At 38.5% G+C, this 72089-nt stretch overlaps 1 protein-coding gene, 1 non-coding gene and 1 pseudogene across 2 annotated transcripts; all 3 read right to left on the reverse strand.

Annotated features, from left to right (window-relative positions):
• Positions 1-8213: 8213 nt before the first annotated feature.
• Positions 8214-11297, reverse strand: LOC127138681 (protein OXIDATIVE STRESS 3 LIKE 1). Its single transcript, XM_051065180.1, has 2 exons — positions 10759-11297; positions 8214-8893 (listed from the first exon to the last, which is right to left on the reverse strand). Exons 1-2 carry the CDS (start codon positions 10998-11000, stop codon positions 8395-8397), a joined length of 741 nt encoding a protein of 246 aa, XP_050921137.1. The 5' UTR covers positions 11001-11297; the 3' UTR covers positions 8214-8394.
• A 17545-nt stretch (positions 11298-28842) lies between these two features.
• Positions 28843-29450, reverse strand: LOC127135875 (tubulin beta-3 chain-like; annotated as a pseudogene).
• A 4204-nt stretch (positions 29451-33654) lies between these two features.
• On the reverse strand, positions 33655-33761 carry LOC127077035 (small nucleolar RNA R71). Its single transcript, XR_007787023.1, has one exon. It is a non-coding gene; the product is annotated as a small nucleolar RNA R71 (small nucleolar RNA).
• Positions 33762-72089: the final 38328 nt, after the last annotated feature.

Here is a 72089-nt window from a genome sequence, read left to right on the forward strand (position 1 = left end):
TTTTTCCGCAAATCGTCAGGGTTACTCCTGATTTTGAGCAGCTATTGTGTTTGTCCCCTGCAGGATTATCTCCCATTTGATATGGTGTTGACCTGAAATTCCCCGCAAGGTTTGTAGCAGTTTCCTCAGCAGATCCTCTCCTTGTGTTTTACCTAGCTAGGATTGAGCCTCAGAGATGTTTGTTTCTCTCCAGCAGTTGTTTCCCTCCCATGAGGATTGGCTAGGGGTTGTATCGATGATTCAAATCAGTGACATTTGTATCATTTGTGATCGTTTTGTCAGCATAATCATCATATATGCATATACATATACATATACACTCATATAATTTCATTATTTCATTGTTGCACTTTGTGATCCATCGTTCACTTTGATCCTCTGCTATGGCGGTTTACTTTTTCCCCATGCAGATTTGGTTTGTCTGTCCTCCTTCAATTGTAGAGTGTCATCCAGTTAAGCATAAAAACTTTAACCTTTCTCCTTTCCCCACTAAGTTGTTTCCTCGTGGATGATCATTATTTCAGCTTCCTCCTTAGTTGATTATCTGGATGGAACCACTCCCCTTGAGTTATATCCTCATTGGGTTGAGTCCTTTGATTGACCTTTTCTTTCTAGATCTTACCTAGATAAATGCTTTTGGTCCTCTGAGAGCCTATAACCCAGTAACTGGTAATATTCTTCTCATGTTTGTCACTTTTGCCGAATACCCGACAAAGGTAACCTTGTTTCCCCAGCAGATTCGTTTCTACGTCTCCCAGGAAGTATATCCTTGATATGTTCATCCTAACCAATGACGGATATTTTCTTCCCTTGTTTGAGTTTATCCTTGATATGTTCATCCTAACCGGTGACAGATATTCTCTCCTTTTGGTATTCTACCCAGTAACCGGTAGTTGAATCCCTATTTTGTTCCCCATAGAGTTAATCCTTGATATGTTCATCCTAACCGGTGATAGATTTCCTTCTCTTTGCGGTGTTCTGCCTAGTAACTGGTAGTTGTAAACCCTGCTTTTCTTCCCTTCGCAGAGTCTATCCTTGATATATTCACTTTAACTAGTGATAGATATTCTTTTTGGTATTTTATCCAGTAAATGATAGATGTAATTCCTATTTCTCCCCTCTGAGTCTATCCTCGATATGTTCATCCTAGCCGATGACAGATATTCTTTTTTCGGTATTCTATCCAGCATTCGATAGATGTAATTCCCACTTTTTCAGGCAGTTTATCCTTGATATGTTCATCTTAATCGATGACGGATATTCTCCCTATAATTCCCCAGGCAAGTTTATCCTTGATATGTTCATCCTAACCGATGATGGAATTTCTTTCCTTTGAGTCTATCCTTGATATGTTCACTTTAACCAGTGACGGTTATTCTCTCTCTTTGGTGTTTGATTAAGAAAAATATTTACATCGCCTCAAGTAAGCAAAAAAGAAAACTCGACGTTGATAGAGTGTTTTATCGCATTAGTGAAAATGGTTTGTGAAATGGTATGAGGTGCTTATTAAAGAAAAAAGTTTAGTGTGATTTTGAAAAATGAACTTGATGTGATCAAACACCTTTTATCTTATTATTTTTGAAAGGTTAATTTTAATGGTCATTTTGTCTTTTTGGATTAACAATTATGCATCAACAAAAAATACAATAAAATAAACTAAAAAAATAAAGCAATAAAAAGGTAAAATAAATAATCAAAGAGAGGGGGGCAAAACTATCAATACAAGAGGTAAAAGAATTTTAAAAAAACTAAAGGAAATAAAAGAAAGAAAAAAAATAAAAAAATAAAGCAATAATAAATAAATAAATAATATACAAAAGACAAAAAAATAAGCTGAAAGTTGGGGGTGTAGCTAGAAAAATGCTATAGGCCCAAAGGAGGGGGCCCATAGGGGTGTACTGAGCAATCAAGGGGTGTGGGGAGACTTCATCTTCCCTAATCCTACGTTTGATTACTATTTCCGTAGCAACAAAAATGGAAGAAAAATGTTACAATGAAAACATAAAAACACCATAATTTTCTCAATTTTTTATGGAATTAAGTAAATAAATAATGAAAATTTATCTACTTGATCTCACAAACACAATGGTATATTCAAAATCAGAAAATATACAACAAAAAATTTTGAAAATCAACAAAAATGCAGCAACATATGTTTGCTTGTTTTGACCATTTTATCCACCTTCATGACAAACAAACTATGGATTCATGCTTGGGGTGATGTTGGGAAGTTATTGGATAAATTATTTATGTAAAAAAACTATCAATTTACATTTAACCCTTTTTGTTCATGGAGGTTCAACACTTTTAACTCTTGATTTTGAAATCAATTGAGTTTCCATACAAAATGGTGATTATTAAGGTACTAAATAAATAAAGTAAAAGTAAAAATACAATAGAATTAAATAAAGAACAATCATAAGAGTAATTTAAACAACAACAAATCATGTTTGCTTATGAAGGTTCAAGAACACTTTTCAACTCTTGATTTAAAATCAATTGAGTTTCCATGCAAAATGGTGATGATTATGATACTAAATAAATAAAGCAAAAGTAAAAATATAATAGAATTAAATAAAGAACAAGCATAAGAGTCATTTAAACATTAACAAAATACTTTTGCTTATGATGTTCAGGAACACTTTTTAACTCTTGATTTAAAATCAATTGAGTTTTCATGCAAAATAGTGATGATTAAGGTACTAAATAAATAAAGTAAGAGTAAAAATGCAATAGAATTAAATAAAGAACAAGCATAAGAGTCTACCTATTCAATAAAAAGAAATAAATGACTTGAAACAAAATGGAGTTTTTACTTAGTTTTTGTGAATGATTGGTGGTGTCATTTGTGAATGAGAATGGTTTTATTTATAGACTCTAAAAAGGGTAGTTTATGAATTATGCAAAGAGTGTGAGTGTCTTCTAAATACTTATTTAATTAAATAGTGAATAATTATGCATGAAATAATGATGTAATAAATGAGAGATATTTTGGGATTTCTAGAAATATTGATTTTTTTTATGATACATGAAAATGATTAATAAAATTCAAATAAATATTTTGATTATAAATCAAATGATCATGAATTTATTTTTTAAAATGCATAATAAAAAAAATGCAATTTTTAGTCAATTTCTTCAACAGGTAAAATATTTACTTTATGTTGACTTTTTTACTATATATACATAAATGCATAATTATGGTGACTTTATTTGATGATAAAAATGCATATGGATAAAAATGAGAATCTGGACAAATAAACATGTATCAGATGAATTTAAAATATCCTGGGGTATGACAGCAAACATTAGTAGTATAGCCTTTTTCTTTACAATAGAAACAAGTAGGTCTAAAAACATGGTTCATTTTATAAGGCATTTTATGATCATTTACAACATGTTCTATCTTTGATTCTTCATTGTTGAATTTGTTAGTAGCCTTTACAAATATATTTGACTTGTAATAGGTTTATCAAAATTAGTAAAGTCAAGACCATATTTATCATTTGAAATTTTTTTGACTACTTAACACATTTTCCAAATCAATTTGACCTTTTACAAAATTCATAATTACTTGGTTTTATTCAACAATTTTATACTCAAGAGATGAACAATTATTGCGTGTTGGATTTTTTATTAAGTCTAACTCCACTTGAGTGTTATTAACCTTTTTTCTAAATTTAAAATAGTTTTCTTTTGACTCGAACATTTTCTAGAAAGTTTCAAAAGTTCATCATGTAATTCATGAAAAGCACTTTGTAATGCATCATAAGATGGAATATCATCACTTTCATAACCACTAACCTCGAGTTCTTCATCACTTGAATGATGTGATGCCATTAATGCTTTGCTTGGATGATCTTCATCCTAAGATAAACTTATTTCATTGTCATCCCATGCTACATATGTTTTCTTTGGCATTTTGTTCTTCTTGCTCTTGAATTTATTCTTCTTTTAAAATATAGGGCATTCACTTTTAACATGTCCTCTTTCTTCGTGCTTCTTTTTTACTCGTTTCTTTTGTCCATTCCTTTCTCAAGAATTTTTCAAATTTTTTAACTAGAGCATCATCTCTAAAAACACAGTTTACGGAAACCATCTTTTGGATATAAGGAGAAAGTTACTAATAATCTACTCTAATACTAATTGTTAGTTTATATCGCGGTCTCTAAGAAGGGGGTGAATTAGATTTATTGGATTTTTCTCGATTTGAAGCGTTAGCATTGGTTTTGTTATTTTTCAAATTTGATATGAAAGTAAATATGCTGAAAAATAAATTCAGAAAATAAAGAACAGAATGATATATCCTGGTTCTCCTCACAATTTGATAGTACTTCAGTCCCCTCACTCCCCGTGAGAGATTTTCCACTATATCAGATCTTTGTACAAGTCTTCCACCAATATCAACCCTACAATCTTCTAACATAAGTAACACAAATGAAAAAAGAAAATAGTCCTTTCTTTTTCACTCTCTTGTTTCCAACAATCCTGGACAACAAGATATACACAAATCTGAGTTTGTAACAGAAGTTATATCTCTTGAATCAATTATGGATTAGTTTATCTCCTCTTTGTAATGATCATAATCCAAACATATACACCTAAACGCTTAAAATAATATGAATTAAACTTTAATGAATATGTATGAAAGTTCATGCAAAAAGTTTCATATTTGAAAGTTTAGAAACTTGTTTGGATTATGAGATGTGAAAGTTGTATATCAAAGACTTTCTTTTGAAATATAAAATTTTGTGTCTAAGAGTCTCTATTTTGAAAACTGAAACCATAGGTGTATATATACATGCAATATACCCTTTTGAAAGAATGTATATTTATGAAACATTGTCATGTTTGATGTATGAAAGTTGCAAAACATTGGAATCAGATTTTTCATGAAAATTTGAAATTTTAAGCGTGTAATCGGTTACCATGAAAGGTGTAACCGGTTACACTTGATACCTTTTCAAAAGCTAAGGCATTTTTAACCGGTGAGAATTGTGGCGGTTTTAAAGAGCTGTTACGGCGGCTTCAAATGCCACAATTTACCAAAAACAATATTTGAAACAATCTTCTGACAAACCATTTTTTCGTTATGTAACCAGTTAACCAATTGTGTAACCGATTACACCTTCTATGAAAGTGAACAATTCTTAAAAATTAATTTTCAAACAAGTTCCACATGATGTTAAAATAAATGCATGCACAAGATGAAATGATTATTATAATTCTGAGCAATTAAGATATATATACTTGAATTGTAAAGAATGCTCAATCATCTTGATTCTTCCATTGACTTTTCAAGGCTTATCATCATTTGAACTTGATTGCTTGAGTATTCAAGCTTTGATTATTTTTTGTTGATGTGTTTGTCTTCTTCAAAACTATAACCAAAGAGAGTGAAATCAAAGAGAGAGTGTGAGTTCTGAGAGCATAGATTTTCATAGAATGAATGGTTGTTGATGAGTGGAGGAGAATGTGAAATATATAGATGAATTTTCCAACTGTTTCGGGCACTTTTTCGGGCAGTGGATGTTAGAGTTATGGCATTGTTATGGTTAAGTTGAATCCAAGAGTGAGTTAGTTGCAACGTTAACATTGTTAAGAACTCTGTTAAAGTTAATTACTAGGATTGGAGTGTTAGTTAGTTAATTTGTTTTGACAGTCATATTTCTGAATTGGTTTTATGTGTTAGTTTATTGGTTAAAGTGTTAATCAATATGGAGAGTTATTGGTTTTGGACTTCAATGAATTTTGATTTTTGTGTGTGTAATTGCAGCTGTTGGTGATTGTTACAGTTTGTGTGTTTCATGCCATCCGAGGGATGCTGTGCAGAAATTTCCGGCTGCATCAGAGTAGCAGCTACCATGGTCTGGTACTGTGAAGGCATTGTGGGCGCCATAGGCTGAAGGTAGTATATTTGAGCATGTGCAGGATCAGCAAACTCATAAGCATAATTGGCAGGGGCAGTAGAATTAGGGGCCATGGATTGGGAAGGATATACAGGATAGTACAGGAATTGCAGGGTTATGATGAATGTAGTGTCCCCATGTATAAATTGCTGCTGCTCTCCTCCTTGATAGGTGTCAGAGGTAGATCGGATGTCGCACAAACAACGAGTTTAACATATTGATCTTCTGAGTTGCCGCATATTGAGGTAGTCGCCGATTTAGTTGAGCCACTAAGTTAGCATTTGCAGGTTAGTTCCAGAGCATTTGAATTGTTGACGAGTATGTTTACTACTTGTCACAGCATTCTCCAATGAACAAATGGAAGCTCTGTTCGATCACGGGTCTGCACACGTGATTCAACCAGAGAACCCTTGCAGCTCACTAAATCACTAGATGAAAGCCGGTTTCTTTCAGAAGTATTTTCAACTTGTTTTGATGATAATTTTTGTTGTTTCACAACTGTAGAGAATTCATGCAAACCAATTGATCAGAAGCAGATGGAGGCACATATTTTCTCCTTTTCTATAAATATGTATTTGGCTTCACAGTTTTAGCATTTGTTATGCCTCTCCTTGGAAAACTGTCTAGTTTGCTAGAAGCCAAGTCCAGCCTACTGCAACGAATTTTTGGAGCTTGGGACATCCTGTTGACCCCTGCGAGCAAGTTTAGGAAGTGTTTTTGCAGGCTTTTGAGCATATGTCTGACATGCACCAGAGTTTTTTAAGCATGTCAAAGACTCTACCAGTTAAAATGTGCTGACAGTTCTGAATCCCGCATTTCCTTCGGACAAAAACTCATCTGAATTAGCCTTGCAGTATGATATGATAAAACCTTGGTCACTGGTTATATACATATTGTTCGTATTGCAGTCAGGATGTCACAGAAGGTGATCCTGAAAAGAAGTTACAAGTTCTCCACGGAAGTTCCACACAGCCACAATTCTATTTCGAAACGCAGATGGCGTCATAATTTCCGTTTTGCTGTCTAAATTTCAAACCTTCAGAATGAAGGAACAAACAAAGTTGCATCAAATTTTCAATCCATTGGCTTGATGGAGGAAATATCAGTTTTATAAGCTCTTCATAGGTGTGCCCCTTCAGCTACATTGCTATTACCGAAAATAATCAGAACATCGTGAAGAAACTCTTCTGTAATCATTAAAACAATGCTCTCTAAACCTCCCTCAATAGTAGCATAGGTATTCACAAACTCGAGTTTAATTCTAAACAAATTGGACAAAGTATCGGTAAATGAGGCGACTGCACTCATCAACATTCTCAAAATGGAACATCTGTCATGAGACTTTCAAGTATCTTCAACATTCTCAAAATGAATTATAGCCTCCTTCGAAAATTCTAGCCCAGTGCCCGCTCATCAAATGCATCTTGTACTTTAGCTAGTTTATTGCACAGCAAGATCATGCGGGGAGTGCACTTTCCATGGACAACTGCCGGGATAGAAAGACAAAAGTGTTGAGATATTGATAATAAGTCTGCTCACTGAATCCAGATTCTTGCCTATCATATGGCATGTGTTTAAAAGCTGATGTCTTTCAGAAGCCAATCCATTGATTTTTCTTCCATTGAGCAACAATCATCAACCATTGGCAGCAAATCTACTAAGGAACTTGCAGTTGTAGGTTGTAATATGTCCACTACCATATTTATTCCATCAACCAAAGCTATCTCTAAAAGATGTATCATGTTGGCCTGAATTCCTAGATCATCATCATCAAATCTAGATTTCTTCAAATAGCACAGAGCAAATTCTCTAGACTGCTGCACAATCGCAACAAGTACTCCTTCCGCTTGCTCAACTAGCAGCGTCATCGGAGCGGATCTTGTGAAAACATCCGTCTGTCTGACGGTTGAGAAAGAGCATCGCGAGAACCTTAGGTTTTCAACCATGGCGATGCAAATCGACTAAGAGTGTGATGGTGAGAGTAGCATCAAGGAAAAAAAAAAAAAAAATATATATATATATATATATATATATATATATATATATATATATATATATATATATATATGAAAGGGTTTTTCCAGCTCACTTTCTAATAGAATAACTGTCAATGACCAAGAAAAATCCGAAGGATCTAATAAAATTAAAACTTAAGAAAACTCATCTTTACAAATCATTTTGAAAGATTAATATTGTCGATATGGGATTCTTAACAAAATGCCTCTTTGCATTTTGCCAGCTTTTATCTTCAACTCAAGATCAAATTCAAAAGTTGTGATATTCTTTTAATAGCGACGAAACAAATTAAGAAAGTTGACATAAATTGTCTATGCTAATAAGTAGGCTTTTAAGATTCATAATATACAAACCCTACTCAGTAGTAATGTTTATGGCGAGTTGAGTTCATAGAGACAACACTCTCAAATACAAAACAAATTCAGAAACTCCATTGCTAGCAACTAAAAAGTGAAATTCCTAGCAAAATTCAGTGTACTTTATTGTCTTTGTTTCCACTACAAATAGCCAAACCAGCCAAATCATGACCCTCAGCAACAGAGTTCAGATCAGACCAAGAATACGAGCGCAAAGGGAGATCCCGTGTCGGAGGACTAGGACGAGTACGTGAAGCATTTGCAGAGGACATATTACCGGCTTGTGGATGACGAGGAGGAAGTGGACAAGGAGGAGATATTGATCTGGAAGTGGAACTCTTCCCTTCATCGCTACTGTCAGCATTGGCGCTCAGATTGAGACACGACGTTCGTCGGCCTAAGTTAGAAGTTCGCTTTGAGTTTGATATTCCACCAACATTCGCGTAACTGCGGCTCCTTCCGATTAACATGTTTCTCGCAAGTGAATCCTTTCGCTTTTTAGCATAAGGGTCTTCTGCTTTTACTATCTCTTGAACACATGTTGCACCTGCTGCATCTGCTAAGTTTGTGAATGATTTTGATTTGCCAATATAAAAGTTGGATATGCCTTTCCTGAATCACACAACAGAAAAATGTATAAGTCGAAACAAAAATGTTGACTAAAATTGTAACTTTTTCTCATGATTTTTAGCTTATCTTCTATTTATTGGTCAAATTACTAAATATATCTAAACATAAATTCTGATATTTCTTACAAAGGAGACATGCTGTAAGGAGAGTAAAGACCTATGCATGTGTCCTATAGATGATTAATTTGTGTCTGTCTGTCTGCATTTATTGAACCTAACACAAATGACAAATCTATGTGGCAGCTAACACCATATCAACGTGTGGACCTGTTCTATTAGTATCAAATTTCTCATATTTATTGGATATCCATATCCATAGGAATAAATAATATGTATTTGGACAGAGTCTAGATGCATTTGATCCAGAGAAATACATAAGGTGAAGAAGGAAATGTAGGAGTTTTTAATAGAGTCCATTTGCATCTGTTTTCAAAGTATTAGTCCCTACTACGGATGAAAATAGGTTAGGCCGACTTACAGGGGTCTACACATACTCAAGTTAAGCCAGACTTTTTTTTAAATAGAAAAGGCCTATGCTTTTTTATAAGCCTATTTAGTTAAAAAGACTACGTCTCAGACCATAAAAAAAAGTCTTTTTAAGTCTATCAAATAAATATGAATAATTTTTTATTATCATTAAATCAATGCAAACAAACTTTTAGTTTGATTGGTCTTTTAGTTATTAGTCTATTTAAACATTATTTGAATTGTTTATTTACATATGTCTAAAATAAATAGGTTTTTATGTAAGCTATCAGGTTAACCAAGCTTTCGAAAAGGTCAAAAACAGACTTAAAAACAAACCAATGACAGACTACAAACCAGACTTAGACTTCGGATTGTTTTACAAACCAGACTTAAGTTTGGCAAAGCCTAGCTCGGCCCAACCTATTTCAACCATAATCCCTACCTCCCAAAATATAAACCTTTCAAACATATCCCTTACTAGTTAGTATTCAGTATTCATTCATCGTAATAGGAGAAAAGTTAAATTAGATATATCAATATACAAAGAGTATTTTAAGAACATCCAAGTACAAAATGAAAAACTAAGTTTACATGCACTTTTAATTCCTTTATCTTTTTTAATAAAAGTTTCTATAACTCTAGTTTAAAAATCAGTTTTTCATTTTACATGTGTTTTGATCCCCACCGCATTTTAGAGTCAATTTTACTAGCAGGACAGTGATTATTCAATGTATCTAAAAAGTATGTGATCTCTTATAAATAGAACCGGAGGCAAGTTGGATATCCATTGTTCATATCCACTCACACTTGAACAAGTTGGAGTAAAATTAATGCAGTGGATCCACTTGCAAGCTGTCCAAAACTAGCTGTCCCTACTTAGAACCAAATTTCATAATCTTTTGCAAATGCATCATTATGCAATAACAATTATCCCATTAAATAGAGTCGGCTACATGAATCAACTACTATCCATATCCATATGCATCATCCTATTGAATATATTATTTTCTCTTTTTAATATAAATCCAACACAATATTGAAACCCTATTTTGTACTTGAGAGACAATATTTCAGGCTCTAATAATAGAGGTTACACAACTTGATAGAATTTCTCTTATTTTAACCAAAAGTAACCCCACAATTTAGATGCTCTTTTTCTGTCCAATAAAAACCTAGATGCTCTTTCCCTTAATGCTAACACTATAACCAACAGTAACAGGACACCAACATGTGATATTGAATAAAACAAAACACATAACCTAATCATTGTTTGCTATCAACAACAAGCAAATAACCGAACACCTCAGGGGTAAAACAGTAAATTCATAAATTCATCAAATCAGATGCTAATAAAATCAATAATCCAAAAAAAAAACTTACTTCACCGGTAAATCTTCCTCCAAATCATTCATCGTATCCAAAGGGCTTTTCTTCTCAACTTCACCGGAGTCCTCCAGTTCCCGGTCAGAAGAATCTTCCGACGAATCACTGTTCCTCCCTAGAGAAGAGTGCGAGGAGCCACAAGAATCAGAATCAGAATCCTCCTCCGGAAAATTCTGATCGCGGATCGAGACATAATCGGCGAAGCTGGATCTCCCGTTGGATTCAAGAGACAACGGCATCGTTTCAGCAAAGATTGCGTAAGAGAACGGAGAAGAAGAGTGGTAGATTATGCTATGTGAATAATGGGAATGGAAAAAGAGGCAGTAACAATAGAAAGGGTTGTGGTTTTGTGGATATAAATATCTGGTAAGTGGCACATGGGTATCAGAATTTTTCCACCATAGCTAAAGGAAATAGTGATTGGTAAATTAATTTTTTATTCTAAAGTTTTTGGATTAAATTTATTGGAATTGTCGTGGAAAATAATTAAAGAATAAAAATGAGGTGGGTGGCAGGACATCTTATCCTCATTCAATTTAATATTTATAATTGAATAATGTCTGTTTGGCAAATAAAAAACAAACTTTTTTTTCTGTTTTTGAGAGTAGATGTTTCAAACTTTTTCCAGCTGATAATTGCTTCAGTGTGGACCGTTCGATTGGCTTCAAAGTTTTTTTTCTAATAATATTATTTAATTTATGCGTTTTAAATGATTAGTCTCCTTATTATAAAATCAATTATTATGATCCATTAATTTTGATGGTCTTTAAATTTTTAATGATCTCCTTCACTTTTGCATTCGTGGCATTGTGAATTGATTTTAGGTTAGTAATTCTTTTCAAAATATTAATTAATTCATTTCTAAAAAAATTAATTAAAATAATTAATTATTAATCTAGTCTATAAAAAATATTAATTAATAAATTGTCTTAGTCATCAATGACATATCATTATAAATTATTTTTTATTTCAATCATCAATGTCACCTATTCAAAAGTGGAAGAGACCACAGAAATCCAAAGATCTTCAAAATTAAGGGATCATAATAGTTGATTTTGTTATAACGGGACTAATTATTTAAAACGTGCAAATTAGAGGGACTAAAAGTGAACTTAAGTTAAAAGAAAAATAGTTACCCTGTTTAAAAAGTGGGGAATCTATAAAAAGGCATACCAAATTTGTTCTTTAGAGAGTCTTTTCTAATTATATCATGTATGGAGTCAAACAATTGAAGGGAATCATGGGAGAGATTTATGTTGGTAAAAAAGTTCGCATATAAATTCCTTTCTCTAAGAAAGTTCATGTTAGTGATGTTCGTCATTGTTTCCCAATGTTCTTTAGTGGCTAAAAGAAGTTTGGAAAAAGTTTGAACCACAATTAAGGAATCAATTTCTATCTGGAGATTAAGCTCATGCTTCTCATAAGTAATGGAAATGACTTAAATAGCCTCATCATGATAAATCATATCTTTTGTTGGAGAGATTTATGGAGCAAATCAAATCCATATAATTTAGTTATTATTCTGGATGAATTAAATGAAGAGATCAATAGAAAAAATCCCATAAGAAATTGTTATTATAAAGAGACTTAAGTCTTGTGTTTTACTTTGGGGTTTGTAAACAAGATTAAGTTTTTTTTGTCTAGGGTTTGCGAGTCTGCTTTTTCTTTTATTTCACGTTAATGTTGTATTAGTGTTGAATCTATTTGTTGTACACCACTATATGTTTCAGTAACTTGGCATAGTTGGTGGATTGTCTTACTTGAGTTATAAATTTAGCAATCAATAGAGTTGTTATTGAAGTTGATCACTAGGGGTTAGTGATTGAAGAAAGTGATAGGGTTCTCATATTTAGGGAAGTCCTAAATTGAAAATCACTGGGGTTAGAAAGAGTCATTGAACATCATGGGGTTGATTCATGTTCATAGAAGACTAATTGTACTAATTCGAAGTAGCAAATTTACTTTCTTGGGTAAAGTGTCCCCCAAACGTGGGTGTGGTTTCACCGAACTGGGTTATCAATCTCCTATATTAATTTATTGCTTTCTGCATTATATTCTTGTTGTTGTTATATTATTGTCTTACTGGTTTAACAAGTTAGACCATTTGTCCCAACATTGTGTCCAACATATGTCCTCTTAGGAACAAAAATATTACAAATAAATGACCTAATTGATTAGGTAGTGCATATAATCGATTGTTGTTGCCCAAAATGGAATGTTTGGATATATAGTCGTTATCAATCTTTATGATACTATTGTATTCGATTATAGACTAAATTATCTAGCATTTAATTAATTAGGGCAAATATCTAATTGATTAGACATTTGAAAAAATTCTCCTTATGAATTGAATAATTTCCTAGTCAATTGGCTAGGCTCCAAAAGCCTTTTTGGTAATTTTAATTAAAAAAGAGAGTCTTCAAAATATATTTGTGTGTGTGTGTGTGTGTGATTTAGTCATAATATTTCCAGAAACATCCTTGTCTATTTACATTATACTAATCACTCACACAAACACGATCAGACGAGCTTTTACACTTTCTCTCTTTCACACTCTAAAGCTTTAAGTCTTCATGATGATGCTTGGTATATTTCCATGTTAGTTACCTTCATTTGAGATGTTGAAAGATTAAACCATCAGTGATCATAAACCTTAAGTCTTCACTTGGTAATTGTTAGACTACAATTTTGACTTTAAAGTAGACTTGATTCAGGGGGATAACTTGATCAATCATCTTGTGCATCTTTGACCTCTTGAGCTAACTTCATCGAATTTTTTTGACTTCAATTGTTGTCATTACCAAAAACATGTTATTTCCAAACCTAAGTAGTCGATGATTGTCTTGTATTTTGCTATGCATGAGCTTCGTCGTCTTGGATCACTTCTTGATAATACCTACAAGCATATAGAGTTGAACTTAAGCAAGCCCAAATGGAAAATCGGTTGTAACCAAATGTTTGTAATTGCTTCTTCAATTGAACAAAATGAGTATCTTGAGTTGTGCACCACTCTTGGTCTTATCTTCTGTCTTTATTTTCATGTTTTACGATTAGTCATAACAATAGACAAAATCTTAGGATTCCCTGGAAACATAAAAACACTTTTACATACATTCATGCATCAACATGGATTTCATGTTTAAAAATTGATTACAAGATGAAACACAAGAGTTCTTGAGTTTGATTAGTAAAAGTGATTACAAGGAAGTTGACCAGCTGGGTCAGACTCCTTCGAAGATCTCAATTTTGTCGGTACTCCTGAGCTAAGAAGCTCATCGAGCAACTTTAATATGAATACTTAATGAGGCACATGTGATGAAGGACATTATTGTCGACCAGTTCGAAGTGATAATTACTAATATCATAACTAACAGGTACCCAGGGTTCAATAATGCAAAATTACTAGCAGAGGGTTCATCTCACAATAAAGCTTTGCATATTTTGGTGAACTGTATGGACACCATCTTATCAAGAGTGCTAGTAGATACCAGGTATTCTCTGAATGTGATGCCTAATTCTACACTAAACAAGTTGATGGTCAAAGACGTACAGGTGAGAGAAAGTGATTTGATAGTGAAAGCCTTCGATGGTTTGAGAAGAGTAGTAGTTGGAGAAATCGATTTACCCATCTTAGTAGGTACTCATCTTTTCACTATTACCTTTCAGGTGATGAACATCAACCTTTCATATAGTTGTCTTCTAGGAAGACCATGGATTCATGTTGCTGGGGACATTACATCAAAAGCTTAAATTCATATCCGACGACAAATTGGTCATTATCTATGGCGAAAAAGACTTGTTAGTAAGCCACCTTTCATCCTTTTGATACATAAAAACTGATGAAGGAGCTATGGAAATCCCATTCCAAGCCCTGGAGGTGGACAATGTGACCACTACGAGCTCGAAGCCAAAGGATGTCAAGACACTAGAATTATCCATGTACTCATGGAATGCACAAGAAGATTTTAAAAAAAAAGGAAGTTTTGCAGGTTGAGGACAAATACTAAACATAGTAGAAAAGAAGAATCAGTTTAGACTCGATTATCAACCATTTTTACAAGAAATTGACCGAGATAATCAAAGAAAGTTCTCCAGTATCCAGAAGATCTTCAACAATGTTGGGTTTAAATCAGACAACCAGATAGCCACAATCGAAGGTGCAAATGAGGAGATGCCAATATAATACGTCGATGCTCACCTGGAATTATACTCAACAATTGGACAACATCAGTGATCCCTGAAGTCTTTATAATCTCAAAGTAATTCATTATTTTTCTTAAACAAAACCCCTTGTCCTGCCCAAGGCAAACAGATAGCTTTGTAGGGCCACTCTTTGTTTGATGACCTTATTTTTCAATTAATAAAATGCAATTTTGTATTCAAAATGGTGTTCCTTTTCCTTTCATTTATTTTTATATTTTATTTCTTTCAAAATGGCAAAAAGATTCTTTTTTACATAACATATTTTCTAAAGCATAATAATCATGTAGAATAAATGAATCCATTGAACATAACACAACTATGATCCCTTATGACCTCGAGTTCCTAATTAACTGCATCGAAGAAGACATTGAGGAAGATTGTCAACTTCCAGAAGAACTAGCCAGGCTGCTTGATAAAGAAAAGAAAGAGATTCAACCTCATCAAGAGTTGATCAAAGTCATCAACCTAGGGACATAGGAAGCCATAAAACAAGTCAAAATTGGGGCATCTCTAGAAAAGAATGTACAGAAAGAACTAGTTAACTTGTTACAAGAGTATGTAGATATCTTCGCTTGGTCATACTAGGATATGCCAAGGTTGGATGCCAACTTTATTATGCACAAATTGCCACTCAATCCAGAATGTCCTCCTATCAAGCAAAAGCCCAGAAGGGCAAGACCTGATACGACCTTTAAAATCAGGTAAGAATTCAAAAAATAGTTTGATGCAGGTGTCATACCTCGAAAAAAGAATACGACCTAGTGAAGCGCAATCACACGCTCGCGGAATGGACTAACATAGTTGCCACTGAACTTTATTTATTTCCAAAAAGGGAAAGGGGAAATATCGATGAAACCCCTAAAATAATGACAATGAGATGGTCGTTGCAACCAAATCGGGTTTCGGGGTCGATTATGCAATGGGAAGATATTAGCACCCCTCATATTCATTGTACTCAACAAGAACCATTTGCTTAATTGTGCACGTTAGTGTTAGCTTTGAAATGTTGGGCTTTTTTAGTTATTAAGAGAGAAAGGAATAATAGGACTAAAAGGTTTATTTTTTTATTATGGTGCCTGAAGAGACCTTGAACCTCGCTCATACGTATTTTCAGGTGCAATGGAGAACTCAAGGCTACGTAGTTCTAAGTAGAAAATGTTTCTTTGTTGGTCGATATTAGCGAAATCTATTTTGTCTCAATCGACGGAAAAACATTTCTTGCTACCCAAAACATGTGAGGAGTGGGCGTTTGTATCACATTAAATGGATTTTTACATATCAACATTCACGAGAAAACGTCACTTATCTCAACTCACATGGTTGTGGACAAAGCATTGTCTTGCATTGTCTCGAGACAAAATACCCTTTCGTTTGTGAAAAGGGTTTTAAAGATTATCGCGTGGCAGCAAGAAAAGAGTTTGTTGTATTGGATGTATTTTGAGTGATAGCGAGAGCTTGGATGGGCGAGATATCCATCTCGTATCATAGCCTATAGAGCTCGTGGTATCCACCTCGTTCGTTTTCCATCTTATTTTCAAAAGGGTTTGATATTTTTAGATGTTTTTAGGTTTTTGATTGAGAAAAGTTTTGCGAAAGTTGCGTTGAAAGTTTTGAGTGATAGTGAGAACTCAGATGGACGAAATATCCATCTCATATTCTAGCCTCTAGAGCTCGTGGTATCCACCTCGTTCCTTTTTCATCTTTATTGAAAAGTGTTTAATAAGAATTAAGTATTTTTGAATCTTGATTTGGGAAAACGGCTTGACGTTGGGTCAAGCTTTTTATCTGTGAATGGATTGAAAAATGGTTTGAGGGTTAAGTGTTTTGAAAATGATTGAAGGTGAAATTAATTTAGAGTTGAATGGTAGAGACTTGGTGTTGACCAAGTGCTTTTTAAAATGAAGCTTGGTGTTGACCAAGTGTTTTTATTGTTTTGAAAAAGGTTGATTTTTTCTTGGCATTTCATTTTTAGTTTATTTTATCTAACTAAATGCAAGAAAGTAAAAAGCAAATAAGTACAAATTACAATCAAAGGGATGGAGATACATTTTGTCAAATGAGAATATAGTAAAGCGATTAAAATACAAGCACATTAAACAAGTAAATGCAAACACACAAAAAAGGAGCTCATTGTAAGAAGGCCCAAGAGTAAGCCATGGGATCAGAAATAAACCTAAATCGATAGCATCAAATGTAACTCTAAGCTAACTGAAAGTTGATTCATGCAGGAATCACTCTATAAGAAACTGAGTAAATGAATCTATGCATCCAAACGATTTTTTATAGCTAAATTGAATTTAAACTTCCGAACTCGCAACACAATGAAATCGATACAAAAACTAATCAAATAATCTATTCCATCTTTTAAAAAAAAAACAAATAATCTATTAAACCATAACTAAATAATTAAATAAATAACTAATTTTTATCAATAAAAAAAAGAAAAGAAGTAAAAAAAAACATCAAGAGTGCATGCATGCATATGATCAACTTGACTTGGGGCCAACCCAACTACTATCCTAAAATCCTAATTGCTTAATAAAATAAAGTAAAAATAGAAAATAAAATAAAATGGGACACACAGTGTGGAGGGAGGCGGTGTCCACTTTGTAGAAGAGACAACATATCTTTTTTTTCAAAAACTTCATTTAAAAAAATCCAATCTCCTTTTGACATGTGACCTAAAAAAAGAAAATACATTTTTCTCATGCTAAAGGTTTTCTTTTTCTACAGAAAGAAACAAAAATAAGAATGAAATTAACCTATCTTTCATGTTCATCTTATTCTTAATGTCAAACAAATTGAAACAACAATTTCAAACTCATCACAAAATCAAGATCGATTCCAAAGACACACATGGTGAAACAGAATAAACAACATGGAAAGAGGATGAAGTTACCGTATCGGAGATTTACGGTGGTGGCGTTGGAAGAAGAACGACACGGTTGAAGGGTGGTTGCATGTCCAAGGATCTGTGAAGGTTGTTGTACGAATGATGGTTCGCGTGTTCACGGTACGTGGTGGTTGCAAGTTATTTGTTCAGCCGTGTGGTGTGGTTTATGGTGTTGGTAGTGTGAGTGATGTTTGTATGGTATTGTTTGTTTGAGAGGACGAGAGTGGTTAAGTCTTAGTGAGTGTTATGTATGTTGTTTACATGAGGTTTATGGTGGAGCTTGATGGAGTTTGGCTTTGTAAGTGTGATTAGAAGTATGGAGAGGATAATGGAGTATGTATTATGGTTGTTGTTGAAAGAAGAAAAAGGTGAAGGAGGTTTTGATGGTTCACATGGTGGTAGTGAAATGGTAGGAGATAATGTGATGACAATGAGTGTTGTTTGTTTCATGGCTTTGGTTTGGCGATGATCTTGTTCATGAAGCCCTTTTATATTTGTTTTCCTTTCTTTTCTAGAAGTTTATTAAAAAGTCACAAATGTCCTCAATATTTATTTTAGAGAAAAAATTAAATAAAACTAAATAAAATTAAATATTTAAAATAAAATCAAAGTAAAAACACAAATAATTTTATTTTTTTCTAAATGCTTTGACAAAAACGCAAAAATAAAAAGATTCAAAACGAATAAAAATTGGTCGTAATGTGTTCGAAAAACTAAAATGAATGCACCAAAATAATCGGCACGAAATAAACTTCTAGAAAACAGTCACGTTTTAATCAAATTTTAAAATAAAAAATAACCGGTTAAAAAGGCTCATGTTGATCAAATTGTGACCGAGAAAGGAGCCAAAAAATTAAAACAAATACACCAGGTTAAACCACGCGAATCGTAGATCAATAAAACTAATGTCTGCAAGCTCGATTTCAAAAAAAAATCGCCTGTTAACTTTATGTACATTAAAAAATTGATTCAACCAATTTGTTTGTAGATCCGAAAATTTATTCTAGTTTACATTTTAAGCATTATGCATGATGAAATGCATGTTATGCTATCCAAATAAAGTAAATGTCATGATATATGTATCGATTTATTGAATGATGGGCAAAGTTGGGGTATGACAACATGCCTATTAACCATGTCCAACTACCCGCAGTGGTTCGCAAACATAGTACCAGTTCCTAATAAGGATGGTAAAATATGAATGTGTGTAGACTAAAGAGACTTAAACAAGGCAAACCCAATAGATGAATTCCCTTTGCCTCACATTGACGTATTAGTTGACAATACCGCATAATTCGGTGTCTTCTTGTTTATGGATGATTTCTCCGGATATAATCAAATAAAGATGTCTCTCGAAGACATGGAGAAAACTAATTTCATCATCCCTTGGGGCACATCCTGTTATAACGCAATGTCTTTCAGTCTAAAGAATGTTGGGGTAACATATCAAAGAGCCATGGTGACTCTCTTTCATGACATGATTCATAAAGAGATCGAAGCTTACATGGACAATATGATTGCTAAATCTTAGACCAAGGATGGACACCTTACTCACTTAAGAAAGCTATTTGCACGACTAAAGAAGTACATAGTATAACTGAACCCGGAAAAGTGTACCTTTGGGGTCAGATCTGGTAAATTACTTGGTTTCATTGTCAGCTAGTGGGGAATTGAGGTCGATCCCGACAACGTTAAAGCTATTCAAAACATGTCATCTCCTAGAACAGAAAAAGAAGTCAGTGGCCTTCTAGGTAGACTGAACTATATCTCCAGATTCATCTCACATCTAACAACAACCTACAAACTGATATTCAAGTTATTAAGAAAACACAAAGTGATCGAGTGGAACGATGGTTGCCAAGGGGAATTTTATAAAATCAAACAATACTTGAAAGAGACATCAATCCTCATACCACTGGTTCCAAGAAGGCCACTCATAATGTACCTAACAATTCATGATGAAACAGACAGAAAAGGGCATGTCACATATTCCCTGAGCAAGAAGTTTACTGATCGTGAGACCAAATACTCACTCTTGGAAAAAACTTCTTATGATCTAGCATGGGCCGCTTGATTTTTAAGACAATACATGATGTGTCATATCACATTGTTAATATCGAAAATGGATCCCATCAAATATATTTTTGAAAAGCCTGTTGTGACTAGAAGAATATCCTGATGGCAAATGTTACTATTTGAGTACGGCATCCAATATGTCACTCAAAAGGCCATCAAAGGAAGTATGCTAGCAGACCATCTCACTAATCATCCAGTGGAATATTATTAACCTATGCGGTTTGACTTTCTAGATAAAGATATTATGGTCATAAGAGATTATGATATTTCAAGCCCAAATGAAGGACCCGAACCAGGATTGTGATGGACGCTCGTGTTCGATGGTTCCTTAAATGCCTTAGGCCATGGAATTGGAACAATATTGAAATCTCCAAAGAATATTCACTTACCCTTCACAACCAGGTTATGCTTCGAATGCATTAACAATATAGTTGAGTACGAAGCATTCATCATGGGTATAGAGGCTGCCATTGATCTAAGAATCAAGATCTTAGAAGTGTATGAAGACTATTCTCTCGTCATTAATCGGGTAAAAGGATAATGGGAAACCCTTCATCCCAAATTGATCTCGTATCGGGCTCATGTTTTGGAATTGATGACCAATTTCAAGGAAATCACCTTCGATAATATTCCCATAGAAGAGAATCAACTGTTGATAACCTGGCTACACTACCATCCATGTACAAGATTACTTGGGCTAATGAAGAACCATTCATAACAATCAGACGCTTTGATAAGCCTACATTCCGCTCATCAATGGATACATAACCAGATGGAAAACCCTAGTTCCGTGACATTAAACACTTCCTCCAAAAACATGAGTATCCATATGGGGCATCCAATGGGGATCGAAAAACTTTGCAAAGACTGGCTTCCAAGTTTTTCCTCAACGATGATGTACTCTACAAAAGAAAATATGACATGGACTTGCTCAAATGTGTGGATAGACACGAAGAAGACCTAATCATTAGTGAAATTCATGAAGGATCTTTCGGAACACATGCCAATGGGTATGCTATGGCCAAGAAAATCCTACAAGCTGGCTATTATTGGTTTACCATGGAGTCTAATTGTTTCAATTACGTCAAAAAATGCCATGAATGTCAAATTTATGCTGACAAGATACATGTGCCACCAACCCATTTGAATGTCCTGACATCACCATGGTCTTTCTCCATGTGGGGAATAGACGTGATAGGACTCATTGAGCCACATGCTTCAAACGATCATCATTTTATCCTGGTTGCAATTGATTACTTCATCAAATGGGTGGTAACAACCTCATATGCCAATGTCACTAGACAAGTGGTTGTTCGGCTTATAAAGAAAGAAATAATCTCTCGCTATGGGTTTCCCAACAAGATTATTATAGATAACACCAGCAATTTAAACAACAAAATGATGAAGCAGTTGTGTAAAGACTTCAAAATCGAGCATCATAACTCTGGACCTTATCGGCCCAAGATGAACGGTGTTGTAGAAGCGGCTAACAAGAAAATAAAAAAGATCATTCAAAAAATGGTGAAAACATACAAAGATTGGTACGAAATGCTTCCTTTTGCATTACACGGCAATAGAACTTCGATGCACACCTATATAGGGGCAACTCCGTTCTTATTAGTATATGGCATGGAAGTTGTACTCCTAGTCGAAGTCGAAATCCCTTCAATGATGTTTATTATGTTGGCTAAGCTTGGTGAGGTAGAATGGGTCTAGTCCAGGTTTGACCAACTAAGTATCATAGAAGAAAAGCTCATGAGAGGCCTTTGCCATGGTCAACTGTACCAGAAGTGGCTCAAGAAAAAGCCTTCGACAAAAAGGCTCGTCCTCGGAGTTCTAAGAAGGTGACCTAGTGGTAAAGAAGATCTTGCCAATACAGATTGATTCACGGGGCAAGTGGACTTCAAACTATGACAAACCAATTGTCATGAAAAACACCTTCTCAGGCGGAGCCTTGATCCTCACTACTATGGATGAGAAGGAGTTTCCACCTACCGTGAACTCTGACGTGGTCAAAAAATATTATGCCAAAAAAAGGATAACCCACTAGGACAGCCTAGGCAAAAATGGGTATCCTGGTGGACTAAAAAAAGAGACCTACAGGAAAAAATTAGGGATAAACAAAAAAACTACAAACCCGCTAAATCAAAAATCAGAAAGGGCGATTTAGCAAAAATGGGCATCCCGGTGGACAAAAAAAATATACAATATAAGTCCAGGAAAAAATTAGGTATTTTAATAAAGGAATTTGACTGCAAAACTCGAGCCTGCATCACCATAGTTAGATTTCAGATGGAAGGAATCAATTCAATCACCATATTCTGAAGAAAATTGTTGAGACTCGGGGTCATAAAGGAAAGTAGCATGTGTTGTAGTTCAATGGAAACTCGTATAATTTTCCATTTTCCATTTTACCTTTTTTAGTTTTTTTAATTTCCTCTTTCTGGATCTTGCATCCAGATGTACTTACATCTTAGGTACGACTCATTTTTCACATTGAATAAAATATCCCTCTTTCGAGGTTTTCTCTATCATTCCATTTGCCTTTGTGTTTACAAAATATTGATTGTTTTTTTATAAATAATACATTAAAACATTGAGTATAAGGATAAAAAGCATCAAGAAAACTTTAATTCATTTTGATGTTTGGAAAGACTAATGGAAAATCGTTTGCTTAGAGTAACATATCTAACATACAAAAGAATCTCAAAAGGTTATCACGATCTAGTCGGGTCATCATCTATCATAATCTTACGAAAATAATCAGCACAAAGTTCCGAATGGTGAACAATAACTCTAAGTCTTCCAAATCATCTTACAACTGGCTAGTTTATCCAGTTCTCAAATTTCGGGGAATAAATGTTGGGTATGTTTCAAATGATACGCCTACAAAACGAAAAAAGTAATTGGTTCAGGATGATGGAATTGAGCAAGTATCAAGACAACTTGATGTTGCTTATTCCTCAAGTACCTATCAAGAATGGTGTATTAGAATTCTCGTTACAAGAGTAATTTCCATTCCCTTGTTCATGCTCTTGTTATTAATCAGTTTTATAAGTGATATGCAGCATATCCTCCCCCAAGTGATCTTATAATGAAGAAAAGTTGTTGGCAAACTTGAAAGTTTTGTGTCTAAAAATGGAAGGCCATTTGAGGATGTTACACGGCAAAAAGTTCAGGGGATACATCTTTCAAGTTCTTATTTGATGTTAAATGTCCTGACTATAATTGCAGGCAAAAATCAGGTTGTTGAGAAGACAATTGTTGTCACTATACGTGCTAACATTCTAGAGGTTCCTAGTGAACAAAATATGTCAATGTCGTTTTTCTACATCAAAGACACGGAAGCACGAAGATTCATTGGAAAATGTTTAGAATCTGCAGCAAAGAGACCGTCTGTAGCGGGGTTTTCGTTACCTTTAGGTTTATTGACTAAGCCAAAAGTCAACATACAATTCGAGTCGCCACCACACTTTTATTTGTCCAAAGGAAAGGCTAAAAAAGAGAACAAAAGCCAAGTAAGAAGTTTTTCAAATAAAAAACTAATAAAAATGTCAGAGATCTAGGTAAGGGGGTTGGTTATGAAATGGGAAGGTTTTGCGCACCCAAAACATCCTTAGTACTCTAAGGGAACCTCTTTTTGCAAATATGTGTTGTAGGTTGGTATTTATGAAAAGATTTGTGCAAAATATTGGAGGGATGAGAAAAGAATAAATTATATTTACAAATTTTGTTGTTTGAATGGATGAACCCATTGCCTACGTACCATCACAAAGGAGGATCAAAACCTCGTAGTTCGGGGTAGAAATCTCAAAGATTGGTGAATTGATTTTAATCAAAAGCCTTAAGGTCTTTTGTTATCAAAGGGAGAAAACTCAACCTAAACCAACAATCCACCATGTGAGGAAGGCTTCAACATGGTAGTGAGGGGTTAACCCTATAATAAGCATGGAAGGCTTATAATCCAACACTAAGGATGAGGTGAGATTTACATCAACCACTATGATAACTCAAACCTATGACTAATATTTTGAAAAGGTTTTAACAAGTGGCCATTGGAACCACAAAACAACTTGAAATGGGTTATATTTACAAGTTAAAGTTATTTACAAAATAAAGTCAAAGTTGGAGTAGAGTTTATTTACAATGAGTGTTTATGAAAATGGTTTTGAAAAGTCAAAGGCCTAAGGCCTAGGTTTCTAATTTTGAAATAAATTCAAAGTTTTGAAAATGATTTTTGGCTTTGTTAGAGTGGGGATAAGAGAGAAGGTCTATTCCTAAAGCATACAAAGATAAGAGGGGAGAGAAAACCCTTGGAGTTCCTTTTCTTGGAGTCATAGAGATGACTCAAGATGCTCCTTTCCTTTGGACTTAGCACACAAACAAGCAATCAAATAATTTGAATTCAAGCTCCTAGGATCTCCATTTGACTTGTCTCTTAACTTGGCTACTCATGACAATGGTCCTCTTTTCACAATCTCAAGGTGGGATCCCTAGCACACAAAAGCAAACATCAAAAAACTCACAACATAATAAAGGGAATGGACAAAGAATAAGTTTGAGGAGAAGTCCTTTAAGGTCAACTTTGAGTTTTAGCATTCTAAAGGCATGAGACCTAGTTGCTCTTCAACATATTTTGCATTCTAAAGGCATGAGGCCTAGTTGCTCTTGAACTCCTTTAAGCATGGGTAAATCCTAATTCTAAGTCCTTTCTCCTTTTGCATTTTGGTCACATCAAAACAAACACAAACAACAATATATTTATATACAATAATGGACTCAAATGAGTAAAAGAAAAATGACATAAACATAAAATATGTGCTCAAGTGAGCAAAATGAAAAGCAAGATGAATAATGAGCAAGAAATAAATGACATAAAAAGTAAATGACAAGAATTTAAAAGCTTAAATTAAATTTAGTGATTAGTAGAGTTATGTTAGTTTGTCATAAGACAATGTAGCGCTATGTTAAACAATTGTAAGTGGACTAATATAGTAGTCACACCTATCTGAGGCCGGTCAATAAGAATATATGCAAAGAACACAAGTTAGAGATCATGACTAGTAAGTCAAGCTCCATAAACTTGCCATGCCAAATAAAAGGGGAAGGACCTTGTATTGACTTTTGGTTATTTGCTTGACCAAGAAGTAACCTATCTTTGACACAAAATAACTCACTTGATCATGGATCAAGTTGAGTTTGGTTTGGATCAAAGAAGATTAAACTTCTATTTGTCAAGACCAACCTCAAGACTTTAACTCATTGGCCATTGAGGGAAAGAAAGGGATGAAGATGAAAGGGAGGGGGGGTAAGAAGTCAACAATCAATTCCAATTGATCAAGAGATAACTCATCCTTGATCAAATTCATTCATCTTTTTAGGTGATGATCCTTAAGGATTTTCAAACCACAAGATCCAATGAATTTGATCAAAGTTGAATCAATTCAACCTCAATCAACACCAAACATAAGAGAAATGAAGATAACAAGTCAAGAAGTCAATAATATTTTTTTGGTATTTTTTGAATTAAAAGAAAATACAAATAAAAAAATAAACAAACCAAATGGAACCTCAAATTCAATTCAAAGCAACTCCAAAAAGTCCAATTAAATTCTCATAGGTTCAACATAGTCAAACAAACTTTGACTAATTTTCTCACAAATTTTTGAAATCAGAAAGCAATTAAAATCAATTAAAAAACTACAAAAAATAGCATAATATGAATTAAAATCTCAAATAATCTTAAAACAAACAAGAAATTGTTGAGACTATTTTTCATTGACTTATCATGATCCATAGATGCTATGAAAATATTTTTGTATTTTTTAAAAGTCAGGAAGTATTTTAAAATGAATTAAAATCATTAAAAACCAAGTAATTCATAAAAAATATCAAATGAAGTCACAACAATAATTAAAAATCATAATATGAAACTAGATTTTTCAAGAAATTTTTTGGAGTTGGTCTCATATTTTTCTGAGTTCAAATGAATTTTTAATGAATTAATGAAAATAAAATGAATTAAAGAAAATAAAAAGAAAAATGAAATAAGCGAAAAATGCAAAGCCACATGACCCAATTCATTAATTGACGTGACAGTGGTGTATGGTTTAGATCTGATGATGTACGCTACACTTGAGTCAAACGTGAAGCATGGCGCATTAAATGAAGTAATTAAAACGGATGCACACGATTAGATCGTGGAAGGAAGATCCAATGGCCAGGAGCAAGTACATGTGGTGGTGGTGATGGAAACCACCGTCTTCTCCGGCCAAGCAACAAATTTCGGCCAAATTTGCAGAGAAATGAACCTCAATGAAAATGAAAAACAAGGCCATGGAAATAAAGCTCTTGTGATGTAGATCATCACTGTACCAATGGATCTCTTTCAATCTTCCTATATTGAGAGAAAGATTAAGGATAAAATCATGGTGTCCACACGGATTGTTCATGAAATGGCAAATTGAATGCATCAAAGTCTTGCCTCAAGTATGAGGACTTCAGAAAACCACAGAAACACAAGAATGCTACATTGACTTAAGAGTTTTAGATCCAAAAAGTTTGATATTATACCTTTTAATTGATGAACTTCTGGCCACGAATTCTCTAAGATCTTTGCTCCTTCTTGATCTATGAATATAGTGGAAATGATAGGCTAAGGAATCTGACTTTAAAACTCAGCTAATGGTACTGAATTTCAAGCTCAAAAATAATGAGAAAAATGAGTGATTCCTTTGGTGAGGGCTATGGTTTCAGTGCAGCAGCATATGCGATCTCCAAAAGGTTATGAAATGAAGCTCATGAAGTGTTTATTTATAGCTGAATGTGGCTGAGTTCACACTTATCTCATGTGCATGGAATTTGAATTCTTGGATGCATGGGCCTTTATGGACATGTAAGAGGCCCATGGATGGCTGGAGCAACTTGCTGATATCACATGAAAGGCATTTGGACGTGCACATGAAGTGGGAAATGCTTGCAATTCAAGTTATAACATAAAATTACCAAAATGCACATAAATGAAAAGAATTTTGAAACTCCCAAATGGCAGAACCCAAGGACTATTGTGAGTAATGGTTAGAAAGCTCTTGAAACAAGGAACAAAAGTCATGTTGGGAAAAAATCATTTGGCATGTGAAAATTGATCAAAACTAGCTGGGAAAATTCAAGTATAAAACATGTTCAAATCATTTTGAAAAAGTTAACCAAAAGTAAGCTTAATCAAACCCCTCTGTCCTCATGATACAAGCTTCTAATGAAAACCTCTCCAACATAAAAGTTGTAGATATTTTTAAGGTGGTCAATCTAGACTCAAAGTTTGCATCATTTGGATTTTCTATGACAAAGTTATGGGTATTTGAAGTTGGGTACTTTATCAAATTCAATTAATTAGGTCCAAGATGACCTATAATGTTTTGCATGATCACATGTATTTCTTTTAGGATTATGAAATTTTGTCCAACATAACATTTGAAATAGACACCTCAAGATTTCCAATGCATTTGGTCTCAACTAAAAATCATAACAATTAAGGAAGTTATGCCCTTGGTAAGTTGACCCAAAATTAGGGTTTCAGTCAAAATGACCTATAATGTTTTGAAATGAATGATGACCTTCCAAGTTTCAAATGGATTTTGAATGAAAATGAAAGTTGTTCATATGGTTCTTAGGAACATTTTTTATTTTGGGTTCATCCTAATTTCACAAACACATCAAAAATTATATCTCATTGATCCTCAGCTTAGTCAGATGACTTGACTGGTCAACTTTTCAAGGCCAAACTTCTAACCTTGATGAATAAATGATTGAGGGGCCTCAAATAGGCTCACATATTCATAAAATGATAAGTGGTTGAGATTGCTTCATGGGTAAGGCACAGTCAAAGCACAGTGAAATTAGGGTTTCCTTGGGAAACAATCTTCAAGCCCTTTGGGTTATCTTGATCAAATTGGCAAATTGAGATACTTGGGAGACATATATGATGATTAGGAACTTTGTGGACCATTGTCATGCTTTTTCTCATCTTCATCTAGCCATTGTATTGGGCTTAGGAGCCTCCTAGGAGCATTGTGGAGCACATGATCACTTGAGCTTCAAAACAAAAAGAGTTAGTGACATATTTTTGTGCTTTTGGTTAGTAATAAGAAAAGCAATAACATACAATACAAGCATTCTTGGTGATCTCAAACCACTCAAACAAGTCCCAACCCTAGGGTTAAGGAGCCAAACAATGCTATGATACTTAAGGCAATGCACTTGTGCAATAACATGATGCCATGAGGGATCTTAGGGTCAAAATTAGGGTCTTACACCGTCAACGAAAGAGTTGTTGCTTGATCCCTTTATTTTGTCCGATGATTTTTCATCAGCTAAGAAGTTGGAAATTCATAAGCCATTTTTGAATGACAGTGAGAGAAACAAAATTCGACTGAGTGATGAATTTTCTAGGACTGAAGTGAAAGTAATCGGAAAGTTGAATCCCGAAGAAGAAACTATCTTTCTCAAAATGAAAATTCCTGATAAGCATTATTCTGTTAGTGATGAGTCTCCTGTAAGATATAACTTGATATTTAGAGGATTAATTCCAATAATAAGTGCAGCCTCAACTAAAGCTTATCATGCTGAAACAACAGAAATCACAGCTAAATTTTCTCTTCAATATGCCAAGAAAAAGGGACTCGTTGTTAACAGAGATTCTGTTGTGATTCTCCATTGTGTAGGCCCTGGATCAATCATCAAAGTCTTAACCACCAAAATGATCAATCACAATCAGAACAAGTACAAGTGGAGATTCGTGTGGAATCTCCATTTTCTTTTGATAGAATAAGTAAAGGATTACCTTGAGATACCATGGAGAGACGTATAAAGTCGAACGTTGTCCGAAAATGTAACACAAATAACAAACAGTCTTACGGAAATGATAGCAGCCAAAGTATGCCAAGCATCAAGTTTGTAGAACATCTCCATCTTTGAGCATCATCTTCTTGGTAATCATCATCATATTCATCAACCAGGGCATCTTGGTACTGTTGATATTCAGCTACAAGGACATTCATATTGCTTCATGCTTCAGTATACCAATGCAAGAATGTTTTTCTTCTGAACATAGCAGAGAATTGTTCACTTATTCTCTTAAACATTTCTTGTATGGAAGTCGAATTTCCAACAAAAATAGAAGCCATGGAAAATCCTCATTGGCGGTACATCACAGACGCTCGACTTCACATCATTGGGAATCCATTCAACAAAATAATAAGAGATTGTTTTCTGCATATTCAGCGTCTATTCATCTACTTCTTTTGTGCTGGAGCAGTTAATGCTCGATACTTATGCAATCCTCGAGATGTTAGAGGAGCAAAACCCACCATGAAGAAGTAAAGTTGTGGAAACAAGATCGAGTTCACTACCAGCTTCCGTAGGTCTGAATTCGTCTGACTCGAAAATCTTAAGCAGCAAGTCACTCCACCATGGTTGTCGATATCAAATGATTCAAATTCTCCCTCGAAATAATATACATTGCCTCTGTTGTGTGACATGGCGCATGTATCTCATAACTCAAGGGAGCAGTTAAGGTCTCATGGCGGTTTGGATGTCTATTTGAACCTCTCGAGGATGGGTTTTGATCTGCAATTGTACTAGATTCAATTTTTGTTTACTTATCCCATGACAATGATAATAGGAAGGTTGAATAAACATTACTGAAGAAAGGTGCAGTTTAGAAGTTGGTGAAGTCTTCCGGTGTTGTCTAAAGCAACATTCTATACACATGTTGGAGTCGTTCTTGAAAGTGATCACATAACTGCAAAATCAACTAACCAAATTCCATGTAACTATTAACCAATCATAACAACAAAACTTAAGTTAAAACTAACTACCCTAGCTGCCCCAATTTGCCTAGTTTCTAACTGTCAAAACAAACTTCCAGCCAATTTCCAAAACTCATTGAAATTCACAACTTCAAATATTTACAAACTAAATTCACACCAAATTCCATTCAAATGTGAATTTCAAACTAACACGTATACACTGAATTCACTCTTAAACAAACACAAAAGCTAACAAATTCTCACTCTAGAAACACAAACTTCAACTAAGAGATTAAGAGTCAATCCTAACCTCTCTTAAATCCCTCACACGGATTAAAATCCAAGGGCATAGATTCATCCCAACTTAATTGTTTCTAACCGCTTTTCCCTCCATTTTCTCCTGTTTAAACTCCTCCATTTTCACTCATCATCATCAAGAATTTCTCTACCTACAATCACTCTACAGAATTCTCACCAGAACCCCTCACCTAAAGCTCAGATCAACACTTCTCAGAGCCTCACATTGAAGCTCTAAGAAAGTGGAGCTGAACCTTTACACTCAACTTACCTCTCTTTCTCTTAAAGCGACAATAATAAATACTCAGACAATATCAGCAAAAAGAAGAAGGAAAAGTAAGTTATAGCAAAAGGGAGAAAGAATTACCTGAAGTAATTTGTACACCTAGGTTTCTATTCTACTTGTTGACGTCGGAAATACAACACTGACCGGAGGAAATCTCCCCTCTGTTGGTAAGCCTTGAAACCCCTTTTTCCCATACATTATTGTTTCTACTTGCTTACTTGACGTAATCATTAGTTGCCTTGTCTTTTCCCTTATTTCGTTTTAGTTAAGACAAGAATTAGGTTTTGATATTGAGTTGAATTTTATTGATCTTGGTAAATTTTGGGGACAGAAATGTGACCAGGGGGATGATTTGAAGGGTTTTGATGGCTTAATTTGTGATTTGGTTTAGAACAGCCTCTACCACCGTCACGAGGAAATTTTCGGTGCGACGGAATTTAGTGTGTGTGTGAGTGTGTATGTGTGTGTGTGTGTGAGAGAGAGAGAGAGAGAGAGAGGGAGGGAGAGGGAGATATTATGATGATGAGGAGTGATAAATCGCGTTTAATAAGCGCTTATTTTCCGTCGAAGAATGTGTATGCAATGAACACGATTCTGAGCTATGTTTTTCAATCATGCATTCACATTTTTGAACTTCTTCGTTTCCCTTTTACGTTTTTAGAGTACTACTATGTTACTTTTGGTATTCTACTATTATTCTTTTTCTATCTTAATTATATATTAGTTTAATTTAATTTAATACATATTTAAATGCCACATGTCCATTATTGATTGTTGTTGAATGTTAAAATTGAATAATTCTGCTCTATTCCTTCTTCTACCATGCTTTTTTCTTATTTTATTTTTAATTAGCCCCATGTTAATTTTTGGTTGACTATTGGATTAAGTGCTAGAAATAATCCTACGCATACTCCCTATAAATACTATCATGGATATACACTTTGAATGTAATCAGAAATACAGAAAAAACCCTCTTGGCGTTATGTAAGGAAATCTTGCTATTATCTTGATGATTCATCCATAAAATGACAAGTTTACTTTCTTCAATTATTATGTCCTAAAACAAAATCTTTTCACAATAAAAATAGAGGGAGAAGGATTGAACATTGCTGTAGAGTTTCATGTTCAAACCCTCGTCTTCCATATTAAAACACGAAAATAAATTGAATTAATTTGGTTCTCCATTAATGAACATTGACTTAAATCACCACAGATCTTTCACAAAAATTCAGAAGAAAAAGGATGAGTGGGTGTATACCTTCTTTCCCCATATATTCAGACACTGTTGTAGAGCTCCCTGTCTGGATATTCGTCCTCAAATTAAAAATAATCTTCACACATCAAAATCTATTTTCGCCTTAGGTCAAACGTCAATAATTTTTTTCTTCCAGAAGCGAACATGTTATATCCATAATATCGTAAAACAAACGAACGCTTAAGCCTCCCATGCACGAGCAAACAAGTAACGTTTATCTGCTAGAACGCGACCGTAACATCGTTCAATAAAATCAACAAAAAACACTTATTTGCTATCACGAACTACGAGGCTCTGATTTTTCATTGCACCATGAGAATACGTAGGCACAAGGTTTCGAAATCTTGGCAAGCACATTAATTAAAGACTTATTTTTCCCCTTAATTAAAACCTTTGTAAAATCAAATAATAAATCAATAATGGCAAGTAACTTTTAGTCAACATCCATATACACAAAACGATCAAAACAGTTCGCGTTGAGTATAACATATGTGAGGGGTGCTAATACCTTCCCCTTGCATAACTGGTTCCCGAATCTGCTCTTAGTTGCGACGACCATGCCGTTTTCCTTTTCTTTGTGGGTTTTATCGATATTTTCCCTTTCTTTTTAGAATAAATAAAGTTTGGTGGTGAATTTGTTGTATTTCGAGCGTTCCTCACGCTCGGGTATTTTTCACAGCGCGACACCATGCAGGAGAAAGGAAGGCCATTCTTTACACCCAAAAGAGCATAACGCTTACTAAAGTCACAACAACATGACTGACCATAACCATACACTTGCTCTCAAGCCTCACCAGTCATTAGCAAAGCCTCTTATCTCACGCGAGTAGGACTCATAAACTTCCTGAAAACACCACCGTACATGACTTCTCACTATCGTGGGCAAATCCTAACAACCATATCATGTTATAAACCTACTAAATCCTCCAGGTCTCTCTGCCATTGCAAGGAGAACACATATTCTAGAATTAATTCATTTTTCAGAACCTTGTAGACAAACTTTGTTATATGGTATTTTTGTGTTTCTACTTAAGTCTGATCACACTGAATCACACCGTGTTTTTAACTCAGATTTCACATGTTCATTAGGACTTTATTATCATTTTGTTTATGCTTTCTTTTATGTTGTTTTCAGATATTAAGCTCTTTCGAGACCGTTTTAGAAGAAACGAAGCAAAAACACCTAAAATTAGGGTTTTTCGGCAAATATTGTACACATGGCGTTGCACATGGCGGCCGCCATAGGAGAAGCCATGACTCATCAACCCTCAACCAGGAGGTAACCGCCACATTCCCATGATCTTACCCATTTCCACACATGGCGGGCGCCATGAAGGAGTGGCGGAGATAGGGTAGGAGTAACCTGGAAGAGAGAGTGAGAGGACTATGGGTGATCACCGGTACCGTCACTGTCACCGCCCTGGTCAGGATGCCTGGGTCTCTGTGGGATCGATATTATTTTATATTACTCTGACGCGATTCGTGCACTTGTGAATATAGCGATCAAGTTTTTGGCGCCGTTGTCGGGGACCAACTTTGTCAAATTTCGTACCCTGTTATTACACCGTCTAGACTAAGGCATTATTAGCCGGTAAATGCGAAGAACCCGTAGTACCGGAAATTTAGTAGATCCTTTAGCGGAACCTGAACGTTACACTCGTACACACCTCTTACTCATCCGAATTAAGAAAACTATGGCCAGGAATCGCGAACGGAGACCTCTTAAGGAATTTGCCCAACCCTCTGACGAGGAACCTAGTTCGAGTATAGTAAACCCCCTTATTCCTACCAACAATTTCGAACTAAAACCGTCTTTGTTGCAATTAGTGCAACAGAACCAATTCGCAGGTCTCACTACTGTTAACCTAAATCAACATTTAAAGGTTTTTATCCAACTGGCCGACACTTTTAAATCCAACGGCGCTTCACCTGATACGATCCGTTTGAGATTATTTCCTTTCTCCCTTAGGGATAGAGCACGTTCATGGTTAGATTCACTTCCAGCTAATTCAATAACTACCTGGGAAGACCTTAGGAGAGTATTCCTTGCTAGATATTTTCCCCTAGTAAGACTGTTGTTCTTCGAAACCAAATAAGTAGATTTACTCAAAACCAAGGAGAATCGCTTTTTGAAGCTTGGGAGAGATATAAAGAGCTATTAAGAGTCTGTCCACACCATGGCCTAGAACAATGGCTGGTCGTTCATACCTTCTACAATGGACTCCATTATAACACCAAGATGAGCATCGACGCTGCCGCAGGTGGCGCGCTGATGAACAAACCTTACCCTGAAGCTTGTGACCTAATTGAGGATATGGCCCAAAACCATTACCAATGGGGAACTGAACGAGCATCAATAAAGAAAAAGGAGACCCAAGATGGAATACATGAGATAAGCTCTCTGGACATGATGCAGGCGAAAATGGACGCTTTAGCCCTTAAGATAGAACATATGTCTACAAGCACTAACACTGCAATGGTATTCCACACAGAGTGCAAACTTTGTGGATCTAAAGGACACAAATCGGCGGAGTGTAACCTTTTGAACGACCTGAACACCGACCAAATGAATTACGCCCAAGGTAACCCATTTTTAAACACTTACAATCCTGGATGGAAGAATCATCCGAATTTTTCCTATAAAAACCAGAACCCTATCCAAAATTATGCACCTCAAAGACCACATGGTTATCAAGCCCAAAAACCAAATCAATCTATGCAAGTTGTGCCTCAGAAGTTTAACCTTGAGAAGATCACAGAAAGCTTTATATCGGGCCAGACTCAGCAAAATAAAGAATTCCTAAACCAGAACATTCACGTAAACGAACTGATAATGCAATTAGGAACCAAGGTTGATTAGATAATCACTCACAACAAGATGCTTGAAACCCAGATCTCACAGGTAGCACAAAACCAAGCTCCACAAACTACACCTGGAGGACACTTCCCTAGACAACCTCAACCAAACCCTCGAGGGCAAGCTAACGCTGTCTCGTTACAAAGTGGGACCACTTACGAAGGGCCTCATAACCCAGCAATGAGCGAGTCCAAAACTTCTAAAGGAAATATACCTACCAACCAAGAAGAGGAACCGGTGGAACCCGAAAAACAAGTCGACCAAGAAGGTGAAGCCAAGGATAAAACTTACAAACCACCACCCCCGTACAAACCACCAATCCCATATCCGCAAAGACTTAAACAAACCAAAATCAATAACCAATACCAAAAATTTATAAAAGTAATAGAGAAACTTCATGTAGAGATTCCTTTCACCGAAGCTATCACCCAAATTCCATATTACGCCAAATTTCTCAAAGACATCTTAACCAACAAGCGTAGGCTTGACGACCCAAAACCCTTGGAATGCAACTTTATTTCCGAGGATAAACTCGCTAAGAAGGAGAAAGACCCTGGTAGTTTTTCTATACCTTGCATTTTAGGGAGTCGCGTGATCGACAAAGCTTTCCTAGACTTAGGCGCTAGTGTAAGTTTAATGCCCTTAGCTGTGTGTAAAAGGTTAAACTTAAGAGAATTACAACCAACTAAGATGTCCCTCCAATTAGCCGATAGGTCTGTTAAGTACCCTGTAGGCACTTTAGAAGACATCCCAGTTAGGATCGGTCAACTTTATATCCCAACAGACTTTATGGTCATGGATATCAAAGAAGACAAAGATATCCCTATCCTTTTAAGTAGACCATTTTTATCAATAGTCAGAGCTATAATAGATGTTAAAAGAGGAAAATTAACTTTCGAAATAGGGGATGAAAAGATCAAGTTTATTCTTTCAAAATTCCTGATGGCACCAATCCTAGGAGACGCATGTTACGCGATCGATATCATAGATGAGTGCATAAGGGAATTTGATCGAGAAGAACCCGTGATCGAACCATTTTCAAACCCGAATGAAAAGGATGACGAGCTAGAGGAAACGGAACCTCACACTAACGAATGTTTGGATCTTACGCCAGACCTTTCACCAAATTCTCAAAAACCAGCTCAAGAACTTAAGGAATTGCCCAAAAACCTAAGATATGAGTTTTTGGATAAAGAAATGAACTGCCCAGTAATAGTTAGTGCCACCTTAAACCAAGACGAGATGAATTGACTCTTGAATGTTTTAAGAAGATACCCCTATGCCTTAGGGTACAACATCTCTGATTTAAAAGGTATAAGCCCATCTGTGTGTATGCACAGGATCTCGTTAGAGGAGGATTCAAAACCTTCCAGAGAACATCATAGACGAATCAACCCTGTAATGAGTGAGGTGGTAAAGAAGGAAGTCCTTAAACTGCTAGAGGCTAGTATAATCTATCAAATCTCCGATAGTAAATGGGTAAGTCCTATACATGTGGTACCCAAAAAGGAAGGCATCACAGTCGTGCAGAACGAGAAGGGCGAGAATGTAGCTAAACATTGTCGCAACGCGAAAAACAACCGGCGGGAAAAATACAGAGCCGCCACCGACGCTATTCATCCTATGACGGAAAGGGAGCGCAGGACTAACCTAAGAAAGGGAAAGGAACGGTCTTACGACCAGAGATTACAAGGTACGGGAGTCGGTTACGCAAGGGGAAGGTGTTAGCACCCCTCACGTCCGCCGTACTCGACGGGATCCACGCTCAAAAGATAGCTCAAAGGAAAGGAAAAAGGGTTGCTAATAAACTGCTCAAAGAAATTGCACAAACTGGAATAATAAACAGGTGAAGGAGAGAAAGAAAATGGAGGAAGTGGACTCGGCAGGATATCGCATCCTGGGCCTACGTAGTTTGTCAGAAACAAACATCAGAGACAACGTAGTTCGGGAAAAGGAGATATGATCGCTAAGACATCGCGTCCTATGCCTACGTATCTTCTCTATCCAGAGAAGAATCAGAGCACTCGTAGCTCGGCTAACGCACGCCGAAACAAGACACCAAAAAGAGACGCTGAGACGTCAAAAGAAACACCCACAAGGAAACGGAATGCCAATACATGGACTTACACCCGACTCCCAACAACAACAAACAAAAGGAAACAGAATGCCAATACATGGACTTATATCCGACTCCTAACAATAACAAAAAAACTGGAAACAGAATGCCAATACATGGACTTACATCCGACTCCTAACAATAACCAACAAAAGGAAACAGAATGCCAATACATGGACTTATATCCGACTCCTAACAATAACCAACAAAAGGAAACAGAATGCCAATACATGGACTTATATCCAACTCCTAACAAATAACAAACGCTAACCAGCGAGCACCAAAGATGAACCCCAAATGATAACAATCATCACAAATGAACCCCAAAGATGAACCCCAAATGAATAACAAGCATGAAAGATGAACCCCAAATGAATAACAAGCATCACAAATGAACCCCGAATATGAACCCCAAATGAATCTCAAAGATGAACCCCAAGTGAATGACAAACACCGTGAATGATCCCCAATATGAACCCCAAGTAACAACAACCGTCACAGATGAACCCCAAATGAATAACAAGTAACCAAAGTGAACCCCAAATGATACAGGTAAACCCCTAATATGAACCCCAAAGATGAACCCCAATATGAATCTCAAAGATGAACCCCAAGTGAATGACAACCTTCACAAATGAACCCCGAGATGAACCCCAATATGAACCCCAAGTGAATAACACTCGTCACAAATGAACCCCAAAGGTGAACCCCAATATGAATCTCAAAGATGAACCCCATAAGGTATAAACATACCACACACGCCCACGCTGGACAGACAAGTACTCACACCAAAACAAATAAAAGGGTGAACAAACAGAGACTCAAAAAAAGAAAAGGGTGCCCGGAGAGATTGCTCACAACCTCCTGCCTACGTATCTCATCTGGTATGAGAATCAGGGCGACGTAGTTCCCCTTAATAGGGGTAAAACACTCTCTTAACCAGAGACCAGGGAGACAACAAACTAATAGGGAGACTAAGACTCGAGCCTAATAGTTGTCATGCCATCAATATCCCTAAGTTGAGGTCTCTAACATGCATTCAACTTCCTCAGAAGTCAATCATACAACTCCTACAGAAATGGAGATGAGAATAGGAAAGCAGATAAACACACCAGCACAAGTGAACAAGCATCACACACTATATCCATACAAGAGGCCCAAACAATGGGTGGGCTTTAGTCAAGAGGGGTCATATCAACCTCGACAAACAAGCCAAACTGTAAGGGTAATCAACTGGGCTCTTAACCACTGACATTGAACGTCAGAGTGAGCAAATCAAAATGGTAATGAGGATGAGACCTCGTAGCTCTTAACCCTGGCCAGGGTTAGCTCATGACAAAGAAAGCGTGGGGATCCAGAAAGTGGGATCCTATTCCACTTGACAGACTCTGGACAAAGATCTGGGGCACATGTTCAGAAGCATCAGCACGTAGTGCGAGCATAAAGAACGACACACTGAATAACGGGGGATTGGCTACTAAGCCCTTTTATCCGTCAATTGCCTTTTCTCTTGGAGGTCTTATCAAATATCACATGCCTCTTCTTGGAGGTCTTTGGGGCACAATTTTAAACAAACACAAACAGAGCCTCTGAAGGAGGACTTGCCAGCAAAATGCCTGCCAAAAAGGTGACAGGACTTCCAGACTACATGAAGTAAGAAGCTAACTACCTGAGTGGTGTATCAACCACAATCCAATGCTCAAGCAAGATCAAAAGCATGCAAGCAACTAAGGTACCTGTACAAAGACTAAATAGTTAGTACTTCAGTCATAAAACCAGAAAACAAATAGTGAAACCCTCTGATAGTTACACAATTCAATGCATAAGTGCTCTAGCACTCAAAGGAGCTCATGAGCTCACCACATCAATTAAAACCTACAAAACAAACATAAGTTAGAACTCAATGCATCTCACAAGGTGAGAGCAAACCCAATCATCAATGATGAGTATCCAAACCTGAAACACAAGACAAGGTTAGTTTATGTACAAAACCCTAGTGCAAAGACAAGGTTCAAAACCTAACCAAATAACCAAACCAGAACCCAATCTTCTACACATTATACCCTCAAAAACTCCCCAAAATGTACTCAAAAGGACCAACATCAAATCAATAAGCAATTGCCTCAAATGGCCTATGTAATGCAAGGACAAAAAATGTGCACAAAATGAACTTCGAACTTAGAAAATTCACATCAAATCAGAAATGCATGCAATGACTTTGATATTTTTTGTACAAGTTCCTCATGCCATGAACAATCAATATGCAAAAGATCAAATCCAGAAAGGTTCAAATGATATATGAACAAAAATGCAACAATTCAATGTCAAAAATGTGACACAAATTGTCACACTTTTCTCTATGTGTCAAAAGTGATGATAACATATGAGAAAAATTCCAAACCAGTGACCAAAAATTCACATCATGTATGAATATTATGCATGCAAAAAATTGGATCAAATGGTTCAACATAGAGAATTTCAAAAAGCATTGAATGCAATAGATCAAATTAGCACAATGTTCAATCAAAAATTCACAAATAAAAATCCAGACATAAACAATTCATGAGATTAACATAAAAAATATTAGACATCAATACAAATCTATGAAAAAAAATTGGGACTCATTTGGATCATTTTTGCATTTTTTATGAATTTTCTAAAACAAACAAAATAATTGAAATAACATGAAAAAATGGAGGGACAAGAATAATTCAAATAAAGCCAGAAAAATCATGAACCGTTGGATGTGGCGTGCTCAGGAGATCAAAGGCTCTCATTCAAACAATCAAAACGCATCGTTTCATTAAACGATGTCATCAGCCTAATCAGCAGTCCAAGGCAAGCGTGGCTCAGTCAAACGCTCCTCAACCAATCGCTTGTCCACGCATGAGCCACGCAGCATACACAGTCAGCAAAACCCTAACCTCTTACAGACGCCGGAGCTACAGCTCCGATCGTCTTCTCCAATGAATGCACGGTGGCTCCCACGGCGGCGCCACCATGAAATTTTCCAGAACTTCACAAAATCCATACCATTCGAATCCTCTTCCAATGTAGATTCCAAATATGCTAATGGATCATCCTAATTCTCTATGAATTTTGCAAATCAAAGAGGAACATATCTGAGATCTAAACTTCCAGTTAACCTAACTTCCTCAATTCTCACTCAAATTCAATTCTAAATACATATTCATAACCTATGCAACACGATCTTCACATCCATAACTTAAAAACAGCAAAAGGAGGAAGTGAATTTTGACTTACCTGAAATTGAAGCTTCTTGAAATCGTGCTCTCTCAAGCTCTAATGCTCCAGATCCACTCCTATACACTTGCCTTGAAGCTTTATGCAAAAAGCAGTGGTTGAAACCTCTTGATTCTACTTAAATTTCCAAATTCCATCAACATGATATTGCTCTTGCACTGCTCGAAATCTGGCTGAATTGCTCCAATCAATGGATGAATCTTGCTCAGTGAAGCATGAGAATCAAGATTATGCAAAGATATTTGAGCTTTGTGTGCAGAAAAATGCAAATCGAAGAGAGAGAAAATTTGGAGAGTTTCTTGAATTTTGATCTCAAAAGTTAGTTATGGCAGTTATGGCTAGGGTTTTGGTATTTATATCTCATGCTAATCACAATGCTAATCCTCTTTTCCATTTGTTAATCAAGATTAGTGAGATATGAAGAATCTTGCAAAAATGCAAATGGAGTTCATAAGCCCATAATACACGTGCACAATGCCATGCTATGATCTCAATCCACTTAAGAACATCCAATGGTCATGATTTGAGTATTTGTTTGCTTGCATCTTAAGCCAAAAATGAATGTTGAATATTTTCTTCAATTTGCACATGTGTGAAATAATGAGCATACAAACTTTTCCCATGCATGGCAAAAGCACATTTGAGATGTCTTGAACATGAGAAGCATTTGGCCAAAAGAATGAACCAATTTGGAGCATTGTATCAAAAGTTATGCCATTTTGAATTTCCATGCACACTTTGTGATCAAATGACCATAACTCCTCAACCATTCATCTTATGGACATGGATTAGGACTTTTTAGAAAGGGGAGACAAAGATCTATAACTTCCATGTTCACCCAAAATCCATTTGAAACATCCTTGATATTGAAAAGTCAAGTTGAAAGTGGACCAAAAACTTGCCAAATTAGGTAACCTTGAATTATAGGTCACTTTCCATTTTTAGTAACTTTTGCCATGACCTTTGAATCTTCAAGATGAATGTTTAAAATGATGAATGGACCCCATTTGAACATGATTGAGGTGTCTCAACTCATTTCCCCATCTCATAGCCCTCAGTTGACTGCATAGTTGACTTTTTGATCCTCAGATGGTTGATAATCAATTCATAGAAACCCTCAGGCTTGAATCTCCTAACTTCTCCATCTTCTGAAAAGACTTTGGAGGATGACCTTCTTATTTCCATATGATATGCAAAATGCAATGCCTAATGCTCTAAGCATGAAATGCAATGTGTCAAACTAGTCTCAAGAAGAGGAGGGCAAATTTTGAGGTGTTACAGCTGCCCCTATTCAATCCACTGTGAACCTGTCGATATGAACAGCCTCGGCTTTCAGATGATCAGGGTGAAGAGTGGTTGAATACCAAGAAGAAACGAACAATTTGCACTTCACTGGAATTTCACACTGAAGTGAAGTAAAGTAACTATGCCTGTCAGAATAGGCAAAGAGATGGTCCTGAAAGAAGAATCCGTCTGGTACGGTGAGAGTCGGCCTGAATACCGAAAAAGAATGTTAACCTGGATACCAAAATAAATGGTACACAGAAATAGCCATGGCTTGAATGCTGCTCATCAGTCTGAATATTGGAAATGACTTCGATCTGAGCATCGGAAGATATGAGATTATTAATATCGGCCTGAACACCGAGAGACTGGCCTGAATGCCACTTCGGTCTGAATACCGAAAAATTGGCCCGAATGCCACAAGTTGCATCGACCTGAATGTCGGAAACTTCTTCGATCTAAACATCGGAAAATTGGCTTGAATGCCACTTCGGTCTGAATACCGGAAACCTGGCCTGAATACCGGAAACCTGGCCTGAATGCCACAAGTTGCATCGACCTGAATGTCGGAAACTTCTTCGATCTGAACATCTGAAAATCTGGCCTGAAGCCACTTCGGTCTGAATACCGGAAACCTGGCCTGAATGCCACAAGTTGCATCGACCTGAATGTCGGAAACTTCTTCGATATGAACATCCAAAAATCTGGCCTGAATGCCACTTCGGTCTGAATACCGGAAACTTGGCCTGAATGCCACTTCGGTCTGAATACCGGAAAACTTGGTCTGAATGCCACTTTGGTCTGAATACCGGAAAACTGGCCTGAATGCCACAAGTTGCGTCGACCTGAACGTCGGAAACTTCTTCGATCTGAACATCGGAAAATTGGCCTGAATGCCACTTCGGTCTGAATACCGGAAAATCTGGCCTGAATGCCACATCTGCTGAGGATTTTCTCTTTGTTATTATTACTTTTTTTTCTTTTTTTTTCATTGAACCCCCAAAACTTCTTTGATTTTTCTTTCTTGAACCCCTATACAAATATTTTCCTTTTGCGCGGATGATCCCTGATCACCGCATTTGAACCCCGACAACTTCATGTCACTCTCGCTACCAAACAATGAACCCCGTTCTCCATTTGAACCCCGACAACTTCATAAGACACTCAGCGTCTCCTTTTCTCCTGATGGACCCCGATCTCCGCGCTGATCGTGTAACGTTCTCCAATTTTCACTTCCATCTCTGAACGACGGAAATTTTTCCCCCAATATCGTGCTATTGGGAAATACGGTTGATCCAACATCACGATGCCAAACTCCTCATAGTAACCTCTTCACCAACCAGCTAAACCAAATCTCAAACGGTAACCACGGCTCGAGACTAGTTTATGCTTGCAATGCCGATGCATGAATTTTACAGTGTAATGCTCCATAACCATGGAAATGCTACGCAATTAGTTATGCAATATGCTATGCTTCTCTAAATGATGAATGCATAAAAAGTATCCCCCTCAGGGGACGGCACGAGCAACTCTGTTGAGGAACTCGATATCGCTCCAATCTCCAACCCTGTTTGGGATAACACTGCTGCTGGGGAAAGAGTAACCCTCACCGGGGATGACCTCCACTGAACTCGATCTGCTTGGGGACTTCACTGGGGAAAAACTACCAACGCACACCCCTGCAGGGGAATAGCAACCTTCAGACCTAATGGGGAAATAACAATCTCAACCCTGCTAGGGGAAACAGCAAACTTCAGGCCTGGCTGCCGAGGAAACACCGACCTCGAACCAGCTGGGGAGATACAGAATATTGGACACGGAACACCTGTCGACTCGTCGAACACTGGTATTCACCATCTAACCACAATGTCAACTTTCCACTTTTGAGACTTTGAAGAGTCTTCTTGATTAACCCTCTAGGATCTTCGCAATTCTTTCGCCTTCTTTACACCATTCCTCAACTCCTTGTCCCTGATTGGACCTCAAAGGAATCTTTTGTCAAAAAGAAACGCTTCATACTGTAGCGGTGTATTCGTCATTTTATGATTTATTGATTAAATCAAAATCAAAGCATACAAAGAATCGAGTCGCCACCGCACTTTTATTTATCCAAAGGAATGGCTAAAAAGCGAACAAAAGCCTAAGAAGTTTTACACATAGAAAACCAATGAAAAGATCAGAGATCTGGGTAAGGGGTTAATTACGCAATGGGAAGGTGTTAGGCACCCAAAACGTCCTAGGTACTCCTAGGGAGCCCTTTTCACACTTGTTGTACGAAATGTTATTTGTTTATGAAATATTTATTGTGCAAACATGGATTGAAGGGATGAGAGAAAGAATATACAAGTTATTATTTTTGTGTTTGAATGGATGAACCCGTTGCCTACATACCTTTCCATGGAAGGTAAGGATCAAAACGCCGTAGTTCGGCTAAAAGATTTCCAAAATATGAGTGGATTCATTTTAAAACAAAAGCCCTAAGGTCTTTCGTTATCCACGGGAGAAAACTCAACCTTATACAAACAACAAGTCCACCATGTGAGAAAAGCTTCAACTTGCTAGTGAGGGGTTAACCCTATAATAAGCAAGGAAGTCTTACAATTCAATCACTAAGGACAAAAGGTGAGATTAACATCAACCAACTAGGATAAATCAAACCTATGGCTAATGTATGAAAACTTATCAAGAATGGACAAAGCCACAAAACAATTGAATGAGTGAAATTAACCAATTAGGATTTATTCACAAAAAGTGGTCAAAGTATGATTAGGATTCAATTCAAAAGAAGTATCATGAAAATGAAGTTTGAAAAAATCAAAGGCCTAAGGCCTAGGTTTCTAATTTGAAAAGGAGTGGATATGTTTGCACAATAGTTTTCAAGTTTTGGATTAACATGCAAATGGAGGTTTAAAGAAACAAAAGGATGAGAGGGTGATGAAGTAAAACTTCTTAGATGTTCACCTCTTGAAATCATATGTAGATGATCCAAGTGATTCCTTTGGAATAGGCAACAAGGAAAATAACAGATGAGTAAAGCAAATGGATACCGGATGGCAATCAATGGACTTACACCAATCTCACAAAACAACGAACAATGATACCAGATGTCAATCAATGGACTTATACTAGTCTCACAAAAACAAAATGGATACCGGATGCCAATCAATGGACTTACACCAATCTCCTAAAACAAAACATGGATACCAGATGCCAATCAATGGACTTACACCAATCTCCTAAAACAAAACATGGATACCAGATGCCAATCAATGGACTTATATTAGTCTCACAAAAACAAAATGGATACCGGATGCCAATCAATGGACTTACACCAATCTCCTAAAACAAAACATGGATACCAGATGCCAATCAATGGACTTATACTAGTCTCCTACCATATCATAGGAACAACTGCCAAGTAATGGACTTATGCTTGTCTCCTCCATGGACAAAGCAACATGCTACAAAGCAAAGTTTATGAAATGATATACAAATGATGATGATAAATGCACAAAGGCACACATAAGCAGATATGCACAGATGAGTCAAGTAAGCAAACAATCAAGTCAGTTAGCACACACTATATACAATCAATTAGGCTCAAGCAAGGTTAGGCTTTACAGCCAACTGGAATGGGGTAATTTGTGCTCTTAACCCTAACATTGAGAGTTAGGGTGAAGCAGATGAAATGGAGATGAGGGGTGTGCCTCATAGCTCTTATCCCTGGTCAGGGAGAGCTTTGAACAATGGAAGGGGTGGGAGTTCAGAAAGTTGGAACTCTTCTCCACAAATAGACTCTATAAGATCTTGGATTATTATCCACAATGCATCAACACATTGTGTGAGCAAAGTGGATGACACACTGAGTAGTAGGAGATGGATTACACATCTCTTTTATCTACCAATTGCCTCATAAGAGGACTTTTCCTGCTTGGCACAAAAGATAAACAAACACAAGCATTGCCTCTTAAGGAGGACTTCAGACAGGTGCCTACCAATAACAGTAGGTCTTCCAGACTACATGAAGATTAGAAATTATACCTAAGTGGTTAAGCAACCAAGCAAAGCAAAGTTCACAATGAACTTAAAGCAACTTATGTACCTGTGGAAACATCAAACAAATCAGTACAATACTCAGACAATCAAACAACAGTCAATAAGCAATCAACACCCAATGTACAAAATATGTAAGCCAAAAGTCAAACTCAAATGAGTTAACATCAACCTACAAAACACACAAAGATTAGTAATCAAAGGCAAACATCAATGCTCAAGTGATGAAGCATCATTAACCATGGAACTTGGATGTTCAACCTGAAATCAAAGCTCAAACATAAGCAACCAACCACTAGGTCAAAGCCTAGGGTCAAAGATGGAGAAAAAATTCAAAACAGAAGCTGAAATTTAACATGAATCAACTTCAAACACATCTTGAAACATTCCAAAAGATCTCACATCAATATCATTAACCAAAAGCATTTCATGATCAATTGAAGTTCAAGGCAATTTTAAAGCTCAAATGTGATCAACCAGAATGAAAAATCTCAATTAAATCAGAAATGATTCAAATAATTCCAACAAAATTCAAGAGCAATCACAACATTCATAATATGCATCACACAAAAAATCAGGGCAATTGGAGATCATTTGGCATGGCAAATACATCACATAAGTTGAACAAGAAAAGGTGTGACCCAAATTGTCACACCCACTTAACATGATCATAAAACAGAAATGATAATTGATAAAAATACCAAATCAACACCAAAATGTCAAGCAATATGCCTAGTTTCATCATGCAAATTTTCAGAATCATTGGATCAAAGACCAGCATTTCACAAATGTATAAGCATGGCAAGGTCAAGCAAGCATATATGTTCAAACATTCTAGCACCAAAACATATCCAGCCAAGCACAACTTGAAAAAATATGATCAAAAAATAATAGACAAGATAAGGATCATGATGCAAAAAATTGGGATGAATTTGGATTAATTTTCAAATTGTTATGATTCTTTTAAGATGAGGAAAAAAAATAAAACACATATGAAGCCATGGCATGGAATATATGAGAAAATGAATGAAGCATATGAATAATATGGCGTGGCTGGGAATCGAAGCCAGGTAACATTCAAATCCAAACACGCGCGCCACACAAAACGGTGACGTTTCACCACCAAACCCTAGCCTGGCGCGCATTCCAGAATCCGCAGGAAATCACATGAACTCGTAACAAAATCCGCAACAAAACCTATGCGTTTCCTAGCTAAATTCGCAGGAAAACTGGAGAATGTATGAACACGATGAAGATCATGAAGATCTTCATCTAGAAATTTCCAGAAAAATTCAAAGTGTCCAGAAATCAAAACTGAACATAGCATTGTGTAGATCTTTCATCATACATCAATAATCCACAAACATTTCATCAAGAAACAATCAAACACGCACGGATCAAAGCAAATAAGATTCATCATCCAAAATTCAATCAGTCATATCTCACTCAAAACAGCATGGAATTTCATGATTCGAAGCTCAAAATGCTCAGCATACTTAGATCTATAATATCATGGCAAGAAAAATAAAAAATAAGAGAGTTGATTTGTAACCTCTTGAAGAGCAGATCTGGAATTGGATGGATTCAAGGCTTGTGATAGCTTCAATGTTCCTCTAGGATGTTTGTATAAGTGATTGGAAGAGAAAATGGAGCTTAATTGTGCACGAATCCACCAAAACTTTGAATCACCATTGTTGCTTCAAGCTTCAAGAATGCTTCAATGTGGCTCTGTTTCCTTTGATTTCACGTGCAAACTTGTTCAACAGAAGTTCAGGATCATGAATCAAGCATTTGCCATGGCTTGGATGTGAAGAATTTAGAAGAAAATTTTGAGAGAAAAATTGATGAATTTGAGATCTAGATCTGAGAAAATGAAAGCTAATCCGAAAAACAGTTAGGGTTTTTGTTTATATATGCCATGCTAATCACTCTTTAATCATGTTTAGCTCAAATGCAAATGGAATTAGCAAAAATGAGGTGTAAGTGCAAATTGGCTTTTTCACTCTATGCATGAAGTGCATGCATGAACAGTGCACGAAATCCATCTATTTTCACTTAAAAATCAATTTTGGAGCTAATGGTGGTAGCAAAATATTCAAATGGTGCACAAAATTTGAATTTCATGTTTTCCCTCCAAAAATCCAATGAATTAGCAAGTGCTCATGTGATGATAATTTGTGCAATGCAATGCATGTTTTGGAAACTATAGGTCAAAAGGAGAAAAATGCAAAAAGAGCCACCCATTTTGGAGCTTTGGTTGAGAAGTTATGCCCATTTGAAGTTCCATGCATAGTTTGCCATGTTTTGATCATATCTCCTTAACCACACATGAGAAATTAATGATCTTGGACTTTTTGGAAATGGGAGAGAAAGATTTACAACTTTCATGCTCAACGAAATTTCATTTGAAGCTTTCTTGATGATGTAATATGAAGTTGAAGTTAGACTAAAACCTTTCCATTTTTGGCAAGTTTGAATTATAGGTCACTTTCTATTTTTGGAAAGTTTTGACCTGACTTTAAATTCTTCAATGTTGATGTTTGAAATGTCAAATGAGACTTGTTTGAACATGAATGAAGTATTTCTAATCACTTCCCACTTCCAAATCCACAGTTGACTTGGCTGTTGACTTTCTAGGCCTTCAGTTGACTTGGCAATGTTCTGATGAAATTCAAGCCTCTACCACTTGGGATTTTGCTTCAAAATGATATCATAGCTCATATGAACTCTTGATAATGATTGTGAGGTCCAAATTCTCAAGAATGGCCACCATCTATTGCTCAATGACTGCCTTTGACTGCCTTGACCTGTGATTGCTTCATTTGCAAGACCAAGGTTAGATGACATATTTTTGTACTTTTTGGTTAGTGATAAAAAGAAAAGCAATGATATACAAATGCAAACATGCTTGGTGATCAAGAAACACTCTCAAAATGATAACCCACCCACAGGGATGGAAGCAAGGTGCACAATGATCCTTGAGGCAATGTGATGATATGATATGATGCCATGAGGGATCTTAGGGGCAAAATTGGGGTCTTACACATACCACAACCTGCAAGTGAGTGAACATAAACCAACAACACCTGCAAAAGAGATCGTTAGATAAAACGTTCCCCGGGCGCGCCAAAATTTCAACACCAAGGTCACTCTACCTTCTGAATAAGATTTCAAGTTTTCAATCCTATAAACATGCATTGGAAGGGACCCCTATGTCTCAAAATGCAAAGATTCTTTATCAAAATAAACGGATGTTTTTGCAATCAAAGCGGTAATGAAAACAAAAACAAAATTATTTGACTGAATATGCATTTTATTGATTGAAAAAGGTGACTCGTAACTGAGCAATACACAGGAAGCAATCCCTGAAAAGAGGTAATTGCGCACAAAAGGAAAATCTATCCTAATGGCAATGTGAACCCATGATCTCATTGAGTTCCAACCCGGTTACAACCCATATGTCCTCAAGACTCTCCGCACTTTCTGCCTTCCGAAACAAGACGCTTCCGATCGATCTCCGCTTTCAGATTATCCATGTGTCATATCCAAAGTATAAACGACCATGTTAGACGCAGTTGTTTGTTTCATTCCCTCTTTTGCCTGGACCGCCCTTTCGGGTTTTCAGTCCACCGGGATACTCTTTTTTTCATTCCCTAATTTTTGCCCGAACCTTTTTCATTTTTACTTGGTTCGCCGGGATGCCCCTTTTTGCCTGGACTATTTTATTCTTTTCGTCCAGCGGGTCTCTTATACGAAGTATTTTTAACTGCGTCTGCATTCACAGGGGATGGAAAATCCTTGCCATCCATGGTCGTCAACAACAAGGCTCCACCAGAGAAAACCTTCTTGACCACGAACGGACCTTCATAATTGGGTGTCCACTTACCCCGACGATCGTTCTGAGGAGGAAGGATCCTTTTCAACACCATATCTCCCACATGGTACACACGAGGTCGCACCTTTTGGTCAAAAGCACGCTTCATTCGCTACTGGTACAACTGCCCATGACAAATGGCCGCCAGCCTCTTTTCCTCAATCAGGCTCAACTCTTCATACCGAGTCCTTACCCATTCAGCCTCTTCCAATTTCACATCCATCAGGACTCTCAATGACGGAATCTGGACCTCAACTGGTAGCACAACTTCCATCCCATACACCAGCGAGAAAGGCGTTTCCCCAGTAGATGTACGCACTGAGGTTCGATACCCGTGCAATGCAAACGGCAACATCTCGTGCCAATCCTTATAGGTCACGACCATTTTTTGCACAATCTTCTTAATATTCTTATTAGCCGCCTCGACCGCCCCATTCATCTTCGGACGATAAGGAGAAGAATTGTGACGCTCGATCTTGAACTCCCGGCATAGTTCCACCATCATCTTGTTGTTGAGATTAGAACCATTATCGGTGATGATTGTTTCAGGAACCCCATATCTGCAAATGATATCTCTTTTCAGGAACCTGGCAACGACCTGTTTTGTCACGTTTGCATAAGACGCCGCTTCCACCCACTTGGTGAAGTAATCAATAGCCACTAATATGAACCGGTGCCCATTCGAAGCCGTAGGTTCAATCTTTCCGATCATATCAATGCCCCACGTAGCAAACGGCCACGGAGACGACATCAAACTCAGCGGATTTGGAGGCATGTGCACCTTGTCAGCATAAATCTGGCATTTATGACATTTCCGCACGAAGTTGAAACACTGAGCCTCCATTGTCATCCAGTAATATCCATCCCTTAGCAACTTTTCACCATCGCATTCCCGCTGGCGTGGGTACCAAACGACCCCTCATGCACCTCTTTCATCAATTGGCTTGCTTCTTTGTCATCGACACCTCTAAGCAAAACCCAATCAAAATTCCTCTTGTACAAAACCCCATCTTTGTTCAGATAGAACGCCATGGCCAACCTCCTCAGAGTCTTTCGGTCCTTCTTAGACGCTCCCTCGGGATACTCTTGGGTCTCCAGATAACGCTTGATGTCATAATACCATGGCTTTTCATTATCAGGCATGGCTTCGACAACAAACACATAAGCCGGCCTATCCAGCCGTCCCACCTCAACATTAGGAACTTGATTCCACCACTGCACTTTAATCAAAGCGGCCAGAGTAGCCAAAGCATCTGCTAAAGGATTTTCTTCCCTCGGCACATGATGTAATTCCACCTTGGTGAAGAACGTCAACAATCTCCTCGTATAATCCCGGTATGGAATTAAGTGGGATTGATGCGTAAGCCATTTCCCGTTAACCTGGTTCACGACCAAAGCTGAATCTCCATAGATAACAAGGTTCTTGATTCGCAAATCAATCGCCTCTTCGATACCCAAGATACAAGCTTCGTATTCAGCCACATTGTTGGTGCATTCAAATGTTAGTCGGTGTTAGTTGTAATTTTAAGTGTCAGGTTTTTGTTATCGTATCCACAGGGATTGTAAGATATCACCGCCGTTCGATGGTTGTATTAATCTTAGCTCAATGTAACAATAGGGTTTTGGTTGGTTGTCACGTTATCTTGCATAAAAAGGTAATAAAATGCGATAAAAGTTTTGGTTTGAATAAATGAGAAATATTGCCAAAGTTAGGGTTCGATGATCACTTTGCATGTATTTGTTCGGTCAACAATCTTATAAACTCCTTTAGATGATAAATCATTTCACAAAGTCCTCCCAATATGTTTCTCTCGAACACACATTGTGAGTTTTCCCATTTTGATCCATTGTTTCTCTCGAACACAATCTATCAAAATGACAACTTTTTGGTTCAACCTTATGGTGAACAAAATCATTCATTACTATCTCTAGCTAACAAACAAGATTGGATGAAAACCTAGGTCAAGAGTTGGTAAACATCTCTCGATCATAAACCAACACAAAGAGTTTTAAATAGAAACAAAGTTTTCATCATATATTCACCATTAAAGAGTTTACACATGAAGATCCTTACATTTACACACAAAGCTAGTAATCACCTACATCTAACCTTGACAAATGGAGGACTTAGCTACTCATTTTCATGGTAGCTTGGTCGGCAAGTTTCGGAAGAAGGTTGATCAACATCCAAGTCGGATAATCGAGATTGGATGGGAATCCACCTTCTTTTTGTAGAAGATGGTTACAAGATGAAGAGAAATGAAATCTAGGGCATAAAAGATCCTAAGAACAATGCTGGAAAATATCTCTCAGAAAGTACAAAAGTGGAAAAATTAGGTAAAACTAAGGTATGGCTCTCAAAAGTGGCACTTGCTACTTATAGAGCAGTACTGGGCTGTCATGCTCGCTAGGCGAGCAGAATGGCTCGCCTAGCGAGGGTCTAATTGAGGCGCAAGAGGCACCTGCGCCCAGAGACACAGTATATCTCAGACTGTCATGTTCGCCTAGCGAACAAAACCTTCGCCTAGCGAAGGGCACGCTTCAACCTTCGCCCCAGCGAGGTTGAAAGGTTTGGCTACTGGAATGCTCGCTGGGAACTCGCTAGAGCCTCGCTAGAGCCTCGCCTAGCGAGTGAGTGCTGGCTGCGCTTTTCATCAAAACTGAACGAACTCGCTACCACCTTCGCTAGCAGCTCGCCTAGCGAATTTATTGATATTTTACTGGAGCTTTTCGCTGGGCGCTCGCCTAGCGAGTGCTTCGCCACAGCCCTCGCCTAGCGAGCAGGCTGATGAATGCTTGATTTCTTTGGTTCCTTTGCCAACTTTCTTGTGTCTTCATTTTCAATTATTTCATGCCTTCTTCCTGCACAATAACACACAAATCAAAGGTACCAAGATCGTTTATCAATGTATTGCATTTCATGTTAAAACAAAGGTGGTTTTGACAATTTAGCAAGGAAATAGAGTGAAAGATACCCTTAATTGATAGCTCAAATAAGCACTTTTGGGTATCTAACAACTCTCCCCAACTAGATTCTTGCTTGTCCTCAAGCAAAGTATGCCTCTTGAAGGACAAGAGGATTTGCTTTAAGAAAATGGTTTCTCCGAAGTTGGATAAAACGGCTCAAACACAAGTGAGTCAGTATATACAGGTGTCCAACAGTTCGAATAAAATAATACACAAGAACTAAAACTTAATAGCTATGCGAAATATTTATCTATCTACAACAATATTATTCTGAATGAATCACCCTATCTCTCCTCTTCGAATAAGGAATGAAGAATTTACGCGTTTGCAACCGCGGGAATAATCTCACTCTCTAACAAACAATGAAGAAATCAAATAGATTCATACAATGTCTAACAATCATAAATGGTAATGTGGAAGCATAAAGATCACTAAGGGCTTTTCGGTTGAAGCTTGGTTAGGTTAACAAACAAGGGTCATTTCTAAGGCCATTGAAACGAAAGTGCCGATGCAAAAGAGACATTCACAGTATATTATTCACACATCTCGACTTTGTTTCATTTTTTTCTTATTTGAAACCTTCACAACTCATATTCCACAACTCAATTTTTATTTTTCACTATTTTTCTTCCAAGCAAGCATTCATTTTCATTCTTTCTATTTTTGTTCTTTTCTTTCACATCATATTTACAAAACAAATGTTTCTCTTCTATATTTTTATTTTCAATGCTTGCTCGGTTTTTCTTTTATATTTTTCAAGAGTTGTGGTACTTACCGATTCTCCCCAACTTATTTCTTACTCACCCTAAGTGAATGCTCTTAACTTTTTACGGTAAAAGAACAATAATCAAGATTTCCCGGGTTGTAAAAAAAAGATTTTTGAAATCTCGCTTTATTTCAAGCTGAGATTCAACTGTTTAAGCTCAAAGGGGTTAACAAATACTCTCTCTGCTCACAGGTAAGTTGTTTTTGGATGTAGTTGTGCTCGATAAAAAACAAGTGCCTTGATCATTTCTAATTGCTTCCACATATTCACAATAATAAAAGACAAAGCATGAATCAAATGAATCAACAAAAGTTATTAGAATCCAGCATTTAAGTGTACAATGGAGGTTTCCTCACAATTTGTGGTTTTAAGTTCTAGATGAAACATTCATTCAATTATGTTGCAAAAAGACAATATTCAATTTACCAAAAAGAGTAAAGTTCCTAATGCATTCTATCATTCTAGCCGAAGGTAACCATGTACCTTAGCCTCATTCACTTGTTTATTCTTATCATTGCCATCCAAGCTCGGATGCACCTTCATTGGGTACTTCTTTGAGGAGCAACCAATCTAGAAGGTTTGCCACTTAACCAACCAAAAATTTATTAAACAAACAAAATTAAAAACATAAATAAATAACATTACTGAAAATTTAAATTGTTCATGGGGGACAAAACACCCCAACAGTACAAAACCAAACTCAAAATACAGAATCCGAAACTACAATAGAAATAAACATAAAAATGAAAAATACAAAAACTTAACCCTCCAAGGGCTCAGAATCCTCCTCGCTACCGGCCTCAGAACCGGTAGCCTCATCATCCTCAACATCATCATCATCATCATCATCAGCTGCAGCACCTGAAGACGCACCAGCGCCCGCCCCCTTACCATAAACAGGCCTGTCCACAGGCCAGTTGGCTTAAGCAGAAACTGCTCACGCGTCATCAAGGCATGAGCACCACTTCCCTGCAGCTGTAACCGCTGCATAGAGTCGTGCATATCTATCATGGCTCTCTGGGATGCCGCCATCCATTCAAAACTATAATCACACACAGCCTGCAGGTAAGGATCTAGTCCAGGAGTAGAAGTACCAGGACCATCAGAAGCCCGGGTACTCTCTGTAGCTGCACTGCCTCTGGCATTCTTCGCTCTACAATATTTTGCCACGTACCGGTCATCGATAGGTGGTGGGATCCTTACCTGACCCCGAGACGAAAGTCTCACCCTTGCCTGAATGCACAAACTCATGATCAAGCACGGGAAAGCTAAGGGACAATTCACACGAGCCCCCGACTTTAGCCCGCTTTCGATCACGGACTTAAGCTCATTAGCGATGATCCTCGCCACATTGATCTGGACGTTGGTGAGGATAGAATGGACCAAATGTGCCACTGGGATCGGCACTGTAGAGGTGTGGGACTTTGGCTGGATGTTCGTCAGCACCAACAGCAGTATCAGTTGAGCCATGGGAGTCATGTCCTCCCTGTGATACCTCATTGGAACCCCAGATGGGTTCAGCTCAACAGATTTCCCCCTTAATAGCAGGGCGGCAGAAATGGCTGGAACATCCCGGTGAAGCCGTAGGTCAGTGTGGTATGTGTCCCTCTCTTCAGCTCCCAGCTGGAGCGGTTCCCTAAGGACTCGGTTGATGGCATCCCTATCAAATGCTACTGGACGCCCGACCACTTTAGATATCCAAGTAAAGGGCTCGTCGTCATCAGGCAGTGCGTTAGCATAAAATTCACGCACTGTTGCTATGTCGTAATGCTCCAAGGGATTAATCAACCGATCCCATTTCTTAGTGTCAATCAACCCGGCAAAAGATCTGTTCATGCCCTGTGGGTTGATTAGGAATCGCTTCTCCGGAAGAATTTTCCGCTTCTACAGAGCGACGTACCTGGCGGCCTGCTTCGGGCTGACAAACTTATCTGTATCAAACTGGATAGGCACAGTCCGGGAAGTAGTCGCTCCCTTTCTTTTCTTAGACGCTCCAGACCTTGATTCCATCTGCAAAATATGAAAGGAAACAACACACACCAAACAAACAGATTAGACAGCAAAGCCATTTTTCAAAAGACTGTCAGGCTCGCTGCTGCTTCGCCTAGCGAAGTGGCAGCGAACGCTCGCCCCAGGTTCGCCTAGCGAGTGCTAGCGAACCTTACGGGTTTTTGGGGTTTTCAGCATGTTCAAAGAATATTTCCCAAAACCCATACTCTAATGGTTCCAACATCAGAACCTAATGATTTATCAATTAAATAACCGTTCTATGCTATTGGGGATTACATATTTACATTCAAAACCTAAAATCCCCAATTCCAACCTAAAATCCCAATTTGCAAAACCGAAAATCCCACATGCAAACCCAAGGTTTCCCATACCACAACTCATCCTAATTGACATTCAAATTGGAAATATAAAGTTCAAACAAAAAGAAAATGTAGTAGGGCAAACCTTAGTTACAGTGATTTGATTGAAATGAAGTGAGCAGGGTTTGCAATGGACCGAATAGAGATGGAGTGTTAGTGAGAGTGATGCAAATGAGAGAGTGTGGAGAGCTCTGTAAAAATTTTCTCAGCAGGGTTGCAAAACAGCAAAGTTGTGTTAGGGCAAAAATGAGTGCCCTGCTGAGATTTAAATAAGTGCTGTCATGCAGCGCTCGCTGCTGCTTCGCCTAGCAAGCAGCTAGCGAGTCTGCTCGCTACTGCCTCGCCTAGCGAGCAGCTAGCGAGTATGACAGCAAATACCTTTTCAAAGGCAGCAATTCATGTTCAGACAGCATGGTTAGCACTAGGAATCCCAACACAACACAACACAAAAAACAGTAAATACTTACAATGTTGGGGTGCCTCCCAACTAGCGCTTGTTTAACGTCGGCTAAGCTCGACGGTGCGATGCTCACAGAGGAGCATCAAGTGGTATAGCACAGCTCTCGCGATCCACATGACCGCCGAGATAAACTTTCAACCGTTGGCCATTCACGGTCCAACTATCTTTCTTGTCTATGTCTTCAATGACAATAGCCCCGTACTCCTTCACCTCTTTCACCCGAAATGGCCCGGACCATTTTGATTTCAACTTCCCGGGAAACAATTTCAACCTGGAGTTGAACAATAGGACCAACTATCCGGGCACAAATTCTTTGCTTCGGAGCTTCTTGTCGTGGTACTTTTTGCCTTTTCTTTGTACAACCAACTTGAGTGGTATGCGGCATTGCGCATCTCTTCCAACTCAAGTAGTTGCACCTTCCTTTTGTCACCGGCCAACTCATTTTCAAAATTTAAAAATTTTAGGGCCCACAAGGCTTTGTGCTCCAATTCAACCGGCAAGTGGCAAGTTTTACCAAACACCAATTGAAAGGGAGTTAGGCCAATTGGAGCTTTAAAGGCCGTACGGTAGGCCCATAATGCTTCGTCCAATTTTTGGGACCATTCCTTTTTTGAATTAGACACGGTTTTTTCGAGGATTCTCTTAATCTCACGATTAGAGACCTCAGCTTGCCCGTTAGCCTGTGGGTGATACGGAGTTGTCACCCTATGCGATACACCGTAATGTTTTAAAATAGTTTCCAAAGGTGCATTACAAAAGTGTGACCCTCCGTCACTTATCAATACTCGGGGGTTTCCGAAACGTGAAAATATGTTTTTCTTCAAAAAATTTATCACCGTTTTCGCGTCCGCCCGAGGTGAGGCAATCGCCTCAACCCACTTAGAAACGTAGTCTACTGCGACAAGCATATACTCGTTCCCATAAGAGGGTGGGAATGGTCCTACAAAATCGATGCCCCAACAATCGAATACTTCGACTTCTTGTATATTTTGGAGAGGCATCTCATCTCTCTTGCCAATTCCACCGCTTCTTTGGCAACTATCACAACTTTGCGCATGGGTGTGTGCGTCTTTGAAAATAGTGGGCCAATAAAATCCCGATTGGAGGATTTTAGTGGCCGTTCTCACCCCATTGTAATGCCCTCCGTAAGGCGAGTTGTGACAATGCCAAAGGATGCTCTGCGCTTCATCGCCAGTAACGCATCTCCTTAATAGGTTATCACTACCCAACTTAAACAAGTATGGGTCATCCCAAACATAATACTTCGCATCCGAAAGGAACTTCCTTTTTTGGTTCGAAGTTAGGTCGGAAGGTACAAAACCACTAGCCTTGTGGTTCGCAAAGTCTGCAAACCACGGCCTAACTTGAACTTTAAACAGTTTTTAATCAGGAAATTCTTCCCGGATTTCCTTTTCAGACGCGGTAACCTCCACATTCACTAAGCGGGATAAATGATCCGCTACCAAGTTTTCCGACCCCTTCTTGTCTTTTATTTCCACATCAAATTCTTGTAACAAGAGGATCCAACGGATGAGCCTTTGCTTCGAATCCGGTTTGGTTAGCAGATATTTAATCGCCGCGTGGTCGGTATACACTACGACTTTAGACCCTACAAGATAAGACCTAAACTTTTCTAGCGCATACACTATTGCAAGTAGTTCTTTTTCCGTAGTGGCATAGTTTATTTGAGCCTCGTTAAGAACCTTACTTGCATAATGTATCGCATGAAAATTTTTATCTTTTCTTTGGCCAAGTACCGCTCCAACTGCGTAGTCGCTCGCATCACACATTAGTTCAAAATTTTCATTCCAATTGGGAGCGACTATTATTGGAGCGGTAACCAATTTTTCTTTTAAAGTTTCGAAAGCTTGCAAACAATCATCGGTCAAGAGAAATACCTGGTCCTTAGCGAGCAAATTGCTCAAAGGCTTAGCCACCTTTGAGAAGTCCTTGATAAAGCGCCGATAGAACTCGGCGTGCCCCAAAAAGCTACGGATGCCCTTCACATTCATCGGAGGAGGTAATTTTTCTATCACTTCAACCTTAGCTCTATCTACTTCAAGCCCCCTTCTAGAGACTTTGTGGCCTAGCACGATCCCCTCGGTCACCATGAAGTGACACTTCTCCCAATTAAGCACCAAATTGGTCTTCACACATCTCTCCAACACCGTTTTCAAGTTCTCCAAGCATTGACTAAAAGACCCACCAAATACCGAGAAGTCATCCATGAAGACTTCCATTGTTTTCTCTATCAGATCGGCAAAAATGGCTTGCACACATCGTTGGAAAGTCGTCGGTGCATTGCACAGCCCAAAGGGCATTTTTCGGTATGCGAACACTCCAAACGAACACGTGAAAGCCGTCTTCTCATGATCGGTCGGGTCAACCGCAATTTGGTTGTACCCGGAGTAGCCGTCCAAAAAATAATAGTATTGTTGGCCCGATAGTCTTTCGAGCATTTGATCCATAAATGGGAGTGGAAATGGTCCTTTTGAGTCGCGGTATTCAACCGCCTATAATCAATACACATTCTCCACCCCGTTGCAACTTTAGTGGGGATCAATTCATCCTTGTCATTCCGGATTACGGTAATCCCCCCCTTCTTCGGAACAACGTGCACAGGACTAACCCACGGACTATCCGAGATCGGGTAAATCATTCCCGCATCCAATAGCTTTACAACTTCCTTTCGAATAACCTCCTTCATGGTAGGATTTAAGCGGCGTTGTGGTTGAGCCACCGGCTTAAAATCCTCCTCCATCAAAATCTTGTGCATACAATAGGATGGACTAATTCCTTTTAGATCGGAAAGAGTCCAACCCATGGCTTCTTGATTTGTTTTTAGCACAATGATTAGACGGGCTTCTTCTTCATTTGTCAAAAGGTTGCTTATGATGACCGGCTTTGCCTCGGTCTCATCTAGGAATACATATTTCAAAGTAGAGGGTAGCACTTTCAATTCAATTGGCGCTTTTTCGTCAATAACCTCCTTTTTCAAGTTTTCCTCCTCTACTTCCCATGGTTGTAGGTCGTCTAAACTATCAAGTTCCTTTAAGCATTCCTCAAGAGCTAGCTCTTCTTCAACAGTGAAAACCTCCAATGAGTCGTCAAGAGCTAACTCCATAGGAGATATCTCATGAATATGCTTTGAAACCTCCATAATAGCGTCTTCGATCACATCGATGCGAAAGCTATCATTTCTATCTTTTGAATGCTTCATTGCCTCGAATAGATCGAATGTAACTTCCTCATTTTGAACTCTCACCTTCATTAAACCGTCGTCAACATCTATCATCATTCGCGCGGTCTTCATGAACGGTCGGCCCAAGATGAGCGGAGCATCATCATCTTCCTCCATATCAATAACAATAAAATCGACCGGGAAAAAGAATTTGTCGACCTTCACCAAAACATCTTGGGCTACGCCATAAGGATGGGTCGTCGACTTATCCGCCAATTGCAACGTCATTCGGATGGACTTAATCTCAATGTTGCCAAGTCTCTTGATAATTGACAAAGGTATAAGATTAATGCTTGACCCCAAGTCAATAAGTCCTTTCCCGACATAGACGTCACCAATTTTAACCGGCAATGTAACTCTTCCCGGATCAACCTCTTTCTTAGGAAGCGTCCTTTGAATAATGGCACTACAACTCGCATCAAGGACGGTGGTCTCCGGTTCCGTATACCTCCGCTTTTTTGTTAGTATGTCCTTCATGAATTTGGCATACTTGGGCATTTGCTCCAAGGCTTCGGCAAACGGAATGTTGATTTGCAACTGTTTAAAAATATCCATGAACCGGGCGTAATGCCGTTCATTCTCCCTTTTGGACGGGGCATGAGGATAAGGAAGGTTTTGGATTGGAGTAGCGCTCACTACCTCCTTTACCTTTGCAACTCTAGCACTCTTCCATCTAGGCTTTTTCACTACCTCCCTTGTTACCTCATCACTTGTATTTTTCTCAATCTCCACACCTTTTTTCTTTTCAACTTCACCATTATTTTTATTCTTTTCAACTTCTTCACCCTCACTCCACTCTCCTACTTCACCATCAACATTTTCCTCCAATATTTCCTCCTCAATTTCTTTCTCTTTCTCTCTTTGTTCACTCTCAACTCTTTTTTTATTCTCACTATCCAACTCCCTCCCACTTCTCGTCATGATCGCCTTACAATGCTCCTTAGGATTTGTTTGCGTGTTTACCGAAAAGGAAGGACCAGTTTGTTGTTCCGCGAGTTGCTTGGCAAGTTGCCCAACTTGAGTCTCGAGATTTTTTATAGCCGCGTCATTGCTCTTTTGATTGGCCATTGACATTTGCATGAATTGCGTCAATGTCTCTTCTAACTTAGAATTGACGACCGACGGTTGTTGAGATTGATATGGATTTTGGGGAGGGTTTTGACGGCTAGAAGAACCACCTCCATAACCTTGGTTATGATAATAGTTGCTTCTAGGTTAGAACCCCTGGTTCCCTTGGAATTGTTGTTGATTTTGAGGGTGCGGTTGATAAGGTTGTTGTTGTTGTTGTCTCGGTTGATAGTCCCGTTGATTGGCCATGTAGTTTACTTTGTCAAAAACGGGAGGTGGACAAAATCCGGTGTCATGTTCACCTTTACAAAGTTCACAACAAGCTATTTGTTTAGCTTTTGACGGTTCTCTTAACTCTTTAATTTGTTGCGTTAAGAGTTCCACTTGTTGTGAGATGAGCTTATTTTGGGCAAGGATGGCATCGTTCGTCCCTAGCTCAAGCACTCCCGACTTCTTCAAAGAGTTTCCTCGACTTTGACTCTGAAGATCATTTAAAGCCATTCGATTTATGATGTTCGTGGCTTCTTCGGCACTTTTTGACAATAAAGAACCACCCGAGGTCGCATCCAACAACGTCTTGCAGTTTGGTTAAAGTCCATTTTTGAAAATATGGATTTGAGTCAATTCATCAAATCCATGCCCTTTACATTTCCGAAGCATGGACTTGAATCTTTCCCACGCTTCATTTAATGATTCACTGGTTCCTTGTGAAAACACCGAGATGGCCGTCTTGGATTCCATGAACCGGTTATGGGAGAAGAATCTTTCGATGAATTTCTCTTCTAACACGTTCCAGTCTGTCATTACGGCTGGTGTTTGATCTAGGTACCAATCCTTTGCTTTACCGAGCAAAGCGTGGGGAAATAATCGTCTGAACAACGGAAGCTCCTGAGCCTGATCCACTCCGGCAGCCAATGCTATCTCATAAAATTTTGTGAGAAAGGCAAATGGGTCTTCATGGTCCATTCCGGTGAATGGACTTCCATATAATAAATTTAGAGTTCCCGTTTTCATCTCAGCTTGCCTTCCTGTGTGGTTGGCAAACTGAGCGGTGTTCCTTGGACTATTTCTGCATGGAGTAGAAATAGGTGGTGGTGGTGGTTGCTCCATGTTTGGTATGAATGGTGATGGATTTGTGGTCGAAGAACTTTCTCCTTGCTCTTGGCGTTGTCTAGCCTGTTGCCTCCTACGTCTCGTTTTGCTATTGAGCCTCCTTGCGGTTCTCTCGATCTCGGGATCAAAAAGAAGTTCGTCCACAGGGATTTGCCCTCGCATAAAACGTAAGCTGCACACTAAACCAAACAAATTACAAGCACAAGTCAAAAATTCACAAGCTAAAACTTAAACAACCATTGCGATGCTCGCAATATCAATTTACAATCCCCGGCAACGGCGCCATTTTGTTAGTTGTAATTTTAAGTGTCGGGTTTTTGTTATCGTATCCACAGGGATTGTAAGATATCACCGCCGTTCGATGGTTGTATTAATCTTAGCTCAATGTAACAATAGGGTTTTGGTTGGTTGTCACGTTATCTTGCATAAAAAGGTAATAAAATGCGGTAAAAGTTTTGGTTTGAATAAATGAGAAATATTGCCAAAGTTAGGGTTTGATGATCACTTTGCATGTATTTGTTCGGTCAACAATCTTATAAACTCCTTTAGATGATAAATCATTTCACAAAGTCCTCCCAATATGTTTCTCTCAAACACACATTGTGAGTTTTCCCATTTTGATCCATTGTTTCTCTCGAACACAATCTATCAAAATGACAACTTTTTGGTTCAACCTTATGGTGAACAAAATCATTCATTACTATCTCTAGCTAACAAACAAGATTGGATGAAAACCTAGGTCAAGAGTTGGTAAACATCTCTCGATCATAAACCAACACAAAGAGTTTTAAATAGAAACAAAGTTTTCATCATATATTCACCATTAAAGAGTTTACACATGAAGATCCTTACATTTACACACAAAGCTAGTAATCACCTACATCTAACCTTGACAAATGGAGGACTTAGCTACTCATTTTCATGGTAGCTTGGTCGGCAAGTTTCGGAAGAAGGTTGATCAACATCCAAGTCGGATAATCGAGATTGGATGGGAATCCACCTTCTTTTTGTAGAAGATGGTTACAAGATGAAGAGAAATGAAATCTAGGGCATAAAAGATCCTAAGAACAATGCTGGAAAATATCTCTCAGAAAGTACAAAAATGGAAAAATTAGGTAAAACTAAGGTATGGCTCTCAAAAGTGGCACTTGCTACTTATAGAGTAGTACTGGGCTGTCATGCTCGCTAGGCGAGCAGAATGGCTCGCCTAGTGAGGGTCTAATTGAGGCACAAGAGACACCTGCGCCCAGAGACACAGTCTATCTCAGACTGTCATGTTCGCCTAGCGAACAAAACCTTCGCCTAGCGAAGGGCACGCTTCAACCTTCGCCCCAGCGAGGTTGAAAGGTTTGGCTACTGGAATGCTCGCTGGGAACTCGCTAGAGCCTCGCCTAGCGAGTGAGTGCTGGCTGCGCTTTTCATCAAAACTGAACGAACTCGCTACCACCTTCGCTAGCAGCTCGCCTAGCGAATTTATTGATATTTTACTGGAGCTTTTCGCTGGGCGCTCGCCTAGCGAGTGCTTCGCCACAGCCCTCGCCTAGCGAGCAGGCTGATGAATGCTTGATTTCTTTGGTTCCTTTGCCAACTTTCTTGTGTCTTCATTTTCAATTATTTCATGCCTTCTTCCTGCACAATAACACACAAATCAAAGGTACCAAGATCGTTTATCAATGTATTGCATTTCATGTTAAAACAAAGATGGTTTTGACAATTTAGCAAGGAAATAGAGTGAAAGATACCCTTAATTGATAGCTCAAATAAGCACTTTTGGGTATCTAACAGTCGGGCAGCAAAAGGAATGTGGGATCCCTTCGGCGTAACCAAAACAGCACCAACTCCACTACCATTCACGTTAACGGCCCCATCAAACATCAGAATCCATTCGGACTCGGGGTCAGGCCCCTCCTCCGGGATAGGTTCCTCACAATCTTTCGATTTGAGAAACATGATGTCCTCATCAGGGAACTCAAATTTCATCGGTTGATAATCCTCAATGGGTTGCTGGGCGAGGTAATCGGACAATACACTCCCCTTTATTGCTTTTTGAGAAGTGTACTGGATATCGTATTCAGTCAAAATCATTTGCCATCTCGCAACCCGTCCGGTCAATGCTGGCTTCTCAAATATATACTTGATCGGGTCCATCTTGGAAATCAACAAAGTGGTATGAACCAGCATATACTGTCTCAGTCGGCGAGCAGCCCATGCCAAAGCGCAACAAGTTTTCTCGAGCAGTGAATATCTTGTTTCACAGTCGATAAACTTTTTGCTAAGGTAGTAAATTGCATGCTCTTTTCGACCAGACTCGTCATGCTGCCCCAGTACACACCCCATAGACCCCTCGAGGACTGTCAAGTACAGAATTAATGGTCGTCCCTCCACAGGAGGCATCAGAATCGGAGGCTCCTGCAAATATTCTTTTATTCTTTCAAATGCCTCTTGGCAATCATCATTCCACCTGACCGTTTGATCTTTTCTCAACAACTTGAATATGGGTTCACACGTGGCTGTTAGATGAGATATGAACCGTGAAATGTAGTTCAATCTACCTAAGAAACCACGAACCTCCTTTTCTGTTCTCGGTTCAGGCATTTCTTGTATCGCTTTTACTTTAGCAGGATCAACCTCGATTCCCTTTTCACTTACAATAAACCCCAACAACTTACCGGACCGCACTCCTAAAGTGCACTTATTCGGATTCAACCTCAACTTGAATTGTCTCAACCGGTCAAACAATTTGGCCAAGTCTACCAGATGCCCCTCTTCTGTTTGGGACTTCGCTATCATGTCATCAACATAGCATTCGATCTCATGATGAATCATATCATGAAACAAAGTCACCATAGCTCTTTGATACGTGGCACCGGCGTTCTTGAGATCGAATGGCATCACCTTATAACAAAAAGTGCCCCATGGTATGATAAACGTTGTTTTCTCCATATCATCTGACGACATTTTAATTTGATTATAGCCAGAAAAGCCATCCATGAAGGAAAACACCGAGAATTGAGCTGTATTATCTACCAATACATCGATGTGAGGTAATGGGAATTCATCTTTCGGGCTAGCTCTGTTCAAATCCCGGTAGTCCACACACATCCTCACCTTTCCATCTTTCTTCGGTACCGGCACAATGTTCGCGACCCAAGGCGGATAATTAATGACAGCTAGGAAACCAGCATCCAACTGCTTTTGTACTTCCTCTTTGATTTTCATGGCCATCTCGGGTCGAGTTCTGCGCAACTTCTGCTTCACTGGAGGACAATCTTCTCTCAATGGCAACTTATGCACAACAATATTGGTATCCAACCCTGGCATATCTTGATAAGACCAGGCGAAGATATCAACATACTCTTTCAACAGTGCTACCATTCTGCTCTTGACATTCACCTCTAAAGCGGCCCCAATTTTTACTTCCTTTCTGACCTCCTCGGTACCCAGATTCACAATCTCAACTTGCTCCTCGTACGGTTGAATCACCTTCTCCTCTTGTTTCAACAACCTGGCTAACTCTTCCAGCAGTTCACAATCTTCTTCGCCTTCTTCTTCGGCATGATAGATCGGGTTGTCGAAGTTATATGAGGGTGTAACAGAATTGTTATCAATGAGATCCGGAGAATGATCGCATCTGCATGAATATTGATTCATGCATTGCTTTAGAGTCAGCACGAGACAAATTAAAAGGAAGAAAAATGAAAATAAACATTGCCATTTTTATTTTATTTTTATTAAACTGCAAAAATAAATGAAAAACAAGGAACACCGCTTTTAATGCGAAAAACATCCGTTTATTAATGATGCAAATGTTGCAAAATGAAACATATGAGGTGGCCCTTACAATGGACCATCACGTTTCGGGCAAAACGTGTGGCTTTCATGCAAACAGAATTAACAAACAGAAATATTACTCTTCACGCAGAGTGACAGTGATGATCTTTTTGGCCTTCCAGTTCTGGATCTCCATCCCTGGTACGCACGGTTTTATCCACGAGTCGAGCTCGCAGTCACTATCAGTCTCTTCACCCACCGCACAGACGCGATCTGGATCGAGCATTCCAGCACTGGTGAACGTGAACGGTTGGCGACGACCTCTATTCTGTCAAGACGAGCCTTGGCCCGACTGATAACCAATCTCAAACCTGTCCTCTTTCGCCGCAATGTCTATCATTCTTCCCCAACCTGGGGCCTCTCCACTCTTCACCACTTCTACAGCCTGTCTATAAGAAGCAATGGACGGCTTCTTCTCTTTCTCAGCAGAAATTGCATTCTCCACCTTGACGGTTTCAAACGCCTGACTCGGTGTTTCAAATATTTCACCGTCCATTTCTACATATTTGAATGATGACAACTGGCTGACAAAAATATCCTCCTCTCCACAAACCGTTATGACCTACCCATCCCAGATATACTTTAACTTCTGGTGTAAAGTCGAAGTTACTGCTCCAGCAGCGTGTATTCACGGTCGACCCAACAAGCAACTGTATGCCGGTTGAATGTCCATGACATAGAACACATACTTGAACACCTCGGGACCAATCTTCACAGGGAGCTCAACTTCCCCAAACACAACCCTCTTAGAGCCATCAAACGCTCTAACCACCAAATCAGTCGGCCTCAAAACCACTCCTTCGCAGTCCAACTTAGCCAAGGCCTTCTTAGGCAACACATTGAGTGACAAGCCTGTATCAACCAGAACATGCGAAAGCACGGCTCCTTTACACTCCATCGCAATGTGTAATGCCTTATTGTGATTACGCCCGTCCACAGTAAGATCGAGATCAGTGAAACCCAACCCATGGCTGGCATTGACATTTGACACCACTGTCTCCAACTGATTGACCGTAATCTCCTGCGGGACATAGGCCCTCTTCAAGATTTTTAACAAAGCATCTTTATGGCCTTCTGAACTCAGCAGCAAAGATAAGATTGAAATCTTGGACGGAGTCTGCTGCAAATGATCAACAAGTTTGTACTCAGACTTCTTGATAATCCTTAAAAACTCCTCGGCCTCAGCATCAAGCTCATTCTCCGGCCCAACAGGCGCCGGTGCCGCTTTAGGAGTACCCTCATTCACCACCTGTTTACCTTTTGCCCTGGCTAAAGCCTCGGCCTTATCTCTCTGTTCTTTTTCTCCATCTCCACCTCTCAACATATCAGGCGCAAACAACCTTCCGCTGCGAGTGAAACCACTAAGTCCGACATTATCCACCTTTGAAACGGTGATATCACTTGCAGCCTGATCTTCCCTCTTTTCTCCATTACAATACACCTCCCCACCATAGTCCCACGGCACAGCATCATCATTTTCATACGGAATAGGTCCAGGCATCGTGATGGTAACCGGAGCCGCATTTGCCGGTACTGACAAGTGGACAGGATCAAAATAAATGGTTATTGTTGAAACATCCTCCTTCTCCAAAGCAAATTTCTCAAATCGGAGGCTTCCCTCATCTATCATCTTCTGAACCGTCTCCCTCAACATTACACACCCATTTGTAGTGACAGTGCAAGCAGCACAACAATTATCACAACCAGAAAAAACTCCACTCTTCATCAGATGTCTCTTGATCACAGAAATTGGAGTCCTCAACTGATCCACATCCGTCACCTCTATTTTTCTTTCATCCTCAGAAATAGCATTCACCCCCATCTGACCATGCATCGGCATGGGATTAGCATTAACATTCGGCGATGGTGCAAAATTGATGGCTTTGGAATCCACCAGGTCTTGAACCACATGTTTAAAGGCCTTACAACCCTCAATATTGTGCCTGGGAGCACCAGAATGTAATTCACACTTGGCGTTCTCATCATAATTGGCAGGCCTCTGATCTGGTCTTAACGGAGCCAACGTCCTCAACTGAACCAACCCAAGATCCTTCAACTTCTTAAACAAAAGAGCATACGTCATGGGTGGCCTATCAAACTGACGATCTGCCATCCTTCCCCTAACTTGGTACCCAGCTCTCTGTGTTCTCTGTTGAAATGGCTGTTGTTGCTGTTGCTATTGTGCGGGTTGATTATCAGCAGGAATCATTACTGCAGCAGTATGCTGGTAGTAATGATTCCTACCGTGTCCTTTCTGGGCATACACAACACTCGATTCACCCTCCTTCTTGCGCTGACCATTACCAAAGGGCTTCTTTACTCCATACGACGGAGCATTTCCCTGTATTTTTCCCATTCTCAGCCAGCTTTCAATCCTCTCACCAGCCACTACTATATCTGCAAAGCCGGTAACCGGACATCCCACCATCCTTTCAGCAAAAGTCCCCTGAAGGGTACCCATGAACAAATCCGACATCTCCCGATCCACCAATGGAGGTTGAACTCTGGAAGCCAACTCTCTCCATCTTTGCGCATACTCTTTAAACCCTTCATTCGGCTTCTGAGACATACCCTGCAACTGGGTATGACTTGGTGCCATGTCAGCATTAAATTGGTACTGTTTGAAGAAAGCATCCCCCAAATCCTACCAGCTCTTAATATCTGATGATCTCAACTTGGTGTACCACTCAAGAGACCCACCAGATAAGCTATCCTGGAAGAAGTACATCCAGAGCTTCCGATCCATGGTGTAGGCAGATATCTTTCAGACAAAGGCCTGAAGGTGAGTTTCCGAGCAAGAACTCCCATTGTACTTATCAAACGTGGGCACTTTGAACTTCTGTGGAATCACAATCCCCTCAACCAGCCCCATGTTTGTCATATTAATAATCCCAGGAGAGGTATGGCTTTCCAGAGCCCTGATCTTTTCTGCTAGTACCTGAATCTCTTTATTCAGCGGTTGAACACCATATTGACTGAACTGCTCATTCAGCGTAGAGAACTGATCCTCTTCTTTATCCTCCACGGCCCCAAAGAAAGGAGGAAACTGAGTGTCCTTCAGAGTGTTGCCCACAGGGCCTAGTCCACCGCCTGCAGCAAAACCAAAACCACCACCATTATTGAGGACTACACCAGCAGTAGTTGCCTTCCTTCTGGGATCGCCACCATCCCTAGAACCACCAGGACCATTGTTGGAGGTACCCTCTTGATTATTGCCACTATTGGCAACCGAAGCCCGCTTAAACTTCTCCACTTTATCAGCGAGTGCTTTCTGCCCCAAGGCGAACCCTTGCATGGCGTTGATCAACTCACTCATCTTCTCTTTCAGCTCGAGAATGTCAGCGTTGGGTGGATCCATCATTCTGGGTTTGTTGCGTCTGGTAAAGTATCTGTGCGGACGAGCTACATGCAGAGGAATGACTCGGCGTGCGCGAGCAATGATTCCTGAGTCAATCAAACATGTTAGATACTGACACCTTTAAAATAGAAGACACGTTATTATGATTCATGCATGAATGTAATGTCTATCCGTATGAGGAACATTCTGTCCTTCGATCCTGGCTTCATTGAGATGGATAATAATTTGACAACAACATTCTGACATAAATCATCTGGCTTCGCCGTACGGAACGGAAAGTTATGAAGATATCTCTCAACCAGGATCTCAATCAAGAATGTACCCTGGATATGGATAAACATGAGTTAGATGCGGGTGAATGCAAAATGGGAATGATGCAGATGCATGAATGCAATGCATAGTGCCATCCTCCAAGACATCTGAACACCAACTGTACTGGATTCCGGTCTCTGAACTGATCGCAACCATCCAAGGGATTAAGTAACCACAAATTCAACTCGGGGGTTCTGAAATAAACGGAACCGGAGGATACATCACCATCATCACAGGAAAGTCACTGAACGGATAGCAACCAGATCATCTGAACAAGTAACCTCAAATCCAACTCAGGGGACCCGAAATAAACGGAACCCGCTCATAAATACCACGGACAAAACTCCGGCGTCTCAGAAATAAATACATAAATCCAACTTATAAATAGAACCCAAATTACGGACCGAACCAAAGTCACCATCAAAGAGTCACCAACAGAACCTGTACCTGTAGGAATCAAACCCCTCCCCTCACAGGTGAATTCTAATAAGGTCATCTTAAGGCGGATAATGGTCTCGACGATCGGACAAGATACTCAACCGGTTTGCCCTTTCGGGTGTGCCGTGCAGCTCTCATAAGATCATCTAAACCAAAGATCCGGGAAAGAACGGTCGCCGAAGTCAACAACTCAAAAGAGGTAACCCAACCATAGTGGAAACTCCACAAGGAGGGGCTCTCTCAGAAGAACCTCGTCCGGCTGTGGTATGTCACGTCTCAACATCATGTTGATCCAACATAAGCAGAGATATGAGACCACACTAATCCTAGGTGTATACTCGGGCTTTGGGTTTTAGCCCCACTCAGAACACCCACCCCCAAATCAGAGAAATCACACCTGTCCAGAATCCAGCACAATGATAATATGATGCATGCAAACATATATGCAAATATATACAATCACAGTATAATAATCACAAATGCAATAAATAAGCAGTAAAAGCAACCCAAACTACCCTAAAAACTACGCTAGAGAGCGCTAGGATTGACTCGCTTAAGGAAGATGGACCATCAAGAGGTCAACTTCATTACCCAGCAGAGTCGCCAGCTGTTGCAACGCAAAAAACAACTGGCGGGAAAAATACAGAGTCGCCACCGACGCTATTCATCCTATGACGGAAAGGGAGTGCAGGACTAACCTAAGAAAGGGAAAGGAACGGTCTTACGACCAGAGATTACAAGGTACGGGAGTCGGTTACGCAAGGGGAAGGTGTTAGCACCCCTCACGTCCACCGTACTCGACGGGATCCACGCTCAAAAGATAGCTCAAAGGAAAGGAAAAAGAGTTGCTAATAAACTGCTCAAAGAAATTGCACAAACTGGAATAATAAACAGGTGAAAGAGAGAAAGAAAACGGAGGAAGTGGACTCGGCAGGATATCGCATCCTGGGCCTACGTAGTTTGTCAGAAACAAACATCAGAGTCAACGTAGTTCGGGAAAAGGAGACATGCTCGCTAAGACATCGTGTCCTATGCCTACGTATCTTCTCTATCCAGAGAAGAATCAGAGCACTCGTAGCTCGGCTAACGCACGCCGAAACAAGACACCAAAAAGAGACGCTGAGACGTCAAAAGAAACACCCATAAGGAAACGGAATGCCAATACATGGACTTACACCCGACTCCCAACAACAACAAACAAAAGGAAACAGAATGCCAATATATGGACTTATATCCGACTCCTAACAATAACAAAAAAACAGGAAACAGAATGCCAATACATGGACTTACATCCGACTCCTAACAATAACCAACAAAAGGAAACAGAATGCCAATACATGGACTTATATCCGACTCCTAACAATAACCAACAAAAGGAAACAGAATGCCAATACATGGACTTATATCCGACTCCTAACAAATAACAAACGCTAACCAGCGAGCACCAAAGATGAACCCCAAATGATAACAATCATCACAAATGAACCCCAAAGATGAACCCCAAATGAATAACAAGCATCACAAATGAACCCCAAAGATGAACCCCAAATGAATAACAAGCATCACAAATGAACCCCGAATATGAACCCCAAATGAATCTCAAAGATGAACCCCAAGTGAATGACAAACACCGCGAATGATCCCCAATATGAACCCCAAGTAACAACAACCGTCACAGATGAACCCCAAATGAATAACAAGTAACCAAAGTGAACCCCAAATGATACAGGTAAACCCCCAATATGAACCCCCAATATGAACCCCAATACGAATCTCAAAGATGAACCCCAAGTGAATGACAACCGTCACAAATGAACCCCGAGATGAACCCCAAGTGAATAACACTCGTCACAAATGAACCCCAAAGGTGAACCCCAATATGAATCTCAAAGATGAACCCCATAAGGTATAAACATACCACCCACGCCCATGCTGGACAGACAAGTACTCACACCAAAACAAATAAAAGGGTGAACAAACAGAGACTCAAAAAAAGAAAAGGGTGCCCGGAGAGATTGCTCACAACCTCCTGCCTACGTATCTCATCTGGTATGAGAATCAGGGCGACGTAGTTCCCCTTAATAGGGGTAAAACATTCTCCTAACCAGAGACCAGGGAGACAACAAACTAATAGGGAGACTTAGACTCGAGCCTAATAGTTGTCATGCCATCAATATCCCTAAGTTGAGGTCTCTAACATGCATTCAACTTCCTCAGAAGTCAATCATACAACTCCTACAGAAATGGAGATGAGAATAGGAAAGCAGATAAACACACCAGCACAAGTGAACAAGCATCACACACTATATCCATACCAGAGGCCCAAACAATGGGTGGGCTTTAGTCAAGAGGGGTCATATCAACCTCGACAAACAAGTCAAACTGTAAGGGTAATCAACTGGGCTCTTAACCACTGACATTGAACGTCATGGTGAGCAGATCAAAATGGTAATGAGGATGAGACCTCATAGCTCTTAACCCTGGCCAGGGTGAGCTCATGACAAAGAAAGCGTGGGTATCCAGAAAGTGGGATCCTATTCCACTTGACAGACTCTGGACAAAGATCTGGGGCACATGTTCAGAAGCATCAGCACGTAGTGTGAGCATAAAGAACGACACACTGAATAACGGGGGATTGGCTACTAATCCCTTTTATCCGTCAATTGCCTCTTCTCTTGGAGGTCTTATCAAATATCACATGCCTCTTCTTGGAGGTCTTTGGGGCACAATTTTAAACAAACACAAACAGAGCCTCTGAAGGAGGACTTGCCAGCAAAATGCCTGCCAAAAAGGTGACAGGACTTCCAGACTACATGAAGTAAGAAGCTAACTACCTGAGTGGTGTATCAACCACAATCCAATGCTCAAGCAAGATCAAAAGCAGGCAAGCAACTAAGGTAACTGTACAAAGACTAAACAGTTAGTACTTCAGTCATAAAACCAGAAAACAAACAGTGAAACCCTCTGATAGTTACACAATTCAATGCATAAGTGCTCTAGCACTCAAAGGAGCTCATGAGCTCACCACATCAATTAAAACCTACAAAACAAACATAGGTTAGAACTCAATGCATCTCACAAGGTGAGAGCAAACCCAATCATCAATGATGAGTATCCAAACCTGAAACACAAGACAAGGTT

Source organism: Lathyrus oleraceus, chromosome 4 (genome assembly GCF_024323335.1).
Source record: "Lathyrus oleraceus cultivar Zhongwan6 chromosome 4, CAAS_Psat_ZW6_1.0, whole genome shotgun sequence".
Classification (NCBI taxonomy): domain Eukaryota; kingdom Viridiplantae; phylum Streptophyta; class Magnoliopsida; order Fabales; family Fabaceae; genus Lathyrus; species Lathyrus oleraceus.

Excerpts from the sequence above, each read along its gene's own strand:
- LOC127138681 (XM_051065180.1), bottom strand. The coding sequence starts at position 11,000 with ATGCCGTTGTCTCTTGAATCCAACGGGAGATCCAGCTTCGCCGATTAT. Across the intron at positions 8,894-10,758 it reads GAGGAAGATTTACCGGTGAA|GAAAGGCATATCCAACTTTT; the intron begins GTAAGTTTTTTT and ends TGTGTGATTCAG.